At 40.1% G+C, this 72089-nt stretch overlaps 2 protein-coding genes across 6 annotated transcripts; both read left to right on the top strand.

Moving 5' to 3' along the window:
* The first annotated feature begins 16940 nt into the window (after positions 1-16940).
* On the top strand, positions 16941-47704 carry LOC134491184 (anionic trypsin-like). Of its 3 annotated transcripts, none has more exons than XM_063294757.1 (5): positions 16941-16999; positions 18786-18948; positions 20485-20738; positions 21883-22019; positions 23749-23928. In XM_063294757.1, exons 1-5 carry the CDS (start codon positions 16960-16962, stop codon positions 23896-23898), a joined length of 744 nt encoding a protein of 247 aa, XP_063150827.1. In that variant the 5' UTR covers positions 16941-16959; the 3' UTR covers positions 23899-23928. The 3 variants fall into 3 exon arrangements, with proteins under 3 accessions (XP_063150827.1, XP_063150825.1, XP_063150824.1); XM_063294755.1 differs by lacking the exons at positions 18786-18948; positions 20485-20738; positions 21883-22019; positions 23749-23928 and adding exons at positions 41825-41990; positions 44154-44407; positions 45344-45480; positions 47469-47704 and having other exon boundaries at positions 16945-16999; XM_063294754.1 differs by lacking the exons at positions 16941-16999; positions 18786-18948; positions 20485-20738; positions 21883-22019; positions 23749-23928 and adding exons at positions 38518-38563; positions 41825-41990; positions 44154-44407; positions 45344-45480; positions 47469-47704.
* Positions 47705-57099: 9395 nt separating this feature from the next.
* Positions 57100-69141, top strand: LOC134491185 (T cell receptor beta chain MC.7.G5-like). 3 transcript variants are annotated; one of them, XM_063294759.1, is made up of 5 exons: positions 57100-57267; positions 65334-65684; positions 66418-66444; positions 67420-67527; positions 69068-69141. In XM_063294759.1, exons 1-5 carry the CDS (start codon positions 57210-57212, stop codon positions 69073-69075), a joined length of 552 nt encoding a protein of 183 aa, XP_063150829.1. In that variant the 5' UTR covers positions 57100-57209; the 3' UTR covers positions 69076-69141. The 3 variants fall into 3 exon arrangements, with proteins under 3 accessions (XP_063150829.1, XP_063150830.1, XP_063150828.1); XM_063294760.1 differs by lacking the exon at positions 57100-57267 and adding an exon at positions 62141-62276; XM_063294758.1 differs by lacking the exon at positions 57100-57267 and adding an exon at positions 63032-63363.
* Positions 69142-72089: the final 2948 nt, after the last annotated feature.

Below are 72089 nucleotides of genomic sequence, written 5' to 3'. Positions count from 1 at the left end.
GGTTTAGCAAATGAAAAGCAACAACAAAGAGACGGAATGTCCTGAAAAGCCGGGTTCTAAGGGCTACTTGGGATCCCTGTCTCTGTGCAGGTGCCGAGAATTCAGGGTGAATGCTCTGTTGGCCCAGTATTTTGGTTTTGAATGACACAAGCAACCAGCTACAAGTTGCGGTAAATTACTCATAAGTAGTTGGTAATTTGGGTAGGGGGTGCTGATCCTGACCTGGAAATGACCAGATTTCTGGAATTACACAATATGGCGGATTTTTACAGGACTCTGCACGTGTGTCATGCCAACCTGGGTGTTTTTGCTTGTTGGCGGGGGTTTTTTTTTTTTTTTTTGAGCCCACGGTCTACCCATTGACTAATAGCAGCAGTGGTGGAGGAGATGGGTTATCCCCTGAGCTGTCAACTAAACAACACAAACACCATTCAGTCTAGCAGCAGAGGTGTCAAGGAGAAGCTACAATAATGTGATGTCATCATGCAAATGAAGAGAATCACATCATTTACATTATGATGTCACAACATTTGTAATATCCCTTGCCCCCTCCTAATGTCCATACCAAACTGTAAATGGAGGCAAGAGTGTGGCTGCTCACACTCTAACGGTGAGCAAAGATCTGTCAGTTAAGAATCTGTCCTCAGCTTCCAGGCTTTTCGGTCACTGCCCATATCACATTACTGTAAAGTAAACTGAGATAGCATCTGTAACATCCCGAACGCAACAGAGGAGGGAAGACATAGCAGCAGGCAGAGTACCAGTCTTCTGCCTACAGGAAAATAGCACTGGGAGAAGTATGTCTTCTTTCACTGCTCTGGAATGACTTTGGAATCCTTTAATCTATCCTCCTTATTGCACTATGAACAACGGTATTCCCAACTGGCTGATCACCATAAATGGACTGGTGTGTGGGAGCAATTATTTCCTGATTTCCTGTCTTTCTGCTTCACTGCCTGCCTGCATCAAAACTTATTTGGAGCATGCAAACTCAGCATACACGCACAACCAATTTTTAGAGACCAAAATGGGATACAAAGATAGTAGTGTGGCTGCAACACTGGTGCGCACTAACCATGCAAACAAATAGACTATGTGGTCCTCAGTGTGAATAATATGCAGGGGAGTTGATGGCCTGAGAACTTTAGGAGGCTGTATGGCCCTCTGGAAAAATTGCCTCATATCTGACTTTTTTACAGTCAAACTCTACATATACATATACATATACATATACATATACATATACATATACACATACACATACACATACACATACACATACACATACACACAGCTTTGTTACATTTGGCCAGGGCACAGCCTTACTCCATCCAGAGCTACTCCTTCCCTTTCCTGCTACCCTACAAATTCTCTATCTGTGCTACACTTAAATTATTTTGTGCAAGTGTCTCATATGGATGCTATGTTGCATTGGCTTTAGAAAGACATTTAGAAGCAAATTGGAAGGGTGAAAATCTCACGTTAACATTATGGGTCAAGTTGATAGAACGTGACTAAGATTCCAGATTAGGTTGCAAAAATCCCAAACAACCACTAGATGGCAGTAGAAATTAGATTTTTATCCTTTTCTTCACTGCCATCTGCTGATCATCTAGATTTTTGCAGCCCAGTTCTGCTTGCCCGAGTCATGGTGGTAGGGGTTAGGCTCTGATTTACCACCATTCCTGTTTTTTTTTAAATTTTGAAAAGGAGTAGAGTACCTGATGTCAGGCCTAGCCCAAGAATAATGGAATCAATCCAGCCAAGTTCAGTTCTTTATTTGCCTACGTCGTATAGACAGAATCTTGCCAGACTAAACCTGTACTACTCTAACCTAATGGATTTACCTTGGGAGTCTCTAGGGCGTGGCTAATCTGAATATTTTCTTCTTCCCACAGTCCAACTCTGGGCCGTGCTGTCTCTTCTCTCTCCCCCCTCCTTGGAATGTGCTCCCTCCTTCCTGAGGGCCAGCTGCTTTGCTGTAGTTCATCACATCACCTCCCCCTTTGTAGACACGTTCCATCACACCTGAGGAGGAAAAGCAAAAAGCTGGGCTCATACAATAAACTAAGCTATAAAGTACTTTGTTTCATTTTGGCTTAATGGTTTGTATGAATCCAGCCTCAGTGGTTTGTAAACCATGGTTTAATGCTCAGCACATTATGTGACCTCAGCCAATTGGGATTCATTCAGTAAAGCAAAGTTTGGTGTACCATGGCTTAGTCTATTGTGTGAAGATAAACAAAGACCAAAAGAGAGCCTAATTACTTTTGGTGAGGGGAAATTAAAGACAATGGTCAGCTTGTATCTTCCTGATGTGTCTCTTAAGTCTAGTCTAGTGAAACAAATTAGGGCAGGACATCATCCTATACCCATCCCCTCCCACTGCTGCTTCTATTCATTTGTTTGCAAAAGGCTAGCAGAGAAATGGTGATCGATCACAGCAATGTTATTATGTCATCTGTTCCTTTGCCTAAAGAGAGATGGCCTCAGGGGGGAGATCTAATCAAGCTTTTGGATTACTGTACTTAGAAAAGGAAATTCTGTTCTTGCTTTCTCAGTAAGATTTTCTTTAACATCATCAGAATTACCAAGATGAATGCTCAGCTAGCAAGATGGGCAGCTGTTTTTCTTTGGATTGCAGGTAGTTTTTTGTTACATTTCTCTTGTATGGATTACAAGGTAGAGAGATTGGGGCTAAGGACCAAACGAAAGGTGAAAGTTCCCTTGTGCAAGCACCGAGTCATGTCTGACCCTGCCGCTTTTGCGACATTGTCTTGGCAGACTATAGCGGGGTGGTTTGCCATTGCCTTCCCCAGTCGTCACCTTCCCCAGCAAGCTGGGTCCTCATTTTACCGACCTCGGAAGAATGGAAGGCTGAGTCGACCTGAGCCGGCTACCTGAGAGAGAATCCAGCTTCCGCTGGGATCGAACTCGGGTCGTGGGGAGAGTTTCGGTTGCAATACTGCCGCCTGCCCCTCTGTGCCACACGAGGCTCTTAAGGACTAAATAGCAGAGTGGGAAAATGAAGTTCCTAGGGTAGATACCTCTTGCATAGGACACTACAGCTTTAGTTTTTCAGATTCAGCAGGAAACAAAATGTCTATCAGTTATCTCCCTGAGGTTTTGGTTTGACATTTCCACCTGATGGAATAACCAGAATATTACATTCATTTTTTCCCCCCTTAGGTTGGGGCATAGGGATTTTCACCACACTAACATTAAGCAGAAAATACATTCATTTAATTTAAAAAGATAGGGGCCCCAATCCATTCTTAGTTTCACATTATTTATTTATTTATTTATTTATTTATTTTTCAAATTTTCTTACCGCCCATCTCCCCCAAAAGAGGGTCTCTGGGTGGCTTACAATAAAATTAATGCTATAACAATAAACGTTAAAATCCCATAAAAATAAAAACAAGTTACAGATATAAAATACATTATAAATAAATATAAAATCCAAGAAGCTATAAAAATTCCAATCTGGTGGGAGGGGCTTTAAGGCACGAGCCACCCCCAAGAATGGCTATCCACCTTCCCGCCCCAAGCGAGATGGCAGAACCAAGTCTTCAGGGTCTTCCGGAAAGTCAGGAGCGAAGGGGCCTGCCTCACCTCTGGAGGCAAGATGTTCCAAAGGACAGGAGCCACTGCAGAGAAGGCCCACTTCCTGGACCCTGCCAGGTGAAATTCTCTTACAGGCAGGGTCCGTAACATGCCCTCTCTTCATGATCAGGTGGGATGGGTCGATGTTATGTGGATGAGACGGTCCCTCAGGTAACTTGGCCCCATGCCATGTAGGGCTTTAAAGGTGATAACCAACACCTTGAATTGGACCCAGAAGCAAACTGGCACCCAGTGCAGCTCACGCAGCAAAGGTGTTATATGTGCCGATCTAGGGGCACCAAAAATGGCCTGTGCGGCTGCATTCTGGACCAGCTGAAGCTTCTGGATACTCTTCAAGGGTAGCCCCATGTACAGTACATTGCAATAGTCCATATGGGAGATGACCAGGGCATGAGTGACTGTTCGGAGAATGATAATGATAATGATAATGATGATAATGAATAGAAGGGACACCCATAAAAGAAGCAGTCATAGGCATGCTTACATGGGAGAAAGCCATGCTCAGTTCACTGGGATGTATTAAATTCGGGTGCAAGTAGGCTTAAGCATGCATCCCTAATTTATACCCAATCCCATCAAAGAAAATGGAACAAATTATATTCCTGAATCAGCTTTTAGTAAATTAATCCAAGAGTTAAAGGTAGCTGCCCTATTTTCCCCTCTATATGGAAATAGATGCCAAAGATCTACATAACTGAAATTTAAAAATGTGGATCAGCTGTTGTATAGCCTGACTCCATTATAGATTACTTTACAGATTCTCATCTGAAAAATGATGTTTTTCTTTCTTAGAAACTACACCTTATTTTTAATTACATGGTATATTCTCTTCCAGGATGCTCAGATGCAGACATTATCCAACCATGGAGCATGGTGTTGGAAGAAGGTCACAATGCTAGACTGGAATGCACACAAAACTATGGACATCTCCATATGTTTTGGTTTCGGCAGTGTAAACAGCAGCAGGATCTCCAGCTCCTCTACCATTTCTATAATGGTAACATCCGACAGAATAACCCATCTTTGCACCATCTAAATGATGATTAGCCCATGCAGAACCACTCTCATTTGAGTATATCAGATGTGACGCCAGAGGATTCAGCAGTGTACTTCTGTGCAAGCAGTGAAGCCACAGCACATCAAAGTACTGTCTTCTTCCTTCAAAAATCTTCTCCATTTTTCTTTGTCTGTGAACCTCTTGTGGTTACAAAGAAACCTTGGGATTCTCAACCGGTCTCAGCTATGTAATGATATCAACTAAACTGATAAATTGAACTCAAGCAATTTGAAGGCTGGATTGTCACATGCATGATACTAAAGGACTGGAGATCCTATAAGGTGGAGTCCTTGGTGCTCTCTGAGCCTTGTTATTTTCTTGCAGACATTTCATTGCCAGACTAGGCAACATCTTCAGTGCAAAGAGGGAGTGGGCCTTGCTCTCAGTTTATATACCGTGGCTTGCCCTGCTTGTGTTGGTAGGGGTGTTACACAAGCAGGGCAAGCCACGGTATATAAACTGAGAGCAAGGCCCACTCCCTCTTTGCACTGAAGATGTTGCCTAGTCTGGTACTGAAACGTCTGCAAGAAAACATCAAGGCTCAGAGAGCACCAAGGACTCCACAGTTCAACCCTGAGCTACAAATATTCTCTTTGATTGATCCTATAAGGTTCAGGAGGTCATTGCTTAGGTAGCCAAGCTGAATTGTGTTACGATGTCACTGAGGAAAAGCAAAGTGAGTTTGGAGGTGTATCAAAAGGGCAATTGGGAATAAATCCTCAAAAGGGTGCTCCCAAGATTGCTTAGAAATTTCCTTCCTCCCTGAGATAGTTAAGGGCAATAAAGGACAAGGTAGCTGCAAGTTAAATAGGGTACCACACCTTGTAGGCAGAAATCCAGACAATCATTAGATGGCAGCAAAGAGAAAGAGAAGCTAACTCTTTGCTGCCATCTTGTGGTCTTATTGTAAATAAGTTCTATACCTCTATGCAGAAATCATTTATGTTATATGTTCACTCAGTATTATAGTTAAATAAAGTTGCCATTGTTTCTGAACAACTAGTCCTCTGAGTGAACTGAAGCAGACTATAATAACTCCTCCCATCACAAGATATCGCACTAAAAGAATGTACAAGAAAGGAAATAAAACCAGGATAAGAACGATTAAGGGACTCATTTTGGGGGTGAAGCCATGTATTACCAGCTTACAAAAAATTATGCCACTTCTGACCAAATAAATCCAGTTTTGCCATTCTGCCTTCCCATAACCTTTGGAAAATCTCAATCTCAATAGTGTCTAGTTTGTCTGAGATTTGACTGAAAAAAATTGGGGCAGGTTAGCATGTGGAGCTGAAAGGCTAGGCCTGAAGTTAAAAGCATGTAGATTGTCCTTACAGCTGGGTAAAGCAAACAAAACACAGGATGATCTGCAAAAGCTGTAAGAGAATAAGGCCCTTCTTTTCCTCTGGATTCTGTCCCTTCTTCCTTTTAGCATCTCAAAAGAGGAGGCTATGGAAGAAATAAACCCAATTATATTGCAGTCTTGTGCATGTGAAATGATGTGCTGATGTCCCTTTATGTACCTGAACATGGCCATCATGTCTCCCTTAAGTCTTCTTTTTTTCAGAAAACATTTCAAATTCCATCAGCCTGTCCTTGTAGGGCAAGTCTATTAAGTCTCTGTATCACCTTTATTATTTTCTTCTGAACTCTCTCCAACCCATCTATATCCTTCTAGAAATGGGATTCCTAGAATTATATACAGTATTTGAGGTGTGGTCTCACTAATACCAAATAGAGAAGAATAATGTCTTCCTCATCTTTGATACAATGCATTAGTCCTTCAGAGAGCCAGTGTGGTCTAGTGGTTAAGGTGTCAGGCTAGAAACTGGGAGACTGGGAGTTCTAGTCCCGCCTTAGGCACAAAGCCAGCTGGGTGACCTTGGGCCAGTCACTTTCTCTCAGCCCTAGGAAGGAGGCAATGGCAAACCACTTCTGAAAAACCTTGCCAAGAAAACTGCAGGGACTTGTCCAGGCAGTCTCCCAGAACTGGACATGATTGAATGGATTAAAAAAAGAATTAGTCCTTCTAGCAACTGCCTCACACTCCTGCTTCATATTCCACTTGTTGTCACAGACCACACCCAAGCCTTTTTCAGATGTCCCCTTGTATATGTGTCTTACATTTTTTATTCCAAAATGTATTGCATTTGTTCCTGTTGAAGGACATCTTGTTTCTCTCAGCCCAGTCTTCCAATCTGTCCAGATTAGACTGCAATTTCATTCTGTCATCCTGGTGTTGGCCAATTTCGTGACATCTACAAATCAGATAAGCAACCCATCAGCCCCATCATCCAGATCATTAATACAAATGTTGAATAATAATGGCCTCCAGACTGATCCTCATTAGTTACTGCTCTCCAACATAATGTAGAGCCATTACTGTAGTGCTGATTATCTGAGTGCGATTAAGCCAGCCTGTTATGAATCCACCTTATTATAGTGCCATCCAAACCACACTTTAACAGCTTATTTATTTTTTTTATTTTTTATTTTCTACCCCGCCTTTATTATTTTTATAAATAACTCAAGGCGACGAACATACCTAATAGGCCTTCTTCCTCCTATTTCCCCACAACAACAGCCCTGTGAAGTGGGTTGGGCTGAGAGAGAGGGACTGGCCCAAGGTCACCCAGCCGGCTTCGTGCCTAAGGTGGGACTAGAACTCACCGACTCCTGGTTTCTGGCCTGGTGCCTTAACCACTAGACTAGGCTGGCTCTTATCAATGAGAATGTCATGTGGAACATTATGGTAGTGGAAAGTTCACTGTAAAATCAGAGACCCAATGTGACATTGTAAAGTACAGTCTAGCCTCATGTAAGTTCAGGTCAAGGGTGGCAAGATTCTCTGGGGTCCAAAGCCCATTTGGTCACAGATCTAGGTTTGAGATGGTACTCAGTTTATTTTGTTTCAGCTGAAAAGGAGGCAAGGAGGGAAAGTGGTAGCTGAGAATGAAGCAGATACCTAACTCCACCTTGACTCAACTATTTTGCCCTCCACTCCATGCTTCTTGGGAGTGATTCAGGCATCTCAGCCTGTCAGCTGCTAAACCTCCAGTTAAGCTCTGTCTGAGGGAGGGAGGACCTTTTGGTCACGGAGGGAGGAATTTGAGTTTGGTCTCCAGTAATGTTTATTTCATACTGTCATACACAATAGGCATTCACTTAAGTGCATGGGGAAAAAGAAACAATATAACTCTCAAGGATCGAAGAAAATATTTATCTAGTTTGTGGCTGCCTACCTCTTGGAAGTCGGTAAGTCTTTATATTTTTATAGTTGCAATCCTAGGAGAAATATTATTAAATTAAGTGGGGTTCACATCTGAGTAGACACATGTACATTGCACTTCTAAATGGTCTAAACTGAAATATATTTTACAGGCTGTTTCCAGTGAACATTTGTGCCCCTCCCAGGCTTCTCGAATACTGAAATCAGCAAATCACGGAGTCTGGTGGTAGAGCAAGGGCAAGTTGCCAGGCTGGAGTGCAAGCAAACAAATGGGCATAATGTCATGGCCTGGTACCAGCAGCGTTAAAGGCAGGGTCTGCTGCTCCTCTATTACTTTCCTTATGAAAAACTAAGCCTAGAAAAGATGCCTCCTTGATTCAAAGCTGAGAAGCCACAGAATGAAATCTGCACCTTGATTATTTCCACCCCACTCCAGAGTAAGAGGATACAGTGGCATATTTTGTTCAAGCAGTGAAAGTGTAGCCCCTCAGCGTAACGTCAAACACACTCCATGACATTTGCCTGGGTAGCAAATGAGAATTGTAAGCATTTCTAAATCCTGTGATTCTATTATGAACCTATGGAGAGGCAAGTCAATATTGTAAAAATGCTATTATATCTCCAGAAAGCACAACAAAAGAACTCTAAACCACAGAGTCCCTGGAACCTTCAGCACTCAGAAGGGACTATCAGGAGCCCAAGAACTAGATGGTATCTGGGTGCAGAAGTTGCACTCATTTCCATGACTCTGTTACTCAGTATAGTCCAGTACCATGCTGGGTACAGCTGGCTCTATTATGGAAGCAGTAGAGAAGACAGGCCATTTCAAGCCACCCTGTAGGAAGTGATCCTTTGTGTTGTTTCTGGCCAAGACATCTCCCATACGGTACACATGGAAACAGTGTGATTTGGAACCCTCTGCAGAGATGTGGAGAAAATTTAGAAGAATTACAAAATAATTTCCAGGACAGAGATTGATGTTGTTGTTGTTGTTATTTTAAATTTATAGTCTGCCCAACTCTAGTTTGCTGGCCACAATTGCAAATGTGCATTTTCTGTTCTTGAAAATAGCAATGGCTTATTATTACTTTTAAATTTATGCCAAGACCCTGGGAAGAAAAAGGCTGAGACAACCACGGGGTTTGGCAAGATAAAGCCTGCAGCCAGGTATTTAGAACAGAAGCCTCATCTGCCAATTCCTCTCATAGGCCACACAGTGACCACTGGCAGAAATACCATGAAGTTTCTCATGATCCTCTCTTGTCTGGGTGCAGCTCATGGGTCTTCTAATGTCGCTTACTCTTGTTCTCTTTCTCTGTTCTTCATGCTCTATTCCAGGCATTTATTAGGGAGAACAAACATCATCCGACCAGATGTTTTGGTGGTCACCACATGATTTCAAGGAACTGGTGACGTTTCCTCAGATTATTCTTCACTGGGCCAGTAGCTCTCTCGCATCATGACCAGAAATGTTTCTGAGATCTAAGGTTCTTTAATAAGAGACATTTAGAGCTTGAACTAAGGATGTTAGTGTTGCAAAGTATCTACTTTAACCTGAACTGCCATCTCAGGGATTTGTCTTTAGATTCCTATCTACTTGAAAAGCAGAAATTCCAGCTGTTGAACAAGGAAAACAATTTTTCATGTTATTTTCCTTTTGATAGAATACAGAAATAATTCAGAGCCCACCTACCACTTCCTCCATTCTGGTGGCCTCTTTTAGCCATGCTGGCTGAGAATTCTGGCTGTTGCTTAACATTTTTGAAGGGCACTAGCTTAGTAAGGGTAGTTCTAATACAACCACTGATTGCTTTTTTGCTCTTTGAACATTTTCACTCTGAGTCTCTGATTGCTTTTCAGAGTTCCCATCAATTTATGTTGAGTATCCTTATTGCTATGTTTTAATGGAAGAAATGCTTTAAGTTTTCTGTAAAAACCCTTCACTCTAACAAGAGGTTGAAACTAAATAGGGAAGACATGAACTCAGACTGAGCTCAGTCCCAGACTGATTGCATAGTTGGGAAAGAGACTACCTTAGCCCAACCTCCTTTTAATAGGATTTTGGTTTGAGGTCAACCACAATTGGAATTTACACAATGAACTGCGCAAGAGATAATCTGCTTTTCCAATTGGAATCAACATATCCAATATACTCTTCCCAGGAAAAACTACTGGGGTTTCCCCACTTTCATCAGATGAGGGTTGCTGAGACCCAGAGATTCTGATTTTCAGTGATGGCACTCGTGATTTGGAACAGACTTTTCCTAGATTAGCTCCTTTTTGGTAGCCTTCTACAAACTAGTTAAATTGGAGTTCTAGAGAACATTTTGGCATTAACTGGATGAGGATAACTGTATTTATTGTTTAGTTGTTTAGGTTGTTTTTTGCTTAGTTTAACGTTTTTATTCATTAGCAGAACATTTTAATTATCATCGTGTATGATTTTTGTCATTGTTACTCACTGTTGGGAGACCTTGGATATTATGGTGGTGTCAAAACCAAACCAGACCAGACCAGACCAGACCAGACCAGACCAACCAACAAAAAACACTTTATTAAACCCACAGCACTTTTTTCTTTTTTTGAGAAGCAGTTGATACTTTTTCTTGTTTTGAATTTTGGGTTATGGCAAGCTAGTAACACTTGCATTTAGATTTTAACTCCAGTAGATAAGACTCATTTTTCAAGAGTGCCATGGTACCTATGAAAATTCTGACATTAGAATGGTCCTGCTTAGTCAACCCAAATGTACTTAATTCACAACATATATAGTGCAATGAAACAGGGACAAAATGAATTAGAATGTATTTCTGGAATATGGCACAATTATCAGTTTAGTTCAGCTTTTGAATCAACAGATCATATAATACATTTACTAGTATGAAATACATTATTTTATTTCTGAAAATGTGTGCTGTTACCACTGAACTTTTAAAATTTATCAAAAGGCTAACTGTCCTACCCAAGCATTTGAAAGGTTTTCTATCACTTACCTAATTTTCTTGGGATATCTGCCTTCTTTCAAATCAGTAATGTAGGATTATTGAGTGGAAGGACAAACAAATAGCTTTACAGGGAACATCAGCAATAAAAAAATTCTTACCACAAAATACATTATGAATACTATACATCTGGTAGGAATGTGTTTGCACTTCAGAATGAGCTAAAGATGGAATCATATATGCCCCACTTGTTCATTTGTGTTCAAATTAAAACACTGACAATAAATAGTTATTTAATTTGTCATTTTCTTACATTGTCAAGTGGCAGCTTATTCACTGCTGGCAATAGCAATGCATCAGTCTACAATTGTTTTCACAATTACCAACCACAGGCTTAGAAAAGTGCTGAATTGGTGTGTGCAGACACTAAGCCTCCCAAATTGATTCTGGTTAACTTCCCCAAGCTAGCGCTCTTCAGATGTGTTAGACTACAACTTCCATCATCCTCAGTTCACATGATCCTTGGAGATGTAATCCACTGCCAGTGATTCATATGGATTAAACATGATCTGAAAGACCATTAGTGCTTTGTGGACCTGCCTGGGGTGTCAAGTTGTTACAAGTCTATCAGGCACTGTAACAGAACATCCTCCATAATGGTATGAGGAGATGTTCCGTTACGTGACTAAAAAGATGGCTTACAGGATGTAGGTAACGGCACGATGACCCATACAGGTTGTATTATCAATATTCTAGAATTTTACAAGAGTTCTATCATGCATATGTTCATACATATACCGTACATGTACCAAAGAAAAAAGTTACAATCCCAGATACAGGTTCCCTAGCATGTGTTACAGGACCTTGAGAGGTTATGTAGGCCAAAGTTGCTTGCTACACCAAGAATCTCTGGGAAAGAAACATCTGGAACTGACAGAGGCAAGAGATAACATCTTTTAGGTTATATACAGGCTAATGTGAAAATTCACCACCCGTATCTGGAAATGTTCTGTCACATCAAGGCCAGAGCAAGATAGGTGACTCTTAATTACAGCAATGGCAACAAAAGGCCTTGGAGCTGCTTCAGGCAAAAGGGGTAAAAACAGGACATTATTTTCCACCCTTAATGGAATATCTTCAGGCCATTGTGAAGTTACTAAAGTTGCTTACATCCACTCAGAGTCAAACTCCAACTGGCTGAGTTTGTGTGAGTTGATTGAGCATTATCCTGTTATGTGGGAGGGGCGTGATACTGAGGAAGTGGACAGAATCGTTGGGATGGTTAATCTGGCCACCTATCAAATGGACCTTAGAGATCAGGATCTTTCCACAAGTGCTGGGTTGGGACTACGTGCCTTATGGGAATTTTATTAAGGTGATGGTTATTTTTGTCCTGACTAAGCAAAGACAACCTTGAGATGAGGAGAAAGTCTCTAGTGTTTTATTTACTGCTATTGTAGACAGAAAATCCTACCAAACTGAAGAAGCATGGGAAAACCCAGACAGATAAACCCCAAAATTCAAGGCGGGTCTGTTCTGGGTTTCTTTGAATGACAGCTCAAAGTCTCTAAACTACGCATGCGTTTTCTCCCCTGGATAAGGGCCCCCTCCTGCTCACCATCCGTACTCACGACAATTTTAGTCCCCAGGTATTGTCTCCTGTTTTTTATCTTCTATTGGATTTGTTTGGAATTGGATGCTGCCCAGAGCTGTTTTGAGTTAGTTGTGACAAACAAACAAATCAATAAGAAATACAGTATTACAAACTAATACAAAATTAGTTTACTTTTGGTTCTGTTCATGGGGTAAGTGGACAGGTTCTCATATGGAGTGATAGTTATGCAAACAAGAATGAACAGAGATTGCGCTAAATCTGTTTTGGCACCGGTGGCTTTACCTTGTTCATAAATGAGCTAGAAACAGGGCTGAGCAGTCAGGCAGCTCCTTTAACGAAGTAGTGTACCTTCAAAAGGAAATCCTGAAGATTTCAAAAAAAATCTTTCCAAACTGGATGAAAGGACTTTAAAATATCTGGGTCAGTGCAGTGTAAGCAAATGCAAAGTGATGCATACTGGAACAGCAACAACAAAATCCAAAGTTCATATTCACACTAATGATAATTATCTCCATAAAAATGTTAACCTGGAATGTGGCAGGGGTAAAAAAGGTGAATTCTTTGCTGGGAATCATTACAAAAGGAATTGAAAATAAAACTGTCAACATTGTAATTTCTATATACACTGTAAATCTATGTTGTCACATAAATAATATATTCTGTATATCTCCCACACTGCACCTCAAAAAGAATATTTTATGGTTGGAAAAGACAAAGAAAAATGGGTAGAGAGTAGCTCCTTTATGAAGAAACACTGCATCCTTATGAGTTTTTTTTTAAAGCTTGGATATAAGGCGGGTCATGAGTGGCATGAATATTGAAAAAATAAGGCATGGCATGAATACTGAAAATATAAACAGATTCTTTTCGCACAAAATTAGAATGCAGGGTCATCACCTGAAGCTACATCCAAGGAAATGCAGGTGCAAAATAAATAAAAAGAAGTAATTTTTCACATAACACATTAAGCTATTGGATTGGATGGCACCCAGTGAAATTATGGACCTCCGACTTTATTGGGTTTCAAAAGAGTATGTAGGCTAGCAGCTGTAGTAGCTGTAGTAGCTGTCCCCACCCCTTCTGGCCACAACCGTACAATATTTTACTGCCATTCAAGCCAGTGTAAAAAAGAAGCTCTCTTTAAATCTCCTGGATCAACATTAAGAGATTTGATACTGATGGGAGGTACACCCAGGGTGGCCTGGGAGGAGACCGGCATGATAGCAGATTCCTGTACTTCAGCCTTCAGCAATTTTAGGAGAATGCATGGATTTAATTTCACTCCATTTTACATTTTTCTGTAAATCTGTGCAAAGCTCTGATCGGGTGTTTTACTTTGATGAAGGCTCATCATACAAAACGCCCTTCAGTGCTACTTTGGGAAGTAGTGGCCGCACACACTGTACTCTGAAAAGCTATGTCGCTTGGCTTTGCATCACTCTGAAGTCCCATTCAGCAGTTGCAGGGATCTCAACCAACTCTTCCATCAGTTACTGGAAACATTAGAGGAAGTTTACAATGCTTGGGTAATTTGTATGTAGAAACCAACCTTGGCCCTAAAGTTGTACACCCAGACAAGAACACCAGGGTAGAAGTAGATTACTTCTAAGTCCAGGCCAAGAAATACATCTGCCTAGGTGAGACAGCGTTCTGTGGCATCAGGCATCTGTGAGTACAGCATGGCTGTCTGTAGTGAGGAATGCTCAGATGTAAGGTTTTAGATAAGAGGACTTTTCTGATAGTGCAGGGTTTAAGCTCTTATGGAAGTTCCTGTGTGTGCAGCTGAAGACAATCCTGGTTGCAGACTGAATTGTATAGATGGACCAAGAGCTCAGCATGGTTTGGGGAGATGTTAAACTCTTGACTTTCCACATTGGTCCCATGCTTGACAATACCTATAAGCTTTTTTACCACATGAATTCTAGCAAGGCCTACTGAGAAGACACAAACACTGATTTCGTACAAATCATCTGTTCTTCCTTTATCAGATGACGTTATAAACAGCTGCCCTTTATAGAGTATGAGGAACTGACTGTAGTTTCCCTGTGGTTCTTCCTGGATTCCTATTTACACATGTACACTTTCCCTATTTGCATGCAAGCACATTATAATCATGCCCTGTCAATCTCTTTTTTTCTGCCACATCCCCATGATGTTGTCTTCATTAACCAGCTCTTGAGTTGGCTGGGAGAGCTACATGGTAAAGCAAGAGAGTCAGGTTTCCTGCTTGACTGTGCAGTGTCCCCAGCCAGTTCAACAAGTGTTCAGTGGGCTTGTTTTGAGCACAGTCTTAGGACTCTTTCAGAGCTTGTTCTGCGTCTCACCTAGTGTTATTGAACGTGAGGGTGATCTTGGAAGATGGGGGGAAGAGATGCCACTTAGGGAATGATCAGATAAAAGAGAAAGGGGCTCACAACACAGTAATGGCCACAGAAAGATACTTAGGAAGGGCCCACCCCAATTTTTCAGGTGGTAAATAGGGAGGACAGGAGGTTTGTACTTTCAGACTTGCAAGGTTCTGTCAATGTAGCCTTACAATAAAGTAGAATGAGCTCATCTCATTGCGTTTTCTGTCTGGTTTACCTGGGAGGGCTGACACCTAGCCTGACCAATCCCAGGGAAGGGAGGCTGATGGGTTTGGAAAGAACCTACTTTCTTCCTGATTTGCCATCCAATTCCCCCAGTTTCAGCAGGTGCTCCCTTCTGCATTGACATACCCAGCAAAGCAGGTCAGCCACCTATCAGAACTTGCCACCTCCCCCAAATGCATTTGTAGATCATTGTCCTGATGGTGGATAGTTTCCGAATGGTTGGTGATATTCCAAAGGCAGTAGAGCAACAAAGCAGCAAAACCAGATGGTTTAACCAAGCACAGTGCTGGTTCAACTTCCAGAACATGTGCCCATTCAGAAGATACATATTCATGACTGTTAGCCTGATGCATGCAAAACAAGACTGTATTGTTTGAATGGAGCTATAACCTAACACAAGAACCATGCATCTTTACAGTTACAAAGGATTTCTTTTCTCAGTCTGTCTTACGTGTTACAGTCAGTGTGTGAAAAAATAATACCATATTCTGCAGCCGTTTCTCTTTCTGTTGCCAGCTTCATGAAATCGAATCCCTAGAAAAAGAAGACCAGCAGCAAGGTGGATGGACTCAGTAACAGCAGCAATGGGTACACCGCTAAAATATATGAAGGACCAGGTTGGAAGATCTGAAGGATCAGAATCAACCAGAGGTCTGCTCCATTGTTCCCCCTTTTGTTCTTTCCTTGCTATTCCCATCCAGAAGTGTGCCTATTACTAATTTTAATTAAATGTATAATTGTGACTCAAACACTGTTTTTGTGGCAATGTTGTCTATCCTAACATTTACCACAAGTAATAAATACTTCAAAGCATGTAACCATAGAAATAACATCCTTGAGTAAAGGGGCTTCTTGTAGGACTCAAGTTCTTTGCTGGAGTAACCAGTGGGAGTTTAGATACCAAAAGGTGACAATCATTGTGGTAAAAAAGAAATGTCCTTGCCTTCACAACTGTGCCACCAATCACTCAAACCTCAGACTACACCAGGTCTTCCGGCATCCATGCTCTGTAAGGTGTGCTGCTGGCCATGCCCACCCTCTCTCCCAATGACTCCATCACAAGTGAGGGGGAGACCAGGAAGCTTTGGGGGCAGACAAGGTCCTTACTAGGCCTATAGAAAGCCAGAAGTTTCCTATGGCATAGGTGGATGATATGTCTTTTTTAGGTGGCTGTCATGGTGCTGGTACTGATGGAGAAGTCACTGCTGAGTCACTAACTGGAGAGTACTTTCACATCATGCAGTCAAATCCAGGATTTTTCTGGGCCGTGTCTCTCAGTGGGATGACATTCCCCAACCCAAGATGGACTGGGCAAACTGGGATAACTGCTAGTATGCTACCTAGATCAGGACCACAACTGGAGCAAACTGTTAAAGGTCTCTACCATGTTGTATTTAGAGTAAACAAAAAAAGCTATGGTTCTTACCTATGTCTGCAGAGTAACATGTAATCTGACATACGTTTGGGAAAATTTCCTGTGATCTGTTGAGTCTGGCCCAAGCTGGGAAGAGATCTGAGCTTTGGCAGCCATGTCTCTGCCATGTAGGACTTCAATATGGCCAAGGGCTAACTGTGGCCCAATGTTTGCATTAGAACATTCACAACCATTCAGTTTGGTAGATAGAGGGCTCAAAGCAAGACTCAGCTCACAGGCTAAATGTTGCATAAGTATTTGTCTAACACTTTCCTTTACATTTAAGACATCTGGAATAATGCTATCACCTTTAGCACATGATGAAAACCTCTTATATGATTGTGTAATTACTCTTATGCAAGACCCGGGAAGTAGGGAGATGGTGGGGCCTTGGACTGAGGAGATAAGATCCCAGGAAGGGTATAAATGGGTAGGGATTCCTTCAAGACATCCCATTGAAATTTACACAACACCAACAGACAGAATGAAAGTCCTGTGGATCTTTGCCTTCCTCGGAGCAGCAGGTGAGTTTTAAAACAGATATTTGATTCTGCTACAGCCTCTGATGTTGGAGTGTTGGCCCAGCCATCTTTTTCTCTCCACCTTCCTCAGCAGGGGCACAAAATCAGTGGCTGCTTTTGGGCTGAGAAATCAATTGACTCCTTAATGGATATCTGGCTTTAAAGTATCCTCCCTTTCCCATTAGATCTTTAAAATCAAAGGCTTACTGTATTTGCAGGCAGGTTCTGTTTCTCTTTTTAAAGAGACATTCCACATGCAGCCTGATGTGTCTCCGCAGGATTCAGCCACCTTAATCAGCTGAATGCCTAAGCCAGACCACCTTTTGCTCCATGGATAGCGCCTTTATTTATAATACTTCTACTATTCCCTCCCAACCTTTTAGAGCTCTGCAATTTTCTTAGCTGTACTGAGCCCCAATGAGTGCATGTTATGCTGTGAGAAGAAAGGTAAAGAAACCTCCCTCAGAACACAAAGCAGCCTTTGTGAAACTCTTTTGGATTCAGTTGAAATGAAATTCCTTGTATGTCTGACTTGAGAGGGAACCCTGGATTTCCTTTGTATCTGACTTAAGGCTAAATCTATTAATGCTAGGAACAGACAGATGCCCAGAACATTTCTTCTTTCCCCTGAGGATTCACCTGAGAACAAATCAGGTTTTACCATTTGATTTTGGTATTACTTTTTGGTAACAATTCTCATCGTTCCTTCTTTGCTGTTTTTCTCAAAAAACATAGAATACCAGCATATGAAGGAGATGGCTTGATGCCTAGAACCATTCTTTCTGATTTCTAGCTTTCGGTATGAACTTATATATGTATATGTGAGTGTTCATTGTTCATGTGTGTGTAATTTTATTTATTTATGAAGCCTATAGACTGCCCCAATCTCTCACAACTTGAAGGGAACTTCAGACATGTTACATTTACTTACAGAAACCTACACGCATGCATACATTATCTGCACTCTGAGAAAGCATAAACTACAACTAATTACCACCTTGTTGGGAACTTGGAAACATACATGAGGGATGTTGGAGGAATTCGGTCATTGGAAAGTCCCATTTGAAGAAATCTCAGTTGAGGTTAACATGCCTCAAATTAAGGGGGGTTAGTGGTTCTCCTCTATAAATAGCACCCATTGTGGATCTTTATTACAGTCTTTGACCAGACTTTACAACAGAAGAAAAATAGTTTAGTCCCACACTTCATTATCAGGAAAACAATAAAACAGTAAAACAACATATCTAATTAAAAGTTTGCACAATTGTATAACTGGAGAAAAATATTTGGCCACCTGGTATGTGAGTGCCAGTCAGTATCCCTTAAAAAGAGACTAGTCAGTATCCCTTAAAAAGAAATAAACATAAAATCTGTCAGTATGACACTCACATTTAGAGAAGACTGGGGAGATCATAGCACATCTTGGGGCATCATAAAAAGGATGCCATATGAGGACACGGGCAAGAGTTTCTACCTCCCTGGATCCACAGGGGCAAAGTCTCTGTGAATAAGGAGTCCCATGAAATCTTCCCACCAGCAGGGCTGAAGGGAGGACATCAAAGCGGGCTCTGGAAAAGGCCCATCAGTATTTGCTTAAGGTTAGATTGTACAGATACCCCGAAGTAGAGGGTCTGTGGCTATCTAACATTTGGCAATAGAATTCTATCACCTGATGTTAGAATAACACCCATTTCTTCATGGCCAGATCATGGTATCAAGAAGAACACATACTCCAGTTGGCTTGCTAGATGATAGTACTTACTCATTTTGATGCTTCTATTCTTGTCAGTTGCTGCCCCTTTTGAGGATGATGATGACAAGATTGTTGGAGGATATACATGCCAGAGAGACTCTGTCCCTTATCAAGTTTCACTGAATTCTGGTTACCATTTCTGTGGCGGTTCCCTCATCCATCCCCAATGGGTTGTTTCAGCTGCCCATTGCTACAAATCGTGAGTGAAGAGTATTTTTATGCTGATCTTAAAGCAATTTTGTTAAAAGCAGATCTCTAGACATGGAAATTAAAAATGCACCAACAATAAGTCAATGTCATTTTCATGCAGGAAAATCTTGCATACTTATGATTCCTCTTTTATTTATTTCTAGTCTGGTATTTTATTGTTAAAAAGCAATCCTAAAGCAGAAAAATGTCTATGATATCAAGATAATCTTAAAGGACTATAACTGTCCACTCCACAGTATATATTATGATAGTGGTATGGAAATGTCTTAAATAAAAAAATTAAACTTCATTAGAAAAAGCTTACATAGAGTGCAACTCTAATGATAATGACAGGGTTCCTTACATCAAATATGTTCACTTGCTAAGCTAACTCACTACCTGAAAGTCACTCACAACTTTCTTCAGAAAGAGACTCTCAGGGTACTGATTCAAAGGGCACATTTCTTTTGCACCTGGGTCCAGATCGTGAGAGTAGAGTCCTATTCAGGATCTCCAAGGTCAGGGTGCTGGTCCAGGGATGAAATACAGCAAGCAGAAAATATTCTTTTGATTAGAAGAAGGCAAAAGGTCTGTCTCTAACAAGGTCTGGATAATTCAGAAATTTCACACTATCTGCTAAAAATCAGGAATTGTCTTAGTGTGTGTGTGTGTGTATTGCTTTAAGAGGGCTCTGAAACTTCAGTATGCATTGTTTATTCTTAGGGCATAAAACTTGAACCTAACCCTAAAAATGGAAGGTTCCTATCTTGAGTCTCTTGCGTTTTTCTTTTGAGAAGACATTATTGTATGTTTGAGGGCAAAGTTTAATCCCCACCCCCATCCTCTCACTAAGGATGTGGGAATTAATAAAACTATTATTTTATTGTTGTGAGCCGCCCAAAGTAGTTGGGAATTGGGTAGCATACAAGTTTAATTAGTAATAGTAATAGTAATAATTTACTGCCTGCTTTCCACCTTCCTTATCTTTGCAAGGGTTACAGGCTTTGTATGCATATTCCACTAATTTATGCAACAGTGATATGAAATGTATAAGCAGCTTTAAAAAAGATCATCCTGCTTTTCCTTGACATGTGCATTTTCTTGCAGTGGGCTCTTTAAAATGTGAATTTCCTCATGTACATTCTTTTAAAATGCAACTATCATCGTTTGTGTGCAAATTTCAAGAGCATTTTTTTCAGATGCATTGTGGGGAGGGCATAGAATTTGATTCAGGGAACCAAACATCAGACTTTCTTGGTCGATACCAGCATTTGTATTGCTGTGCAGATGGATGAAAGCAGGGTCTCTAAATTCATGTTCAGCACTATTCAGGGTAGAATTGCCATACGGCTCTGCCTCTGTGAGATTTATGATATTAATCTTGAACACATGCAGAGTTCACATTTTAGATTGGAGTCTCTACTAAAACTGTGTTGGTTGATCTGACTGCTTGTTCTTCTGCACAAGTATTCAAAGCTTTTTTTAAAAACTTGAGATGAGAGATTGCCTTGTACAACCAATATAATATAGCAACATTAACTTTCAGCCGCATCGAAGTGAGACTTGGGGAGTACAATATTGAGCAAGTTGATGGGACTGAGCAGATTGTCAACTCTGGAAAAATCATTGTCCATCCAAACTATAGCTCTTGGCTCTTGGATAATGATATTATGCTCATCAAGCTGGCATCACCTGTTACTATTACTCCAAGTGTCTCACCCATCCCTTTGAGTAATGGATGTCCAAAAGTTGGTACTACTTGCCTGATCTCAGGATGGGGCAATACACTCAGCGATGGTGGTGAGTATTAACAAGAATTGGCTAACTCACTCTGAGTCCCAGGTACATGACTGAAGAACTGTAATTGCTGCTACCTGTCTGTCAGCCCTACAAGGTAGACCAGACTAAGAAACCAATGCCATGTAGATCAGGACTGCTTTCTTGAGTGGCCCCCACCCTACTGGTATTTTGAAAGGCCCTGAAGATGTGGCTCTTTGCCCAGGCCTTTGGTGAGGATGATTGATGCCCCTTTTCTTCCTTTTCCTTGTTCCCATCCAGGTTTGTTTTCTCTGACAACTTTGTTTCTTTGTTTTGTGTTTCTTTGTATTGTTGCTTGTTTTTAAATGTTTTTAATAATTTATAAACTACCCAGAGTTGCTGGGAGTTGGGCAGCATATACATTTCAATAACAACAACAACAACAACAACAACAATATATTGTAACATCTATAGTAACAGAATCTTGCAAGTCTGAATGTGCTTCCCCTTCCCTCACTTTATTTTAGTGTGAACTAGGAAGGGGCTTATCTGAAATGTTTTCACAAGTTACTTTCTTGGCCTGGGCTCAAGCCCCTCTTATCTGACCATTGTCTTGGTAGCAGCTCTTCCTCTTGTCCTTCAAGACCATTCGCTATTCCCTCTATATCACCAACTACAAACAACACTTTCTACATCTAGAAATGAGTTTCCCAATCACTGTTGAATCGCCATATGCTTTAAATATTCACAGGGATAGATATGTTCAGGGGCAATTCATATCTATTCTGAAATTCCAGGTTTAAGCTCTAACGTTAAGAAGAAAAAGCTTCTTGGACTCAGCCTTGAACCAACTTAAGCATATAAATGCTGGTTTGGATGGTTTCAGAGCACTCAAGATGAATGTGCATCAAACTCCACCTTCCCCTTTATTGTGGAAGTTTTCAGACACTTTTGAAATCTTGAGTTGATCACTTCAGCTCAGATATCATACAGTATTCAACAAAATTATGTAACTAGCTAGTTGATTTTACTTGTCTTGAATTAAAGGGTTGCTGCTGATCTTTTAATCAGAAAGAGTCTGGTAGCATCTTTCAAGACTAACAAATGTTATTATAAGGCATATACTTTCATAAGCTGCTGCTTACTTCCTAACTACCATATTATTTTTCTTTCTGTTTCCATCTAGTAAACTATCCTGATCTTCTGCAGTGCCTGAATGCTCCAATCCTAAGTGATGAGGAATGTCACGCTGCTTACCCAGGAGACATTACTGAAAACATGGTCTGTGTTGGCTACCTAGAGGGCGGCAAAGACTCTTGCCAGGTGAGGAGACTTGCCTTCTGACCATCAGAAACAATAAGCATCCAGAATTAACTTGTAGATTAGCTAAATTAATTTAGCTAATCAGGGGAGATGGACGGTAATATAAATATAATAAAAATTAATTAATTAATTAATTAATTAAATTATTCTTTTACCCTATGAACAAACAATAGGCAAACATTGACCAAAAGCAAGGAAATATTATGAAAGCAGAAATTAGAAACTAGACAGGAGAAATGGAGGTTAAAATAAATGAATAGGAATGAAAAATGCTCTGCTTTTTTTAGACAGTAAGTTAAACCTTGACTACACAGAGTAATACTGATCAGATTTTCCACTATTTTGATGAAAAGTCATTTCATATGTAGAAAGTGAAGACCTCTTGAATCCAGTTTCCAGATCAGAGGGTAGCAAGGCCTTTGCTGTGGAGTAAGATAGTATTTTTAGTTGCAGACCATACACAGTAATTCCTGAGTTCTTCAAATGTCAGCAGATGTCCAGTTAAGGGTATATAAATTTAAAAACACATCTACATCTTTAACTCTCATTTCTCCTCTAACCAACAACATTATGGATATGAATCCAAATGATGCAACTGTAGAATAAACCCCAAACATGAATCAAAGCCCCTGCCTAGTAAACCCCCAGATGAATCTCTGGTTGAATTTAGAGCATCTTAAGAACATAGAATACAAAGTTAACTTTCTTTAAACTGTAGCCCATCCCACCTCTTTGTTCTACACTTCTTGCCAGTTTCTCATTTCTATCTTAGTATTATTTTTCAATCATACATGAAAAATTAACTATAGATTATGGAACCTCCAAAACTTTTTGCAGTAATATTAACAGTTTGGGAATTTGAAATATGTTGGGCCCAGTCTGTACATTCAAAGATATTTTAATTGAATATATTGTGACTCAGCAGTTTTAGTCAGTCCAAATTCATTTTGCAACCCGTTAAATGCTTTAAAAGATTAATTAACAACAATCTGATCCAAAATATTAGTACCATTATTTACCCAGGAACTCTGAAAGAAAGTCTCACTGGGAATTTTCAGGCTGGAATTATCCCCTGATGTTAAGTTTCCATCTCAGTATCATCCTTACACTGATCTATGAGTAAAACAGGAACCCATTCCCTAACAGGTTTTCAAGCTGCTCAGATAATAACTTTATTTTGCCATATTGTCCGAGAGACCCCATTCATTTTGCTGTCTGGTGAGAAAGAGGAGGAAATTCTGGTTGAGAAAACAATTTTAACTTAGAAAATTGATACATTTATATCATACCTTATGTGCATATACTGTATTTTGAGCCATATGATACAGGGATACATGTGAAGACACCAAGTAACATTATACTTATTTTAACATTTTTGTTTGTTTAGAGGGCTACTTGTTGTGGGATATTGTAGACAGAAGTGGTAGGAAGGGGAATCTGGCTGTCTTTTTTATATTTTGATTTAACTGGAGAAAAATACGGAGGGTTACAAAGGTCTCTCTTGCTTTGAAGAAAGCCTCTATGAACTCCCAAATTTTTATGAAGCTGTCTTGGAAGAATCTTGCTGGGACCTCAAAAATGTTTTGGGCAACCATTCAACATGCTCTCCTTACAATCTGAGCCTACTTTTTAATGTAGGCTTAAAGTATATGGTTATATATTTTTATTTTTATTTATAACCAACTGGAATATTAAACCCTTCTTCTTTCCAACTCTTCCGGCCTTGTAGGGAGATTCTGGTGGCCCAGTGATTTGTAATGGAGTGCTCCAGGGCATTGTCTCCTGGGGTATAGGTTGTGCTCTGCCTGGCTATCCTGGAGTCTACACCAAAGTCTGCAGATACATCGACTGGATCCGTGAAACCATTGCTGCTAACTGAAACAGCTGCTTTCCTCTTGTTCCAACCTTTTCATGTGATTCATCTTAATAGAGAATGAACAGAAAATAAATAGACTGATTACCAACACCCTGGTTGACCACTGTTTTTATTTTAATCATAGTCATATAGAATGAGCAGCATATTAAGCAGCAGACAGAGACAGAGAAAGAGTTATGACTGCCTTTCTGCCAATTTAGGAGTAACCAATTGGAAAGACACAGTGGAAAGACACAGTGATCTTTGATCTGGACATAAGATTTGAATGGTATCATTTGGATGGTAGGCCTGGGATGGGGATGATTATGTCCTGAGTGAGAGAATAGTGAAGATGCTTTCATCTCATGAGTGTAGGGACCCCACATCTGGAATGAGAATATGGAAGTGGGAGAGTCCTTGAAAGACTGAGCTGTAGTGGAAAGATGGCTCAGGAAGGAGAAAGTACACTGAATCCAGGTTGGAGGGATTGAGTAAGAGTCCATGTGGGTCCAGTTAGAGTGTCTGCTAACCAAATCATCAGGTCATTGGATGGAAGATGCAATGGATGGTGACAGGAAGGCTGGTTATGGATGGAAGTGGCCAGGGGGTCTAAGATAGGGTTAGGAGTAGGATTTCCACAGAGATGAGGAGAAACAGCAGGAGTTGTTTACAATGGCTTTTCCAAGGAAAGAGAGATAGATGATGTGGTGCTAGTCTTAATTTCTGGTCCTAAGGCCTTAGTCTTGGGTCTGATACTGAACTGATGGTATCCTCCTGATCTGATTTGTGACTTTCTCATACTTCTAACATGTACGCACAAAAGGCACACAGACACATGGAAGACACAAACAAAGCAAGCTGTTAATGCCAATGAAGGAACTTTTCCTTGATTTTAATTATCCTGGAAAAGAAGATGGAAGTGGACTAATATTTTAGAAGAAAGAATAAACAATCCTCATCCCATGTACTGAAATCCCTCAGAAATTATCAAGTGCCCATGGCAGTTAAGCTTAAGAGAGAAAAACGTCTAATGGTAACAACAGAAGACCTAAATTTTGCTGCCGTATCTGGGGTAAGAGCTTTCAGGAGGGTAGAACTGGAGAGAGAATGGCTAATCCCCTGAATACTTGGTTCCCTCTATTTACAATTAACTTCTATTTTTCTCCCAATGGTCTTTTCCCACCCTAAACTTAATTATGATGTGGGAAATGGGATGCTTTAGGGTTGCTGATTGGAAATAAAAGTTTATTCTTTCTCCTCCTCTCTCTCTCTGTATCCCCTCTTGTCCAGCCATGTACAGTATATATCTCTGTTTGTGCAGTCACCCCCTTTTTATACATTTCCTAGCATTTATTCCTAAGCCACCAAAAATATTTCACTGTTCTCCCATGTAACCAAACGATTATGAAAAAAAATTAATAAACTGGAATGAAAACTAGGATTGAGATGATCTACAGAACAAACTTTCCAATAGTTGAAAGCCCTTGCAATATTGCATTGCAATATCCTGATTCAGCTCAAAGTTTTTATATCAAAACTGTTAGAATAAGGAAGCTTGGGGTACAGTGCTGTTATACAAAAAGGTAAATAGGGAAACTGACACCTACAATTTAAGAACAATTATTTTACTAATAATGATTGAATCAAAAAAGGGTACAGCAACTGTGAAAAAAGTGTCTAGCTGCATTATGGGCAAGATAAATATTTTTTTAAAAATGCCTTAGCTGGCTTTTTAACCCAATACAGATAGAGAACAGAGATTCTCCTAAAAAATTAGTCAACTCATTTAGGCAATGCTTTAAACTGTTCTTCAGAAGTGTCACTGGCTGTTATCTGAAATGAAAGCAGCATTTAGAGGAGAATGTATAACTGAGTTAACTTTCTTACAAAAAGAAAGCGTCAGCCGTTTGAAATCTTCTCTAAAGGGAGATAGTTGAATGGCATCACAATTTAGGCTCTAAAGACATTAATGAACAATTGATTTAGAAGAAGAGAGAGAGATAGACATCTTGAAAAGTAATAAAATTGTCTCCATGCTGATATTTACTCAACAGAAATGTTACAAGCACAGCAAAAGACACCTAAATTATTAGCAAATCAATTAAAAAAGAAACTTGCTCTGATGAAAATTAACTCATGTCTAGTGAATTAAAGGGAAACATTCTGAAGCTAAAGTGATAAATAAATTGTTGGTAGAGTTTTATGCTATTCTTCAGAACACATGGACCTAAATAAAATAGATTATTTTCTAGACTCTTAAAATCACTCCTATATCAGAGATTCATTGAATGAGTTTCAATCAATCATTCTCCAAGGAGAAAACAGAAGAAGTAATTTAGAGATTTGAAATTAAATAAGTGCCCTGGAGTTGATGGCAGTTATTTATTTCTTTAAAAAAAACCCATAACAATTGTCTGTTATGTATATTCTCTCTGATTCACAGCATTACATCTGATTAGTTATGATATCAAAGCTTAACAAAGACAGTTAGTTGACTCCTGCTACCAATTATACTTTTGAACCAAGATCAAAAGATTTTTACAGCTTGCTTGGACAAAAGGCTAAGTAAATTTATTGCAGATTCGATTACTTTGGATCAAAATGGATTGATTTAAGATAAATAAATCCTATTATGAGAAATTTAAATTGGATTTTTGATGGAAATGATCTAAAACCTCACTAATTCCTAGATATTTGTAAAGCTTCAGTCCAACTTCAATCCTCATTATCTAAAATGGTAGAGAAGTACAAGTTAAATACAAAGTGTTACAAGATGTAAAGGAAAGAGGAGGATTGGGTTTACTGGATTTGAAACTATATTCTGCAGCTTGTTGTTTGGTTTGGATAAAAGAATTGGTGTTGCTGAGAAACAAAAGACTTTTAGAGTTTGGAGGGCATGGATATTTATGGTATGATAAAAAAATTAATGTGACTTTTTTAAAAAAAACATTTTATTAGGCATGCCATACTAAGAATATGGAATAGATATAAACCCAGACTGTGCCTGAAAACACCTCTATGGATCTCAGCACAAGATGCATTTTACAGAAGAGAAACAACAGGCAATGGTTAACATATCAGGAATTATTGGAGAATCACCAAGGGGAATATAAAATTAAATCAAGAGAGCAACTAATGGCAGAAGGATATGGTTGTTAATGGTTTTCCCATTTACTTAATTTTAATTTATTTATTTATTATTTTTATTTTTATTACAGCCCTAAGGCCAGACACAATAAAACTATACATAATAACAATCTTACATTAATACATATATATACATATAAAAGGCAATCAATATATTATGATCCAAAATTTGTTTAAAATAAAAATACTAAATGAATTAAAATAAAATACTGTGTTAAAAATTACAAATCTAAGTGATGGTACGATGTATTGTGCAGATGGTAGCACAAAACTGGGCAACCTGGGAGGATACTTTTGGGTTCTTATCTGAAAGAAGTAGCATTAGGTAGAAGTCACTCTCCCTACCTGGAAATTTCTTCAGTAATGGATATATAAGGCTCTGTCTAGAGTCCTTATATAGGGAACAATATAATAGCATATGGCTTAGGGTTTCTATTGAACTGTTCCACATGGACATAGCTGAAGGTGCATAGGAGTACCCTTAAAATGTCCGAAAAAGGACTGCTGAGGGCAACGCGTCCAGCCTGGCTAAAGTAAAAGCTTTACAAAACTTCAAAATTATGATAGATGATAGATAAGAAGCTGGAACGAACCCTTCCGGAAGCAATTGGCGGATATTGGGGTGTAGCACCTTACTTAAATTTGTTTGTTGTTTCAGGGCAGTTCTAGTGTTATCGTATCCTAATGAGCACAGACTTTCCGTAGAAAAGCCCAACAATTTAATTTTGTTTAAGGCTTTTTTTTAGCCAAGATGACTTAAAATGATCTCTAAATATTAATGGGGCTAAACCTATAGGCAACATAATTAGCCCTAACCAGAAGATCAAAAGAAGGAACCATGCTCTGGCATCCAGTGAGGCTATACCTATTTATACCCTAAGGATAGCATTTTTGATACTTTTTGCTGCCATCAATATGGCTCTAATAAACCTATTCTGGATGGTTTCAATAGAATTGAGCTTAGCAAGGGAGCAGATCTGAGAGCCATACAGAAGCTGAGGGACTACCTTAGCCTGAAAGACCTTGCAAGCTGCAGGAATATAATGGGCTCCTTTGGAATGATAGAATCTTGTAATAGCTGATTCAGTACGCTGTGCAACACTTGCCCAGTATAGAAAATGAGCGGTCCAGGATAAGGAAGCATGGAACTGCACTCCAAGGTATTTATAAGTGTGCACCTGTTCAATTGGGGTCCCATTTAGTTGCCATTTGTGAACCTTACATTGATGTCGGGCAAAAACTAAAACTTTAGTTTTCTCATAATTTATTGAAAGTTTTTGATCTGTGCAAAATAAAGCCAGTGCCCTAAGAGTTTCCCATTTACAGTTATCAGAAAGATTTAAAATGGATAAAAAGACTTATGGTATGCAAAGTAAGAAAGAATTTGAAGTGCAGTTGTGTACAGATGATGAACATGTAATTGCTAAAATGTATAAACTTGTGTTGAAATTTGAAATGAAAGAACAGGTTAAAGAATGTATGATAAAGTGAGCTAAGAATTTTGGTTATAATACAGAGATGGATCAATTGGAAAATAATGTGCAAAAGGGTTGAAATTTACATTATGTTATGATCTTATTTTTATAAAATGATGTATTGGCGGTACATAACACCAGAGAAATTTTCTAGACTGTATATAGGCATTCCAAATGTATGTTGGAAATGTGAACAACATGAAGGGACAGAGAATCATGCTCAGTGGACATGTAAAAAAGTTAAAAATATTTGGATTCAAATATACCTACCCACTGATGCAGAGGATTTTAAAGATTAATACTCAGTTGAAGCCAGGACTTTTCTTCTTAGCACTGATGGATACATAGTTAGAAAGAGTCATGGAAGATTATATCAATATATGTGGCGAGATCATTATATGCACAAAGATGGAAAACTTCAGCATTACCTACCATGGAGGGATGGTTGGTGAAATTGACAGAAGTTGCTGAGATGGCCAAACTGACTTCGATTAGAGAATGGTCATTATTGACATTCATCAATGACTAGAAACCTCTTATGGACTTTTTATGTAAAAAAGGTGATGTTTTGACTTATGGTTTTGATGATTAGAAAGAGTAGGTTATAGAAAGAAGGGAATTATGATGTAATTTTACAGAGAGAGGTTTGATTAGGATTGTATGTATGACTGCCAATAGGAAGATCAGAAGCCACTTCTTTACATTTTTTCCCCATGTTTTCTGTTCTTTTATTTTTTTTTCTCCTTTTTTCGTTGACCCTTCTTTTCTTTTTCACATTTACTGTTTTTTCTTTGAATATATTTCTTACTATATATGTAAAATCTTTCAATAAAAAGTATTTAAAAAAAAAAAGAAAATCAGAAGCTGGGGCAAATGTCAGTTTTCATAGCTGGAATGGCAGATCTGCTGCCATCAAGATATTTCTGTCATCTGAGCTGTTCTGTCTATTCAGATTCTTCCAACTTCGATCTATTCTAGTTGAAAGAATCTGAATAGATAGAACAGCTGACACTTATGACACAATGCAATCCAATATGAATGTAGGAAATGAGACATCTCAGAAGATCAGGCCAACAGACTCTCCCTTTACTACATTTCTGAATGCTTAGGGGCAGTTTTGTTTGTTTGCAAACTGGGGGATTCCAGAACAGTTTCCTCACAATGCCATTTTTAGGGGCTTTTCTTCTAATTGATAGTTTTATGGCAATGTCCTTTGCTGGCTCCTGCATAGTCCATTTCCAGTTATAGCTGACTCCAAGAATGCCCTTTTGTACTAAATGTTTTCAAAACCTACTGGTCAATTTATTAATTATATAAATTCAAAGAGATGACCATCTCACAATTGTGATTCTGGGAGGTGCATGTGGAATAAAACAAACAAAATGAAATACAATGAAAAAAGGTAAGAACAAAATAATGGTGGCTGGGAATGAACCCAACTGTCATGAGCACCGTTGCGCTGATTGTGTCAGCACAACGGCACATACAACAATACAAGGAAACAGGGGCAAAGGATTAAAAAGGTATGAAAGCAAAGTCAAAGGCAAGCAACAGACACCGGCAACAAGGTAACGACTCCAGCCGGAAAAGCCATTCAAAAAGATACATTGTAAAACTGACAACGCCTGAGCACGAGGCACGCCTGGAGCTGTCAAAGAAGCACGAAAGATCATCGCCCGGCTCAAAGTCATCACCGGCCGGAGGAAGAGGATTAAGCAGACGCCCGGGGCAACAGCAGGGGCCCCGCGACCCCTCACCCACCGGCCACGGAACATTCGGGGCTTGGGGCTTACACAACCCAAAGCGGGGGGAGCGCTGACCGGCGCGGGCTATTTAAATCCCGCGCTCCCTCCACTCTCAGCTTTTCACTAGGCATGCACTATACTTAAATAAAACCAGAACCTGATTTCTCCTAAATTAGTGTCTGTATTTTATTGGGTAGCAGGCAGAGCCTGACACCAACTGTAATCATAAGAAGGACAAAAAGTGATGGGCTCACTTGTCCTGAAGACCCAATGCCCGAGGGGACTTCCCAGTCTTCAAGGACTTCCACAATGCTAGCAGGGTTGGGGTTCCATGAATCTCAAAGGCAGGTGTTGCAACAGAGAGGGCACACTTCTGCAGTCCCACAACATGGCAATGTTTAATAGATAGGATCCAAAGCATGCCCACCCTGTTGGATCAAGTGGGATGGGCAGAAATAAATGGGGAGAGGTGCTTCTGAAAATAACCTGAATCCATGCCAAAATTATGCACGAGGTATATCTGGAAGGCAGCAAAGATTCTTGTTTCTCATTTTTCCGTCTTTCCAGAAAGTACTTGGCAGTGCTAGTGGCCTTTACCAGCATGAACACAAAGACACCAAATCACACAAAATGACATTTTGAAAATCAAAGAATATCTGTAGCAAGATGCACAGATATGGAGCATGCAGTGTGGCATAATGGGAGCATTGAACCATGGGTGAGAGATTGACAAAGAAACTAGCTCAGTTTTTCTCCAAAGAGAAACTATAATATCTCAAAATAGTGATTCGAGTGCCTGATACCTGGTCATAGCAGAAAGACAGACTTCAAATAGTTGTCTCCAGAAGACAACTTGGATAAAAATGCATGACTCCCAAGGATTAAATTAGTATGCACTGCTGGTAGAAAGAACAAACAAACCTTTTGTGACAGCAGTGAACCTAAAGCTATAACCTGGGACAATTAAATTAATCAATGCAATACATATAGTAGATGGGACGTGGTGGCGCTGCGGGTTAAACCGCTGAGCTGTCGATCGGAAGGTCGGCGGTTCGAAACCGTGCGGCGGGGTGAGCTCCCGTTGCTAGTCCCAGCTCCTGCACACCAAGCAGTTCGAAAACATGCCAATGTGAGTAGATCAATAGGTACTGCTTCGGCGGGAAGGTAACGGCGTTCCGAGTCGTCATGCTGGCCACATGACCCGGAAGTGTCTATGACAACGCCGGCTCCAAGGCTTAGAAACGGAGATGAGCACCGCCCCCTAGAGTCGGATTCGACTGGACTTTACGTCAAGGGAAACCTTTACCTTTACCTTTACCTAATACATATAGTGAAGGAATGCATTCTGCTGAAGAGATCAAACATTCCTCTGAGTTAAATTTAACCCGCAGAATGTCAAGAAAATCTGCTCTCCATGGTGGAAAGGCATCAAGATGGACTCAAGAGTTTATCAATATCCATACATTTATTTGTTGCAATAGAGCTTCTCATTTATCTCCAGTGTTAATGTGACAAGACAGTATCATAAAAAATGTAAGAGCAGGAAGTTTCAGTGTACACTACAACAGTGATCTATCTCCTACTGGAACTAGATCACTGAAATTCAAGATGGAATCTATAACATATTTTGGAATATATGAAAACTGTAGATTCACAATCTTAATCCACTGGGGATGGGAATATTGGCTAGCTTTAAAAATGAACTGTGCAGGGACAAACATAATACCTAGTTTGGCCCAGAGATATGATTTTCATATTATTTTTTGTCTCTTCAATTAAACAGAACTGAACAGAGGAGAACATCTGGGAAATGGAACCAGTGTTATTACATCATTTGCTATCAACAGTTTCTTCAGTCTCATAGCCTCATAATAGAATATTTAACATTTTCATATTTATTCTAGCTCAGTTTTTAGTAAATATCATGGATTTAAGGCTAGCAAAATAGACTTAATTGTCTATCCAAAGGGAGATTCTGGGAGACTAGGAGTATGTATCCTAAATATTTGGGTGTGAACTGAATGGTATCCCTACTTAATATGCTATGGTTGAATGGATCAATATAGGAACAATTTCAGTCAACTGGATTTTCTATCACCTATCCAATTTTCTTGAGACATTTGCCTTCCTTCTTGTGTAATTCAGCACTATTGAATTTAATGACAAATATATAGTTTGCTGCTGTTCAGAGCGGCAATAAAAAGTCTTATCACACCATATATTCTGGCTATTATACATTCATTAGGCATGTGAATGCATTTCAGAATGAGCTAAAAATGGAATCAAATGAGCCCCTTTCAGATCAGCACTCAATTGTTTCAAAATAAAGAGATTGAATATGAATAATTTTTCATCTGCATCAGAAATTGCATTCTGCCCATCATTTACTTACATGAGCAAGTGGCAGCTTATCGTATCACTGACAGTAGCAACACATTAATATATGATTATTTATTTCATGATTGACAACCACATGTTTGGAATATGGCACAATTGGTATATCAAATCACAACTGCTTAACTTGACTCAGTCTTCCCCAAGCTGGTTCTCTTTAGATGTGTTGGGCTATTCTAGAATTTTACAAGAGTTCTACCACACATTACATTGTCAAGTGGCAGCTTATCCACTGCTGGCAATAGCAATGCATCAGTCTACAATTGTTTTCACAATTACCAACCACAGGCTTAGAAAAGTGCTGAATTGGTGTGTGCAGACACTAAGCCTCCCAGATTGATTCTGGTTAACTTCCCCAAGCTAGCGCTCTTCAGATGTGTTAGACTACAACTTCCATCATCCTCAGTTCACATGATCCTTGGAGATGTAATCCACTGCCAGTGATTCATATGGATTAAACATGATCTGAAAGACCATTAGTGCTTTGTGGACCTGCCTGGGGTGTCAAGTTGTTACAAGTCTATCAGGCACTGTAACAGAACATCCTCCATAATGGTATGAGGAGATGTTCCGTTACGTGACTAAAAAGATGGCTTACAGGATGTAGGTAACGGCACGATGACCCATACAGGTTGTATTATCAATATTCTAGAATTTTACAAGAGTTCTATCATGCATATGTTCATACATATACCGTGCATGTACCAAAGAAAAAAGTCACAATCCCAGATACAGGTTCCCTAGCACGTGTTACAGGACCTTGAGAGGTTATGCAGGCCAAAGTTGCTTGCTACACCAAGAATCTCTGGGAAAGAAACATCTGGAACTGACAGAGGCAAGAGATAACATCTTTTAGGTTATATACAGGCTAATGTGAAAATTCACCACCCGTATCTGGAAATGTTCTGTCACATCAAGGCCAGAGCAAGATAGGTGACTCTTAATTACAGCAATGGCAACAAAAGGCCTTGGAGCTGCTTCAGGCAAAAGGGGTAAAAACAGGACATTATTTTCCACCCTTAATGGAGGAATGCTCTATGGCATTACATTGGCATATGAAATTCCCCAGTATTTCTAAGATTTCTGTTTTTCCAAGTTCATTTAAAATCCACTACTTCAACATGACAATTCAACATGACAAATCATCAATCTTTAATACGGTCACAGACCAGAATTACAAATTAAAAAAAAACAAAACATTGAAATACGTTAAAATACATTAAAAATACATTAAATGAAATGAACAAAACATGATAATATATTTACAGATTAATAGAGTCATCAATGGGCAGTCGAGGTCTGCCTAATTTGCAGATAGTATAGCAAAATTTAGCTACATTCAGGGAAACTAAGTCATTCTAATCAGATAACAACAACTGAACATAAAAGAGATCAGAATTCCCTGGATATTTTATCAAATGAGGGGTTATTAAATGCGTTCATGAATCCTTATAAAGAATACAATATCGCAGGACATGCTCTATAGCTTCAATAGCCCCTTGTCCACAGGGGCACAGTCTCAACTCGTATGGGTTGAGTGGCCCTCCAAAACTGCTGTGGGAAGCACATTACAATGTGTCAAAGTAAGCGCCCTCTGAAATTTGGAGACAGTTATATGATTTTGGTATCTCGCTGGCTTATAAGAAAAGGCTTGATCGCCCAAAAAAACACTCTTAGGCAAAGCTGACCGGTCCTGCTGGATTTCCAGGTCTTTGATACGCTGCTTGAATTCACTAAGTGCATGCTCATAGCCCATCATTAGGAGTGACTCACTAGAAAAGCCAAGATGTTGTAGTTTTTGTGAGATGGTCCTGAACCATCCTGATTTATAATTATCCTTAGAAAGGAAAGAACCCAAACCTGTTATGACAGATCACGATGACCAACAATTTCTAAGAAGATTTTTAACTACGTTTGAAGTAAGAAGCACTGAGTCTGTTGAATGGTTGAGCAACACGGATGTCAGTGATGTGCTGAAGGATAATAAAGACATTGCAAATAAGTTCCATCAGTCCTTTCACTCTGCTTTTCTTATGGAAATTGTAGGACAGATTTTTATGCTTGGATGATTTCTTTTTCATAGTAACTCAAATAACTGAGTAATCAGAAGAGGCAAGAGATGAAGTTATTGCATCTAGCATTTGGCCCATTTTCCTTCCCAGCTTTTTAAGATGGGGATCTGCTCATTCTCGTAACCATGGCCTTTGAGTGAACTGACAAAGAAGCTGTTTAACTGATAAGAGAAGAATATCCAGGTGTTCAGAATGAAAATTATTCTCATTGCATTCTATAGATGGCTGATTAACAAATTAAATCACCAAGTAGATACTGTAGCGACTTCAATTTCCTTAAGGAGTTCAAATGTAAAATTGCTATCCCTCTCACAAAAACATACAACTTCTCTCTAAAATCATCATTTGAAATCAAGGGCTCCATAATATCAGAATTAACTCCAGCGCATAAATATAGGATCAAGAGAGGATACAGAAAGTCAGCTTACTTTGTCCTCTTGATAGATTAATGGAAGTTTACTTAAAAATAAAAAATATAGAAAGAAGAGCCCATCTTGCTAAAGAGGAAGGGACATGATTTCTGGAAGATAAAGTCTAATCTTACTGGCCTTTTAGACTTTTTAGACAATATCAGTCAATAATTCAATGGATGTACTTGGATTTTCTGAAAGCAATTGACACACTCAAAATTCCTGAGCAAATGTAGTAACCTTGGGATCAGAGCACAGCTTCTCTTATAGACTGCTTGTTAAAAAAGCAAGAAATTCAAAATGCCGGTTCTGGAGAATGGAGCCTTTCCATTGGATAAGGTGACTTTTCAAATGGAAAAATGTGTGAAATAAATCCCCCAAGGAACCATTTTGGGGTTCGTGTCTTTAATTTGCTTACAAATGAACTGGAAATATGAATGAGCAGTAAGAGAGCTAAATTCTTTATAGATTGCACATTCCAAAGGAAATTCTGAAATTTTCAAAAGGATTTTTCCAAACTGGATGAATGGATTTAAACCGAGAGGTACAGTTCATGGAAAGCAAGTGAAAACGAATGCATATCTGAAGTAAATGAATCCAAAACTGGATATACACCCTAACGATAATGTTGCCTTTGTCTCACCTCAGCTCATGAGTGAGACAGGCTTAAACAGGCCTTACGTGCTCCATTTTGAAGTAAAACTACCTGGGTCACCGTTCCCCCACCCAGTTGAACAGTTGTTCAGTGGGCTGGTATTGAGTGTTGTGTAGTGACAACCAGTTGTCACGCTCTTCTGGGCAGCTCCCCCAGCCTACCCAACAGCAGGAATCAAGGAAGGGAGGTTGCTGAGTTTTGAAAGAACCTGCTGCTTGATTTACTGTAGAAATTTCCCTGTTTAAACAGGTGCTTTCTTTTGGGATGATACCCAGAGTCCTGCAGGAGAGGCACATCAGCCACCTGTCTAAACTTGCCACTTCCCCAAGGCTCATCCCTACATTACTGGCCCTGACTGGTGGATGGATTCCTGCTGGCTGGGGAAAGCAGGAGAGCAGCAAAACCAGGTGGTTTAACCAATCACTTTGCTGAATGCTCCCACCCATGTGAAATCAGGACACTACCATTTGGCCAGCTGCCAGATCTGTGGCAGGTAAGGTAGGAGAGGGATTGCCAATGGGGACAGTAAATTTTATGCTGGCTGGGATAGTTGCTTGCCAATTCCTAGCTTGTAGACAGCACTTGGTGAAAGGCTCGTAGTCTGACAATAAGATTCAAAGATAATATCCTCTTTTGGATAATAAAAGAGTGTAATTTCAGGTCTGCAGCAGATTTTAAATAGTTACAAATTGTATGCTTAAACAAGCCCACTGACTTGAGCAAACATTTTTTTCAATTAAAATAGCATCTAGCATTAAAACCCAACCAACCCAACCTCTGATGATGTTTTGACTATTAAATATTTTGTGCCGTACCAAGGTTTTTCTGCCTGTGTACCTGCACCGCTGGTGATGCCTTGCTGTCTCTACCTGGAATAGAAAGAGGACAGCAGAAAAAGAGGGGGAAGGAACTGAGCAGACAACAAGTAATTTCTGGGAATCCACAAGGGATCCCAGCAAATATAGGGTGGGATGAGCCACATATGCTTTCCATGGTAGCACACCGATCTTCGTTATAAGGCAGCCAGGTGCTTCCTTCTCCGGCCATCCCTTTCCTAATCCTGATAAAACTCTTGATCTAAGGTAGTATCTTATGTCACAGAACCCCTGGTTTGTTCCCTATGCCCTAATACCAGAACTGGGAGCTAGTGCCTTCCCCCTCTGTCAATTCCATCCTTTCTAAACCGTGTACTAGTATAATTTCCACTGAACTGGCCTATGCAGGAGTTATCTGTTCACAATTGCCAGCATGGTGCATACTAAACCCAAGTCTGCTGTGTGAATAGAGCAAATAATCTAACACAACAGTTGTGCAATCTTTATTCTTACAAAGGATATTCTTTTGTTTAGTCTACCTGGAGTGCTCCAGCCACTGTGTGAAAAAAAGAACACCATGTGTGTAAACTTTTCTCTTCCTGTGGCCAGCCTGATAAAATTACATCCCTAGCATAAGTCAAAGTTCTGCTCCACTGCCCATCCCGTTTCCCCCCAACCCTACCTTTTCTGACTTTACCCTTTATCCTCATCCAGAAGTACCCCAATTATTAATGTTAATTAAATGTATAATTGTGAATCAAATACTGTTTTTGTGGCAATGTCATCTATCCTAACACTTACCACAAGTGACAAATACACCAAGGCATGTATCCATAGAAATAACATCCTTGAAGAAAGGGGCTTCTTGTAGGACTCAAGTTCTTTGCTGGAGTAACCAGTGGGAGTTTAGATACCAAAAGGTGACAATCATTGTGGTAAAAAATAAATGTCCTTGCCTTCACAACTGTGCCACCAATCACTCAAACCTCAGACTAGACCAGGTCTTCTGGCATCCATGATCTGTAAGGTGTGCTGCTGGCCATGCCCACCCTCTCTCCCAATGACTCCATCACAAGTGAGGGGGAGACCAGGAAGCTTTGGGGGCAGACAAGGTCCTTACTAGGCCTATAGAAAGCCAGAAGGTTCCTATGGCATAGGTGGATGATATGTCTTTTTTAGGTGGCTGTCATGGTGCTGGTACTGATGGAGAAGTCACTGCTGAGTCACTAACTGGAGAGTACTTTCACATCATGCAGTCAAATCCAGGATTTTTCTGGGCTGTGTCTCTCAGTGGAATGATGTTCCCCAACCTGAGATGGACTGGGCAAACTGGGATAACTGCCAGTATGGCACCTAGATCAGGACCACAACTGGAGCAAACTGTTAAAGGTCTCTACTATGCTATATTTAGTGTAGAGTAAACAAAAAAAGCTATGGTTTTTACCTATGTCTGCAGAGTAACATGTAATCTGACATATGTTGGGGAAAATTTCCTGTGATCTGTTGAGTCTGGCCCAAGCTGGGAAGAGATCTGAGCTTTGGCAGCCATGTCTTTGCCATGTGTCTCTGAAAGGTCTTCTGTGAAGACAAGGGATAACTGTGGCCCAGATCTTGCAAAACAAAGATCTTTGAAAGGTTTCATAACCATTCAAGAAGGCAGAAAGAGATATCAAGGCAAGACCTAGCATGCAGGCTGAATGGCAGTGAAGCATCTGCTCGTCATTTCCATTGCTACAAGTGCTTTCCTTTAGACTTAAGCCACATGGAAAATGTTATCACCTTAAGCACATATTGTGCTGTGTAATTGTGCAAGACCCTGGCAAGTGGGGAGCTGGTGGGGCTTTGGACTGAGGAGATAAGATCCCGGGAAGGATATAAAGAGGGAGAGATTCCTTCAGAAAGTTCCATTCAAATTTAGACAATACCAACAGACAGAATGAAAGTCCTGTGGATCTTTGCCTTCCTCGGAGCAGCAGGTGAGTTTTAAAACATGTATTTGATTTTGGTACCATCTTTTATGTTGTAGTGTGCCTATGCAGCAAAACAGTAAAATGAAAGATGTACAGTTTCAAACCCAAGGTATGGGAATTTTTCCCAATACTTTGTTATTTTCGCACACTTTTCTTACATGTATTTAGTCCACTGTGATGAATGTAGACATGTTTTACTGTAACAAGAAGGGCAAAGAAACCTCCCTCAGAACACAAAACAGCCTTTTTGAAATTCCTTTGGATTCACTTAAAATTAAATTCCTTGGATAACTGACTTAAGAGAGAGCCCTAGATTTGCTTTGTATTGTACTTTGGGTAAAACCTACTGAAAATCTACGTAGGTACACTGATAAATATACACAGTCTGTCTTCTCTCTTAGAATTCCTCTTAGGATTCACCTGAGAATAAACCTAAATAAGTTCTACCTTTCGATTTTGGTATTATTTGGGGGGGGGGGAGTGTATGTATGTGTGTTGTCTCTCCTGTTTTCCTCATTGCTCCAAATTTCTATCTCTGTCCCTCTTTCCTTTAGCAAATATAGTGGGTATCATCATTTATCTGAAGTGGGAATGATTGTGGGAATGGGGTTAGGATCAGAGGCATCTACAGGATCCATTTTGGGGGGGGGGGCTGCCTTCAAGTCAGTGTTGACTCCTGGAAACTGCCTGGGCTAGCCCCTGCAGTTTTCTTGGCAAGGTTTTTGCAGAAGTGGTTTGGGAGAGGGACTGGCCCAAGGTCCCCCAGCTGGCTTTGTGTCTGAGGTGGGACTAGAGCTCACAGTCTCCCAGTTTCTAGACTGATTTTATTTATTTTTATTTATTATTAAATTTCTCTACCGCCCATCTCACATATAACGACTCTATGATGCCATAACCACTCCCCCAAACTGGCTGTCACAGAACCTGATGTTTTAATCCAAATGATGAAACAGGTGCCAAGCCATCATGATGCAAGCTCCACGCCTTTTGTACCCATTTGAGACTTCTCAGCACACATACAAAAGGGGTGAAGCTTGTGTTGTGACAGTGAGACATTCATTTTGTCATTTGCATCCCCATACGTACCTTCCCTCCTCTCACAGATACTTCTGGTTGGGTTGGTATATTGTAGAGTCTCAACCCAATCCAAAGAGCTACTCATTATTCTGTGAGCTAGACAGTGAAAAGAATTGTACATTTTAAACTGTAAGTGGGGCTTGCATATTAAATATCATTCCTCCTTATAGAATAAAACAAAATACATAGAAAACTAGACTATTTGGGAGTTAGCTTAATGCCTAGAATTATTCTCTCTGAAATTCCATGTTTTATATGTGTATATGTTAGTGTTTAGCTGTGTATGATTTCTTTTGACATGGAGGAACTTTCAGGCACATATCATAGACATACACATGCAGACAAGGGAGGGACAATAAAGTCAAGATGGAGGGCTTTCAGATGAGCTTCATGGTGGACTCAGATGTCTCTGAAGAAGTGAAGATGGCGTTGCAGCGGTGACCAGTGGTCACAGAACAAATTCTGGCTGGTGGAGCCTCTCTGGACAAGGAGAGACCAAGAGATCACCCACCTGTACTCCCAACAGCTGCTCCTCATGAGGTGACCTCAGGAATTGAATGCTCTTGTGGCTGACTCGTGAGTTGAGCAGCCAGGATTTGAGGGAAAGCTAGCACACTCACACCCATAGCACAGCCCTTAAAGGACGCTGAGTTGGCTCAAAGCCTCATTTTCTTAATCACTTTTGGAAGCAATCAATTTACAGTTGGCAGGAAGGAAAAAAAAAGCCACCCAGTGAGTCAGCCTTCATTTGAGATCAAAGAAAAAAAAATGAAAATAATAATTTTAAGAATTTAAAACTAAAAGCAAAAAAGCTTAAGATTTTGACCTAAGAAAGTTATAAACAGACAAGTTTGAATTGAAAGAGTTGATAGTTTGACAAAAGTCCTTTTGATATTACTTAGAACCAATTAAATGAACAGACCATACCTTTGGGGGAATGTTGATGGTTTAACATCAAAGGAAAAGACAGTTGGTAGACTGTGTGACTGTGTGAAAAAAGGAAAGACTCTGAAATACCCACAATGGAGGAATGGCTGGTGAGGATGACAGAATTAGCAGAGATGGCAAAATTGACTTGTTTGATTAGAGAAAGGACAATAACTACATTTATTAGTGATTGGAAATCCGTTATGGACTTTTTGCTGAAAAAGAAGAAAATGAACTTGTGATTTATGGGTTTGATGGTTAGAAAGTGTAGACTATGGAAAGAAGGAAATTATGTTGTAACCTTAGAGAGAGAGGGTAAAATATAAATGTACTTGTAACTACTGTTAAGAAGATTAGAAGCCACTTCTTTGTAACCTTTCCTTTCCTCCTTTCCTCTCCTCTCTTTCTTTCTTTGCATGTTTTTCACTTACTTATTACTTTCCTTTACTTTCCTTACTTTTTCCTTTCAAAATTTGTATGGTTTTTATTCTTTTAAAAATTTCTTTAATAAAAATTGTATATACATACATACATAGTCAAGATGGCAGCCACAACTGTGTGATCTGCCCTTTTTTTTTACTTTTTTGACGTGCTCCCTTGGGACACCCCTGAATATGTGGCTGGAGAAGTATCTATGTGCTGAGGTAGTACAAACCACAGTTTATCACCAGTATACTGGGAATTAGGCCTCATAAATTAGTAATGCTTGAGGAAGGTATTAGGGGCTGTCTTATCCCACATGCTTTGAGGATTTCTAGGAAGAATCTACTTGAAGTTCAGCCTTTGTAAGAAGTAAAAGCTATATGGATTAGAGGACAGGCCTTCTCTATAGTGGCCTCATATTAGGGAGTAAGATACCTCCAGAGATGTACTTGGCCCTTTAAATTCCTTTAAGCAGGCATTTGATATGGTGTTGATTATTGGCAATTATTTTTAATTATTTTTAGTTATCCTTTAATGTTGCTTTTATATGTGAGTAGAGTTACTTTATAAGGTGCCTCTTTTCTGCTGCTGTTTTCTTGCATGCCACCCAAGATCTTTGGAGTGGCTAGTCTAAAAATCATGGCTAATGAATGAATAAATGAGTCAAATAAGAATTCAGCAGCTGCAATACAAACTGATTTGATATATACAAAAACAGGAGAGTTGTGCTTACCCTCTATAAATGGCACCTGTGCCTTCAGGGCCAGATCCTGGCATCAGGAAAACGTGAACTCCATTTGGTTTGCTAGTTCTACATGTTGATGTCCCTTCTCTTGTTAGTTGCTGCCACCTTGGATGAGAATGACGACGACAAGATTGTTGGAGGATATACCTGTCGGAGAAACTCTGTCCCTTATCAGGTGTCACTGAATGCCGGTTACCATTTCTGTGGCGGTTCCCTCATCCATGACCAATGGGTCCTTTCGGCTGCTCACTGCTTCAAATCGTGAGTGAAGGGTATTTTTATATGGATATTAAAGCAACTTTTGGTAAAAAAAGGAGACATCTTTAGCCATGGAAGCTGAAAATGTGCTAGCAATACATCACTGGCATCTTTACATAAGAAAATCTTGCATACTTGTGAGCCTACTTTCATTTATTTCTAGTCTGTTTTTTCATTGTTAAAAACAACCCTAAAGCAGAGAAATTTCCCTACCTCTGATATCAAGATAACTGCCTATCCTATGATCCATCCTATGATATATACTAGGATAGTAATAAGTAAATCACCTGAATGAATCAATTACAGTTAAGCGGAGAAGTAATAAAGATGGCACAAAAAAGCACTTCTGGAGACAGGCTTCCTTCCATTACATACATTAATTTGCTAATCTTATTCATTATATGAAAGTCACATCTCAGAGCTATCGATTTAAGAAGCACATTTTTAACCAGATGGTTGCATCTGGGTCTAGATTGTGATACCACAGTCCGGTTCAGATTCTCCAAAGGCAGTGAACTGACTCAGGATTAAAATGTAGCAAGCAGAAAGTACCCATTTGTTAAGAAGAAGCGGCGATGTCAGATCCTAGAATTATAACAAGCTAGTCCTGTTCAGAAACTTCCCACCATCTACCAAACATCAGGAATTACTTTATTCTGTTTCTTTGTAACTTAAGAGGGCTTTATGGCCTAAGTACAGTAATTCCTGATGTTTTGTAGGAACATGACCTATTACCTTGTTCCTAAGTGGGAATCTTAGGTTTTTAAAGTTAGACCTATGCTTAGGCCTTAGAACGTAAGACTAGGTCTAACTTCAAAAACCTAAGATTCCTACTTTTAGTTCTTGTATTTCATTAATAATAACTTAGTATTAGGGCAGAACATTATTTAAACCTTGTACTGTAGTTGTTTACAAGTTTTAAAAATCCACTTCTGTGATTAAGGATGTGGAAAACAACAAAAATTGTATCCACTTTATTGTTGACACTAGGAGGGCAATATTCCAGTCTGACTGAAATTTCACCAACTTTCTTTTTTGTTTTAAAGTTTCTTAACCATTTATATTTGCAATATCTGGAGATTTAGTATGTGTTTGACTTCTCTTGACTAACTAGAACGTGAAAAAATGAATTTCCAAGGATATGAACGCTCAGATGTTGGTTTATTTTTAAAAAAAGCTTAAAAAGAAAAGGATACCAGTGACTGCTGGGAATCAAATACAAGATTTATTGATATTGATTTATATTCTAATTCTTGCATCTCTTTCTCCCACCCATATGATGCAATGGGCTAGAAGCCAGTCTCTTCTGGGTGGGAGTCTCTCCCTTCCCTTGTTTTGGTAACAGACTGATCTGCTATCAGGTTGTTACTTGGGCTTCTGAGAACTGCCCCTCACAATATGCATCTTCCACTAAGTTAAGTAACTGTTATATAAAGTGTCTCAGCCCATTTTTGAAGGCAGTTTGCCTTGCATTAAATGTGGCTTTAACATAGGCAATGGCTCAGTGGTTAAGATGCCAGGCTTGTTGATTGGAAAGTTGCAAGTTCAGTGGTTCGAGACCTGAGCGCCGCGTGGCGGAGTGAGCTCCTGCACTCACCCCAGCTCCTGCCAACCTAGCAATTTGAAAGCATGCAAATGCGAGTAAATAAATAGGGACCACTTTGGTGGGATGGTAACAGTGTTCCGTGCCTGTCATGCCGGCCACATGACTGCAGAAGTGTCTTCGGGCAGCGCTGGCTCTTCAGCTAAAAAACAGAGATGAGCACCGCCCCCTAGAATTGGACACAACTGTGCTGGGGAAACCTTTACCTTTACCTTTTTCTTTATGTGGGATTTTTAAAACACGATTTGTTTAGAATTTGATTAGGATAAGCAAACATCAGACCTTCTTAGTCTGATGCCAACATTTCTGCTCCTGTGGAGAGAAATGAAAGTAGAGTATTCAGATGCATTCCAAATTCCGACAGGATAAACATCAATTATATTTATGGAGACTGATATTAATTTTGAACACCAGGAAGGTTTCCATTTCAGAGCTGAACTCCTGCTAAAACTTTCATTGAGTTGTGAACTTCTTCTTTGGTATGAGGAATACTATCCTTGTTAAGCCTGAGACTAGACTCTGCACAGTGCAACCAATATAGAATTGTGTTATTGATTTTACAGCCGCCTTGCTGTGAAACTGGGAGCCTACAATATTAGGAACCCAGAAGGGGATGAGCAGATTATCATCGCTGAAAAAATAATTGTCCATCCAAACTACAACTCTTGGCTCTTGGATAATGATATTATGCTCATCAAACTGGCGTCACCGGCTGAACTTTCCAGAAGTGTCTCACCCATCACCTTGGGCTATGGATGTCCGGCTGTTGGTACCCACTGCCTTGTCTCAGGATGGGGTAACACTCTCAGTGAAGGTGGTGAGTATCCACAAGAATTGGCTAACTCGCTCTGAGTCACAGGTTCTTGACTAATTGCTATTGTCTGCCATCGGCAAGCAACACATGCTAAAGCTAGAAATGTGTTTCCCACTCACTGTCAAATCAAATTAAATCAAGTTTTATGCGGTCATAGACCAGCAAATAAAACAGAAGATTCACATCTAATCAGAATAAAAGGAAAAACACTTAAAATTCTAAAAACTCTAAGAAAAATTAGAAGAGATATTGCAGTGCGCTGTACAATTTATAGAGCAATACATAGCCATGGTCAATGAAGTAAAATTAGATTGGTCTGATAGTAACAACTTAAGATAAAATGAATCCAAACAACCTGGATGTTTAGTAAAAAAAGGGAGATAATAGTTCCTGGCAAGCATCTGCACAGAGAGGACAATACAAAATGACCTGTTCCATCGTTTCAATTACTCCTCTGCCACATGGGCCCCAATCACCGTTGAATCGCCATATGCTTTAAATATTCACAGGGATAGATATGTTCAGGGGCAATTCATATCTATTCTGAAATTCCAGGTTTAAGCTCTAACGTTAAGAAGAAAAAGCTTCTTGGACTCAGCCTTGAACCAACTTAAGCAAATAAATACTGGTTTGGATGGTTTCAGAGCACTCAAGATGAATGTGCATCAAACTCCACCTTCCCCTTTATTGTGGAAGTTTTCAGACACTTTTGAAATCTTGAGTTGATCACTTCAGCTCAGATACCATATTCCATAAAATTATGTAGCTAGCTAGTTGCTTTTACTTGTCTAGAATTACACAGTTGCTGCTGATCTTTTAATCAGAAAAAGTCTGGTAGCATCTTTCAAGACTAACAAATGTTATTATAAGGCATATACTTTCATAAGCTGCTGCTTACTTCCTAACTACCATATTATTTTTCTTTCTGTTTCCATCTAGTAAACTACCCTGATTATCTACAGTGCCTGAATGCTCCAATCCTAAGTGATGAGGAATGTCAAGCTGCTTACCCAGGACAAATTACTGAAAACATGGTCTGTGTTGGCTACCTAGAGGGCGGCAAAGACTCTTGCCAGGTGAGGAGACTTGCCTTCTGACCATCTAAAAAAACAAAACAGAACAAAACAGAATACCCATCCTCCTTGCTTTTGTCTGAAAACAGCTACCCAGCTATAAGGAATTATAAGAAGGGCAAATTGTTTGATCTTTGCAGTTTACCCTGTGCACAGTTGGCATTTTCACTCATTTTCTTTTTTCTTCAGAGAAAAATAAGTGCTAAGAATCAGGCTACAAGCTCTGTTTGAAGGTGAAATTTGCATCTCAGAGCTAGAACCCTTTCCAGTTTGCTCAGGAGCCGGGTTTTCCTGGTGAACCGCATGTCGCAAGCCAATCGGTCCAATTTGCCATGTTATATTAGACCCTCCTATTCATTCATTTCTCCTGTGAGAAATGGAGGGGAGTCGTATTGCTAGAAAATGTTTTGATTTATAAAATGCCACATTTATGCCACATCAGATGTGTATACATTTTGAACAGTAAGGTACAGAGAAATGTGAGAAGAGATCATAGGACATCACCACTTTAGTGTGTTCTGCAACTGTTCGTAGTTGTTGTGATAGTCCTTCAAGTCAATACTGACTCCCGATGACCACAGGGACAGGGCCTTATAGTTTTTCAACATTTTCAGAAGTGGTTAGCTAGTACTTTCTTCCAGGATGCTTTTTTTAAAACCTCCCAATCCAGGACTGAAAGAGAGTGACTGATTCAAAGTCATACTAAGGGAGAAATAAAACTCAGGTTTTCTCACTCTTAGTCCTGGGCCTTCAAGAGCTTTGCCAAATTGGCTTTCCTGCTATTGTAAGTACCTGCTTACATGCACCCACTTTTATCGCTCCTCACATGAAGGAGACTGATTGGTGGTTTCATTTCTGCTGGCAGTGAGAGAAGAAATGAAGCTGGCAGAATCCCCCAACCCCCTTTTTAACTTAGCTCACAACAGTACAAAAGGATCACACCCTTTGCCTGCCCCGTTACTGTTGCAGACTAAGAATTGGCAATGGGGGCAGTGCAATTTATGACAGTGTACTTTTCTGTTGACTCAGAGATTGGTGGAGAGCACTTTAGCCATGCCATCTGGAAAAGCCCTGGGAAATTGGCAAAAGGCAGAATGCTTGGTTGCATCGGCAAGGCTACACATGCACAATTTATAAGTACATATGGTTTATTCCCATAATTGTCTGAACATACATACAACAGGCATGGAGCCCAACTCTAGAATTCAACCTTTCCTTTGAAACAGGAATATGGTTGGGTGCACCTGTACATAGATATTTTTTGCACTTGCCATGGAAAAGGGGGATTTTAAAGGAAACCTTTGAAGAAAGAAGAAACTGTGCCAGACATTAGTTTGAGTAGGATGCTTTATCATAACAAGAGAGAATTTGCTTAGTAACAGATGAGGGTTATTGAATTAGAGAAATAATTATATGAATAAAAAAAGGAGATGAAAGCAGGAGACCAAGGTGGGCACCATTTATTAATTAAAATTTAAACCAAAGAATTTGAGCTGAATAAAAGAGGCAGAAGCCAGGCTCCAGATCTGAGATGAGGCACCACAGGGCTTTGAGAAATGAAGCAGCTAAAGGGATCAAGAGAAGCTGGGGGAATGCTACTGTCATGAGCACTGATGGCGAGCAGGAGGGGGCCCCTATCCAAGGGGGAAAATGCATGCGTAGTAGTGAGAATTTGAGCTGTCATTCAGAGAGACACAGAACAGACCCGCCTTGACTTTTGGGGGTTATCTGTATGGGTTTTCTCACACTTCTTCAGTTTGTTAGGATTTTCTATCGAATGTAGCAGTAATAAAACACTAGAGACTTATTCCTCATCTCAGCGTGGTTCCTGCTTGTTAGGACAGCTACTCTTTATTACAAGGAGAACTGCCATAAGTTGGTTAGAGTGTAATGCAGAGTGAAGAGAGAAAGAAATGACAAACATGGCAAAGGAGAAACTATCTCAGAACTTTCCTAAGCCCTTCTTCTTTCCAACTCTTCTGGTCTTGCAGGGGGATTCTGGTGGCCCAGTGGCTTGTGATGGAGTGCTCCAGGGCATTGTCTCCTGGGGAGTAGGTTGTGCTCTGCCTGGCTATCCTGGAGTTTACACCAAAGTCTGCAGATACATCAACTGGATCCATGAAACCATTGCTGCTAACTGAAGCAACCGCTTTCCTCTTGTTCCAACCTTTCCATGTGATTCATCTTAATAGAATATGAAATAAATAGACACTGATTACCAAAACAACCTGGTGGACCATTGTTTTTATTTGAATAGTGGGACAACTGTGTAGATGGAAGGATCTAGCTATAATCCAGAGTCCTTGAATTCTGGTGCCTTTCAACATTCCAGTTATTTCAAGCTCCCTTATAAAAGGCATTGCCTACACTTGGTGGCCATATTCAAGTAAGAAAAATATGAATTCCCCATCACTTTTGCAGAACACTATTTCTACACTCAAAAGTAAATCCAAATTCCAGAAGGCATACCTTTTCCTCAACAATGGGGGAAGCCTGGAACAAGACTCCCTGGTACGAAGTCTAGTTCAGTTTCAGTGGGATTTTATTTGGGGAATGAAGAAAGTGTGCATGTTTTTCTTAGTTATGGAGTGCAAAAACAGACAGTTCATTCTGAATATAAACCCACCTCCTTTTGTATGTGGAGCTGGGTGATGTTTGAGACTCAGGAGTCCCTGGAGATTAAAACATTATACAAATGTGATGGACTGACTGATGGATAAATAGCTAAATCAACCAATATGAATAAACAGCCTGCAAATATTCTGTTCCCTGTTATTACAGTTGGAGGTTTCCCTCTACTGGAAAGTTGGGGAATATTCTTTAAAAAAAAAAGTAAGAGAAAATTTTCCATTGGACACATAGTACCATGTGCCAAAAGGTACTTACAAATCAGGCTTCTCTTCCATGTCTGTGAGAAAACTCACAGAATAGTACACCAAATCAGGGAGAACACCATGAAATCTGAGGGGACACCAGGGTAGCTAATGAGCAAGATCTGAGATCCTATTAAAGGCAAGAAAGATGTCTCCCAAAAATGGAAGTCTTGCCCAAATGAAGAGAATAAAAAGGAACATAAATTATGGAAAAAGTTGTGCAAGTAGATAAAAGATGTTAAAAAAAAGACTTCGAGGAACATATGGCAAAAAACATTAAGACAAATAACAAAATTCTTCAAATGCATTTGGAATAGGAAACTGACCAGGGAGGCCCTTGGACTATTCAGTGATAGTGCATTAGAGTGTGCTGATGGAAGACAGAGAAATAGCAGAGAACCTAAATTAATTGCCTCTGTCTTCACGGCTAAGGATGTAGGACAGATGCATATGTTCAAGCTGGATTTTCAGGAGGAAAATTGGATAAACTGAGAGAGATAGAGATAACAGTAGATGACAAAGTCAAAGTGAAGTCAAAGTGAAGAACTAAAAATAAATAAATCACTACGTCCAGATGGTATCCACCCAAGAGTTTTTAAATAATTATTATATTGCTGATCTTTTCACTAAAATATCCAACTTCTCTTTCATAAGCACTGGTTAATAGCTAACATGCCTCCAATTTCTAAAAATGATTAGGGGCAATAAAGGAATTTATCACCCAATTGGCTTAGCATCTTTTCTGGGAAAAGACTTGAAGGAATTTTGATGAATGAGCTTGAGGGACTCCATGGATTGCAGGCCACTCTTGGGCCATGTGCCCATAACATGGAGAGACAAGCCAAAAACTGCAGAACAGAAAATGGGACAGAATCATCAACCTACTCCCTGAACTTTTATTTCCCCTTTCCTGTTTCATCTCCTTTGTCTCCTCATCCAGTCCTTATTTCTGGCCTTCCTCTTTCCCTGTTCCTCCCTTCCAAGCTGAATCCACGTGATTTAGATGAATCAGAGATACTCAAGAAGCATCACTGTTTCTAATCAGATTTTGATAGGCAAGAAGGTCATCCTAGCCATACTATTTCCTGACACCCATTTGTACTTCCTAGGAGACTTCCCTGGACTTTTTTGAATGGTGCTTAATTTGTATAGGGATTTGCCTAACTGGTCAGCCCATTACCATAACTGCTTTCACCTTTAGTTTCTTCTAGTGCTTAGTCACGGATCCCACCAACTATGTCAGTGATGTTACCCTGCAGGCTAGAGAATACCTTCAGTGCTAATTGTTCTTTTTTATCCATGGACTCCAAACACAAAAAAACAAATGCAGGTTTGCAATACTTACTGTTAACTTTCTGTACTAAAAACTACATTCATTCACACATTTGCACTCCTTTGTACATGAACCCAACTCAGTGTCAAGCTGCATAGACTTGGTTTGAATTTTACAAGAATCAAGCTGGGTTGCCAACACTGCAAGGTATCTCATTGTATGTGATGGCTCGAAAGGACTATATTTCCCCTATCTTTCTCCTCCCATTTCATGACTCAGGAGAATTTGCAATCAATCAATCAATCAATCAACATAAAAATCACATGAAGAACCCAGGTCCTCTGTCTATGCCCCAGACTCATCAGAATAGGATATGTTTTGCATCTTTGCGAAATCAAGAAAGCTGGGGTGGGGGCCCTTACCTCAAGGGATATGATATTCCATAATGTGGGGGCTGCCATCAAGTTTCTAAGTCCCAATCTTTTTAACCTCATGAGCAGAAGGACCTAGAGCACCTCCTCTCTAGAAAAATACACAGGTGAAGCTAATTCTGGTTGGGAAAGATGATCCTGCAAATGCATGGGTGCCAAGCCTTTAAAGGTTAAAATCAGTGCCTTGAATTGGATCCAGAAGCCTAATGCTAATTAATTTAGTGAACTCAACATGGGCATTATTCTTCTGAACCTACCTGTTCCTGGCAGCACTTGGGCTGCTGTGCTTTAAACCACATGTAGGATAGCCTAATTGCAAAGTGATCAGAGCACGAATCAGTATTGCAAGGGTGTCCTCATCCTCCAAAGCCCTCAATGGGTGCACCAACCAGGGTTGACAAGTTGGGTGCTTTTCTACAGGAGGGGTATTGCCTCATCCAATTCAATTCACATGGGAGCCATAAGTTGTACTGGGGAGTCATCTGTTGCTATGAGAACCATATCATCTTGTGTCTTCTTTCAAATATTCAAGTCTTTCAAGTTTTTTGGTGTCTTTCCAAATGATACATGTGTTGAAACCCTCCTGAACAAACTTTTCTGCCTCCATGCCTGCCCTAGATGGGTTTCATGGCCTCCTCTCTTCCAAGCATTCATATTTCATTGACACCAATACATGCCATAATTATATGGAATGGCATCATATACTGGCATCATATGCTAGTATTCATGTAAAGGTTTTAATTAATTCACTAATGTGTTTATATACGGTGAATGTATTCTAAGATTATCAGCTTGCTTTTGAATGAGTGCTCTGTTGAATTCTCAGCATTCTGTTTTGGTGTAAAAGGGGCCATTTCTAGGTGTGGGTGCCATCCTAACCCACCTCTGCTTTTCCTAGCTGGATTAGGTCCCTTCTTGCTCTTCATGGAGGCCATCACCACAATGATGAAGAGCAGCAGTGGTAGGCATCTGAGCCCCTGCTATCTCTGCTCCCCTTGCTCTTCCCAGTGGGTTCGGGTCTCTTCCAGTTAGACCACTGGGTTTGGCAGTTTCAATTGCCCTGGGACTGGGTGAGCAGTATTTTCTTCTCAAGTTGATGTCATCCCCACCAGCTAGACCAGATCAAGAATCAAATCCACAGGAAGGCTAATTCTACTTTTATGAAGATGGGCTATAATAATAGAGTCTTGCAAGTCTGATTGTGCTGTGCCTGGTGAATTAGGGAGTTGTTTGTCCGAGCCACTTATGCATACTTCCTGCTTGTCTTGGAGTTAAAGCATGTTTTTTTCCTTGTTGCTTTGGCTACAGATCTGGCCTAGCTCTGTGAAGGTCATCTTCCTTACTCTCTCCAGCTGATGACAGCCCTATCATCTCAGCCCCCTCATCATTACCACCTTGAATGGCATTTTGTGGAAGGCTGGGCCACTAGGCTACCTTTCAAAGGCTGTGATGCCTCTTTTGAAACTACAAACAGCTCATTTCCATCTTTGGTGGTCCCATGCTGAGAATGAGGGTCTCTGTTGGTGTGTTTTCCTTTCTGTCCCCATCACTTTTTCCTTCTGTGTTGCATCTTTGTAGAGTGTGAACATGACAGCAGAGACTTCCTTGTTTTTGTTCAAGAGTAAACCATCCCAGGCTCCTTTGGCTGGGCCCTTTGGGGGTGTAGAAACACTGCAAAACAAACATGAAGTCAATAATCAGATACTTTCTATAAGTGTAATAATATAAAACAGCTAAGTAGAAAATGGGTAATCTCATATTTTGTTAAAAGATTTGTTAGACCTAAATCATGTCCCTCAGACCAGAACTATTAAGACTCACTATAGCCAGCAGATGGCAACGTATACAGTAGCAAAACCATTCAACCACTAAAAAACAAACCTTTGGTTGTGGTGGTTGTTTTTTATACAAAGCCAAATCTTCCTTAAGTTATGCTTATTTATTTATTGCTCACATTTATACGGCTGCCCATCTCACACAGGACAACTCTGGACGGCGTACAACAATGAGATAAAAATAGGACCTTGGTGACTTCATGATTACATCCCTGTAGTTTTCTTGGCTGCAATATGGCAGCGGTCTGCCATGGCTTGGGATGCTTCCTTACTTCCCAATCTAACCTACAGCCCTTGGATACCCTGGTGGTCTCAGTCCACATCGGAATCCCATCCTACCCTGCTTAGCTTTGTGAGATCAACCACAGTCAGATAGGTGTCGCAGACTAGCTGAGCACCTCTAGTGTGGAGGATTGCTGAAATATTGGTGCAGTAGTATATGACTTTAGTGGGGAGGACAACACCTGTCTAGCTCCAAAGACTGCCACTGCGTGAAAAAATATGACATCTACTGACTGAAAATTACAGGGGTATTTCAGGGGGGCAAGTGACCTCGTGAGGTGCGTGACATTACTGTGGTTTATACTGGACATATGTGCTTAAAAATTCTAGAGGCTGCTGACCTGCTCTTGCGCTGCTCCTAAATGATAGATCTCTTTCCAAAGTTCCTGGGCATGTAACTTGCTGGAGCATAAACAAAAGTTCATAATGGACAGTGGATTTACCAGAAGAGGCAGAGCAATGGGCCTGATGCTGTTAGGAGATACAAGGCCAGAGTGCGGAATCTGAACAATCCCCCAGGAAGCAGTTATGACAAATACGGTTTTGATCCAGGCATAATTTGGCTCCTTGAATCTATTTGCATCAGAACTACAAGATCAAAGGAAGACTTTGTGTGTTTCTTTTGTGAATTTCTCCTTCCTACCAACCCTCCACTTGGTAATCTTGAAATTAAGTTAATTTCAAGATGTAAATGAGGGTTTAAATGTGTTTGTTCTTAACAAGAATCCCTGTAACAGAAACGGGAAACATGACAGCAGAGGGGTGAGGACCAGAACTAGCCTATCCTTTGCTGAGATTTGCCTGTCTGCCTAACTCTGTGGATTTATTTTACTTTAAAAAAAAAACGTTTTCTACTTCAGCCTTACCTTCCCCTTTCATTATAATTGTTGGAGCCATGAGCTCTCCAGAAGCATGATAAGCATCTATCATTGTTACAGGGGTGCCCTTTTCCAGGAGATCCCATGCTACCCTGTTTTCTTTATGATTTCTAATCATGCCTTTTCCAATATGTCAGCTAGCAGACTTAATATCTTCAGTCATTCTTCAGTTAACTCAGACAGTAAATACTTCTATTGCACAAGCTAAGTGTCCTTTGGGTCATTACAAGAGAAGACGGTGAAATTCAACTTGCTTAAGGTGATTCTGCCCTCTATCGCACCAACCTCAGAGGGCAGATACTGCGCTGCTATGGGATCCAACCCAGTCCAGCTCAGCTTAGTCCAGCCACAGGTTTACAGAGTTTTTACACAATGCACTGGAATATCTTTGTATCCTTCTGAAAAATTCACCCACATTTTGGAGTTCTAACGTTCTCTTACTTAAGCCAGAATTCAGGAGCAGTGCTATGTGTGGAAATAAGAGAATGGAATGCTGGGAAGTGTCTTCATTTTCAGATGACCTGCAGACCAATGTTTTAGATATTGTAGCTGGAGGTGTGAATCCAGTGGCATAGACTCTACAGCACCTTATGACTTATTAACGATAAGGGGGCAGTGGGGTGTAGATGGAGAATTAAGGATTTCCTCTGGATCCCCTCTTTGCCTAAGAGATTGCTGAGGTGGCTTCCTTCTGCTGTAGTTCCCAGGCACACTTGCACAAAGCACATGCTGTTCAATTCTCCCCTTGGCAGGATGTAACTAGCTAGGTGCTGGGCTTCGCCTATTCCTACAATGTATTTCCTTAAATAAATATCCTTCCTGTTATAGTTATAAAACCTGCTTCACTAATCATTGCTTAGGTCAGATTTCCACTCTCAGGAAGGCTCACATACTCACACAGGCCACTTCAAATTCCAACCCAGGCTGCATGTGATGGATTATTCCCCAGAAGCGACTGTATTTCTGAGCAACAGAGAGATTCTATAGAAAACTTTCCATCCCTAGAATTACTCTTTAATGCAGTCTTTTCCCACTATGATTTAATTCAGAAGCCAGCAGTCCAGCACAAAATCTGGCAGCATCAGTTCATTCAATGAGCATTGACCTTTCACTGCCTCTTCATACATTCAAATTCAACTTGGGTGATGCCTGCGTGTAAGCCTTAGAAACTACCAGTGCAAACCATGAACTTTTATCTCAGCTTCCACATTGCAGGCTGTATTTTATAGCAGGTAAATAAAGCCAAGTTCAACAGTTTATTTATAAACACTTGTATGAGCTATATAAAGATGAGACTTGGACTATCATCAGCACTTTGAGAAGGGCGGGTTTAGGAAGTATGAACCACCTGACAGAATAGCTGTATGATCTCTTGGTTTCTTTCATCCCTTGAACTGGATATTTTCTCTACAGATCAAATGATGTTTCGTTGGCACCTGTTCCTTATGGCTTTTCATTTTTCTGTGTAAGAGAAAGGGAAATACTGTACTGGAGAAAGTGAGAGAGCAAGGGAGGGAGTAAGTTTGGAGACAGTAATCTGAAAGTGGCTGCAGAGAGACTTTATTTCCATCATGGCACATATATACTTTTGCGTTTCAGTTCTGATAAAATGGGTTTGGCAGATTTTACAGGGGAGAAACTGAAGCAGGGACACCAAGTCATAGATAGGAACATTCAAGAAAAAATTGTTGCATTTTCTTGCATTTTGAGTAGCCATTGCTACTGCTATGATGTTATTGAGTATAACTTACCAGCCCCTTAAGCCTTTCTTCTTTTGTTCTTTCTCTCTTTCTCCTTCTTATTACTCTGCATCAGAGCAGAGCATGTACTGCTCACACAGAAACCAACCTGGATATCAAGGCAGCCTGGAGACAATATTCAAATTTATTGCTACCAGAACAACACAGATCACAATTGGATGTACTGGTATCGGCAAACGGCAGCAAAGCAGCAGCTGGAACTCATTGGTATCATAATTAAGGGGATACCAAAAGCCACTATTGAAGATGGATTTAGAGATAAAGGATTTGAGATTCAACGGGTACATGATAAACACTGCTCACTGCAAATACCTGCACTGAGCCCTGAGGACACTGCTGTTTATTTCTGTGCTTCTACACTCACAGTGGTAGAATCCTTCAGGAGCCCCCTACAGAAACTGGAGTAGGGCCTATGACATGAAGGACAGGTGGACAGAAGACAAAGGTGACACTGAAAGAGTCATCACAATAGAATCTTCACTTCTGTTGGAAGCTTGGATTCACAATTTACATCCCTCTTTTTTCTCTCCTATTCCTCTCCAGGAGGTAGGTAAAAACAGTCAAGATGGTGGCCACAACTGCATCACATAAAAAAGGAATGGGGCTTTGGTGGTGCTGCTGCTGCAAACACCCCTGCTCTCTCCCATACACATACCAGAAAGATGAGCACTGGGTCTGCCATCAATCTAGCCATGCTACTTACCATTTTGAAAAAGAAATTGTTATTTTTTTTAAAGTGACATCTGTGTTTTTATATTTTTTGCCTTTACCTTATGAAATTAAAGCATTTTAAGAGCAATGGCAAACTTCTTTGTGAATGGATGCTATAGTTGGACCACGTGATAGACATTAGTCCCTTCTGGTTTCAGATTTGGCCACTGCGCATGTTTGCAAATCTATTTAGTCATGTGAGACTTGCAACAAATTCGGAGAGAACTTCAAGCTCCTCCCACATGAGCAGGAGAATCAGACTGGTTTGGATATCCTCCAGGTTTTAATGAGTGTTTATAGATAATTTATTTATAATTTATAGGTAAGAATACCTAAGAAATTCATATGCTTTTAAATGTTCAGTGTTTCCTCAATAATGTTTAGTTTACTGTCAGATAAAGTAGTTTTATTGCTTCCATCTTGAAAAGGGCTAAAATTTGAGCAGGGATTCTCCAGTTCATCACCACTGCACTAGACAGTCTAGTATCCCTCTTGTTTAACTGTATCCCTCTTGTTTAGCTAAAATTTTAGTCTCTATGCTGTTGCTCTTATTGGTAACTTCTCTGTAGAGGTTCCTTTTTCTGACCAGGAAGGTGGGTAGTCAGTCAGTCAAAGTTTATTTTGGTCAAAGACCAGTACAGAAAAGTGGGTAGTTATCTCCGTTGGCCATCTCTGGGCAGATTGTTCACCATCACCACCCCCTCCACAACAGAGTCATGAAGGACATTCTGGAGAACGTCTACCAGTTTGATACAGTAGTAAGGAAGAAGAAAGGAAACATTGGCTGTTGTGGCTTCCTGAACAGAGAACCCTTTCAGAAACTCTGCACCTGCCTGCAGGACTTTGAAGGTTCTCACCAGTTCCGCAGCTGTCACTCTTGCTGGAAACCATCATTCCGCTGCCGGGAGTGGTGATGGAGCAGAAAAGCGAAGTCTTTCTGTATGAGACTCAATCATTGTGGGGACAGGGACACAATGATTCATTTCACTGGAAGCCCTTTACAAAAACTCTCCCTTGTTTGACAAATGGGATCTAGCCCCAATTGCCACAGTAGATTGTACAATGCAGAACTGGATGGCTTTTTCAGCCTAAGATCTCCGCCCCCTACGAATGTCAGGATAGGACCCACTTTCAGTCTTAGACCACACACTTTATTCATCTTCCCCCCTAAACTATATGGTCTGTCACCCAGACACAAGATTTTGAAAGGGGCAAAAGCAATGTTAGGTACCCTTCTCCCTCCACCTCCTTTCTTCTTCTTTTCCTCTCCTTCCATCCTTGGAATGTATATGATATTTGGTCACAACTGGCATGGAGTCCAGAGAAGCTCTCATGTAAAAGCTATGTCCTGGCTAAATCGAGAGATTCTTTGTTTATTCGAATTGTGATAGTAGGATGTGGCCGGTTAAAATTATATTCGGTTCATGGAACAATGGAAAGGATCCCACAACCACTAATCCTGTCAAATTGTTTTCTGAGGATTGAGTTAGCTAGCCCTGCCTTTGTGAGTTATCAGCCCTGTAGGGCTTCTACACAGTGTAATTAGTCAGTTGCATTTATTCTTTGTAATCACGTTGCCTATCTTAAGGTGACGCTTAGACTTCATTCTCTGGAGGACCACCATTAAAGAAACTCTTCCATCAAATCATTCTATGAGGCCACTGGAGGATAATAATGTAAGCTGTGGTAATGCTGTGTTCCTCTTCTGCTGCGCATTTTGGAAAAGGGACTCGGCTCACTGTCTTAGGTAAGTAATTCTCATAAATTACTTGAAATTATGTAGTAGTTATTCCTTCTCAGCAAGGATCTCTGGAAGCTATAATTTTGCCAGGACTGGGACATCTTTTGCAGGACCCCACCAAAATATCATAGCCTTTGTTTAGGGGAGGAAGCCATGGCAATTAAAACTAGTAGAAGACCAAAATAAACTTGTGGCTGTCATTTATATATATTTTGCCAGACCAAACAAATTCTCTGTTTCTGCATCCACATTGTTCTCCAATGCATTAAAATCCTCTTATTCCCAGGTATACATAGAGAAATAAAATTTATTAGCCATTAACCATCCTCATAAAGTAAAACGATTGTCTAAATGAGTATATAAACATACAATATAGAGCATAAAGAACAAAAAAGTATAAAAATAGAAAAAATAGGATCATGTGTGGGTCTTGGGGAACCTAACTAGTCTCCAAGCATCAGTAGCAAGGCACTGAACCTGATCCTCTATCCAAAGTTTTCTTAATGCTTGTTGGCCAGAAGGAATAGCACCTTCTCCTTTTCTGACCCGCCAGAACAATTTCATAGAAGAAGGCTTTCAGATCTGCACACACCAGCCTCTATAGAGAAGACAGTGCAATAGCAGAAGTGTGACCATCTCAGTATCACCAGCATATTTGGTCCTGATCTGGGATGTTGTTGTATCCTCTTTCCAAAACACTGAAGACCAGGTATTAAAATTTGCTGGGGAGAAGGCTTTCAGATGTGGCAAGCACAAGATGTTCAAGAGGTGGCCAGAGTGAGTCTTTGGTCTTGCCCTGGCCATAGTTCTGAATTGGCACTCTGTGTGTGTGTGTGTGTATTTGTGTGGAGACAGACAGACATATAATGACTGTTGAAATCTTCTATGGTTTCATAAAAGACCAATGAAACATTTTTCTTGAAACTTGATTCAAGGGATAGTATTGGATAAGAAGGGATACAGAGATATGATGCAAGGTCTGTTTAAAATATAACGGAAAAAATAGGTATGTAAACCAATAATAGTCCCTATGGCTTTCACAGGGCAGGCTCTACTTCATCAGGTACAGACATATCATCCAAATAGTGCTTCAGGAGGAGATTTTTAGTAGACAACCTCCCTGTCTCATTCACAACATTTCCAGGAAATCCAGACACAATTGTTTTCCATCCGGATCTCTCTTGTATTTTTATATCACTTCTTTTGTGTATTTTAGCAGACAAAGTTTATTTGGGAAGAAAAGATGGAATAGCTGCACAAAATCTTTTGAGGGCCTGGAATTATGCCAAGTTAGCACGATAGATGTACTTAATGATATATAGAGAGACAAAAGCAAACTTTATAAACAGAGGGGCCAGAAGATCAGGAAATGAAAAAAGTAGCAATAGTACTATCTGAAATGTGTCACCCTTTGCTGCAGTCACCCTTGTATTTAATTTCATTTGGGGCCCATTTTGTGCCTGCATGTATGATTTTATATGTGATTTGGAGTTAATCATGTACGTAAGTATCTTATGCAATAGGCTCTGCTCCAAGATGAAGCCATTTGTCTCTAAATGCCTCAGGATTCTTTGTTATTTTGGAACAACAGACAAACAGAGCTGCCCCTCTGGAATGTGGCTCTTAGGTTTGAAAGATATATTCTTCTCATTTATCTTAGGAAAAAGGAGAACAGATCTCACTGAAATTTCACAAGATCAAGAGAATAAATAATGAGGTTCTGGAGACAGGAGTAGAGAGGAATCACCCAGAGGGAGAACCTGAACTCACAGGGACCTCTGATTCAATTCATTTTTTTCCCCCATTAAAAGATAAGAAGTCCCATCATTTCCCAAAAAGTTTGTTCATTTATGCTCTTATTTTGTGTGTTAAAGAGAGATGCTTCACACACTAGTGAATTTGTCTCAAGCAGATAAGCAGCCTGGGATATTCTTGTAGTTCCCTCTAATGCTGTGTTAAACACACCACTGTACTTTGGCCAGGGAACCAGGCTGACAGTGCTAGGTAAGTTCACTAAAGATTATTTTGTGAAATTTTCTTGCCGGAGCCCTGTTAAATAAATGAGATTTGTGGCAGCGTGTGGTTCACCTTGCTCAGAAAAGCCTTAAAATCTATAATTGTACACTCAGGAGAGAGAAGCTAAAAATGATAACCCTTTCCTAAATAGAAAAAAAAATCTATTGATCACCAATATCCACCCTGATCATAAGATTATACATAATTTATAATATAAATATTGAAAATCCCAGATGTATGTAAATAAAAAGGTTGCAAGTTTTTTAGGGGGATACCTTGAGATGGAGCAAAGCTCAGCCAAGCCAAGCCTTGTTTGCTGGTTGTTGTTTCCTTCCTATTTCTCCTCCTTTGCACTTCAGTTGACAACTGAATGCCATTTGGGACATGAGTCTGCATTCAAACTATAGAGAGCCAGTTTGGTCTAGTGATTAAGGTGCTGGGCTGGAAACCAGGAGATTGAGAGCTCTAGTCCTGGCTCAGGCATGAAAGCCAGTTGGGTGACCTTGGGCTAGTCACTTTCTCCCAGCCCAACTCACCTCACAGGCTTGTTGCTGTGGGGAAAAGAGGAGGAGGAAGGAGTATGAAGTATATTTGCTGCCTTGAGTTATTTATAAAAATAATAAAGGCAGGATAAAAATAAAAATAAAATAAAATAATATAGCTGGAGAGAGAGAGAGATAGAAAGGAATGAGAAAGAGAGAGAAAGACGGACAGACTCAGGAGACAGAGCAGCCCCAACCAGAATTGCCATTCATTTTATGTGGTGACTTCATCACTGTGCTTTTATGCTGAGCTGCACTTTGGAAAAGGAACTCAACTCACAGTACTGGGTAAGAGAAATCCATAGCTTATTATTGCAAGCAAGACTGAATTTCTTAAAATGTTAATGAATGTCTGATCAACCCCTGGTCTAGAATGTAGAAATCCATATAACCATTGCTCAAAACACACATGGCTAACGTGGAAATTGCTTCCAGCATTCATCCCTCTAGACAAAATGTGTTAATCTCATCAACATCGCTTTTGGCTTTCCTTGACCATCATAGGATCTATTGCCTGAGAAGAATCAAGCATGTTAGGATATGTGGGATTCTCTCTCTCTCTCTTTCTTCAACCCCACGAAAATCTGTTAGGGTTTCTCAAAATGTCTATGTATGCTTTGTTTGAGGAGGAAACATTGTTAGCAAATTTCACATAAATCACTTCCTGGCTGAGGCTGACTAATAAAAATATGCAGGAACATTAATGATCTATGTTCTCTGCTGGAACTGATTGCCAAGATCTGTCCTGTTCATATATATCAACAGGTTCCTTGGCAATTGGTTACTGAATATGAGACATAATTAGGGGAGAATCCAACACAAATTATGCCCACCTTCCATAAACGTGGAGATACTGGAGAGACTGAAAGCTTAGGAGAGACTACAATTGGGGTTGAATCCTTTCTTATTTGTGTTCTACTCTTCCCTAAAGAAGTCATTGTTGTTTTTGGAGTCCTGGCCACTAGAGAAAACAATGGATTGAGAAAAATTACTGATGGAGAAACTGAAAGTCTGCCTAGAGGAACAATTTGATTCCTGCTTTTCATGCTGCACTTTAGATCTTCCCCCACTGATCTTTGTTTTGCAGTGATCAGTCAGTTGACTGCTGTCACATCTAGTTTAGATGTGCTAAGAAAATTCTATAAATTGAGTATGGTATCCGTGGGAGGTTTAAAAAGGTCCATTTTCTGGTTCTGGTTCTGTGTTGCTCTCACTCTCTCACACACTCACACACACATACACAGAAGTCACACTGGTTGTTGTAGTCAACAAGTGATGGTCATGCACAACAGTGAATCAAACTTGCCCTCCCCCCCCACAACTTCAGTCTTTACATAGGAGCAAATTCATGCTCAGAGATAGTTTTGACTCCTGCTTTGTTGGCTTTCAGCCTCAAAGAGTGAAAGAGATTCTCAGGAAACAGATGCCCTTAGAGGAGGATGTGCTCCTAGCTAAATATCTGTGACAAATCAAGAGGAAACAAATGTCTCTGCCTTCTAGCAGTAAACCTTATTCCTTTTCATGTTTTATCAGCAGTGGATCAATTATGAACTAGGGACAGAGGGAGGGAACTTTGATGGAACAGCTTTCTAATTGTAATAGACAGAGCAAGATGAAGAAAAACCTATCAGCTTCCTTATGGATAATCCAGAGGGGAATTTATTTCATGACCTTGCCAGCTGTGCAAACACTGAGCAGACCTACTCTGGAGCAGGGACCAAGCTGACTGCTTAGGGTAAGGAAATACATCCAATGGAAACTGGTAGAACCATGCTGAAAACATGGCTCCATGTTGTTATAGTGATAGGACTTGAGATAGTGTAGGTTATGTATGCTAAGGCTGGCAGAGATCAAAAGACATAGAGAGAGAAGTAGCAGTTGTAAATGTGTCAACTCTAATAAACCAATAGGCCAACATGGCCAGTAAAAGATGAATATGACCAGCATGTGGATTTTTTTTTCTCCTGCTTATCTTTATCAGCTAGTCAGTCAAGGATAGCTCCAATCACCTGCAAACTCTATGATAAGGTCTTTTGAAAAGTTGGCCCTGATGACCTCTATGCTCTCCTGGTGTTCATTACATGAAACCGTACTATTTATATGAAGACCACTAGGAGTGGTGGAGTGTTTTGACCTGGACATCCCATTCTCAAGTACAAAGTTCACAGTTTAATTTCTCAGTTCAGCTCTCCCTCCCTATATGTCTGCCAATATCCTGGGCCTTTGAAATAACAGGAGGATATGAATACAATGTGGACATGACTGCATAAAAATGTGTTGTAAGAATTGGATCTGAGAGATGTTTCCCCAACAGCAAGTAACTACAGAAAAAGTTCCTGGTAGTGTACATGGGTGATGTTTTCTTTGAGCTGAAGCATCTCATTTAGTAACAGGACTTCATGGTGTGCAATTCTTCTCCACTGAACTTTGGTCCAGGAACTCGAGTATCTGTGTTAGGTAAGCTGAATGGACTGCCCTGGGCTTTTATATGTATTGAATGATTCTTTGCTGTGGAAGCTAGGTACAGGATGTAGGATCTTAAGAAGCAAGTACTGTGTGAACATTAAGGAGGAGTACAGTATAGTGGGCTATGCAGTGGACTTAAGAAACATGACTTTGACTCATTGATAAATCACCCTTTACTGTATTTCATCTCAGCCTGCCTTACAGAGTTGTATTGAGGATAACATGGAAATATATGTAACCCCTAGAACTCCTTGTATGAAGGATTCTCCTTGTAAAATACAGATCAATAATCTGGGCTGTATTGATGCTGAGAATGTCACCATGAATTAGAACAAGGTTCATGTGAACTGACTAGGTGACCCAGAAAAGTCAAGAAATCTCTTCCATACTATCTTCCCTGGTGTACGAAATATATGCGAATTCAATATCAATAAACATGGGCTCTTTCTGATGGCCACTGCAGTACAGTTTCTAAGATTGTGCAGATCAATGGCTGATTATTTTTCTCTTAGTCATACAAACTGGACAATAGAAAATGTGAACAGCTGAAAGGATGATCTAATACAGAATATTCATACTGTGGGCCACTAATTATTATAATATCAATGGCAATAATGATAATAATAACAATGACTTTGAAAGAAGACACACAATGGACGTTAGTTAGTTAATTAATTAGTTGAGTTTATAACCTGCATGCTATCAGTTAAGACAGCCAGTGACTGCTAACAGTAAATATCAAACGTTCATTGATAAACTCCAATACCCACACAAAACTTAAGAACACAATATAAAATCTGTAAATAACAATAACGCCCCCAGAGCAGAGCAAGCATAACTTCCAACATAAACCTATCAAGATAATAATATCAGAAGACTTATTTCAACACTTCAGCTTTGGATGTTGTGTTTTTAGACTCAAGATAGTGTTCAGAAACAGCTTGGATAGATGATAAACAGGAGACATTCCTTCAACATGATCTCAACAGTTGTTCCTAGAAGTTCATTTGTAGGGCAAACATGCTGTGTGCTACTGACAAGCTCTATTTTGGACAAGGGACTCGACTGACAGTACTAGGTAAGATATATGAGCATAACGGAGATCTGAAGAAATTATTTAGCACATTCATAAAGATAATTTGGTGTAGGACTAAGCAAACTGATCTCCTAGAGATGTTTGGGACCTCAGTTCCCATTAGTTCCAGCCAACGTGCCCAGTGAAGAGGTAAATCCAGTTATCTTAAAATAACCGCAATGCTGCAAATTGGGGCTGTATTGTTTGCCATCCCTATATAATACCCTGGGTGTGCAAGTAGAGAGATGGTCAGTAAGTATGCATCTTGCAAGTTTGATACAAAGCCCAGAAATAGCTCATTTAGATTGTAAAGAGAATAGAACTCCTCCAACACAGCCCCAAAGCTTTTTGAGTAGCATGCATATTATGATACATAGAAAAAACATTGTGTGTCAATGAGAAGCTACACTTTGGTCAAGGAACCTGGCTTACTGTTCTAGGTAAGAATGGAATTACGGGCATAGGAAACTTGTATGGAGTACATTTCAAGGGCCTGTACGTGATTGTAGTTATCTACAGTAGCAGCAATTCATAAGGGAGGACAATATTACTTTTTCACTCCCATATTGCAGCCTTGGATCTGAGGCGTGTAGTCTTTCTCTTAATCATAGTATGCTGGTCTCTGAATCCCTGGGTGATACTATAGGGATTATAATGTGGAAGGACAGCAGAGAAAACAGTTTTTTAAATGATGGATGTCAAATCCTCCTACATTTCTCAATGTTTTTTATCCTCAGTTCAAAAGAGTTTCTACCCCCTGGTCACCCTTATTGCTCTTCTCAGAAATTGTTTTCAGATAGTGTGAAATGCAGTGCCAAGAACTGGATGTAATAATCAAGGTACGGTCTCATCAAAGCAGAATAAACTATAGTTATTACTTCCTGTGGTTTGGAAAGTATAATTTTGTTGATGAGCCTACAATTGCATTTGCTTTTTGATTAACCCAGATTCAGCCAGGCAACTTATCCTGTAAGGGAATATTAGCAACCAGCCTGGAATGATTGATTTAATGTGTCCAACAATGGCTTATCTGGCTGTAGATTCACTAGTACCCACTGTCAGAAATCCATTCCCTTTGTAAGGAGAGAACTGTAACCTCTAGATTACAAACTCTAGACCCTTCCCTACTCAATATAAATTAAGCCACAAAGTCAGATAGGGCAGGCGAACAAGTCCTTGACCACATGGTCTAGATTCTCAGGTCCTAAAAACTGATGTTATTTGATGGGCTGGATACTTCCACAGATTGGACTGTCTTAACCGTAAAAATTAAGCCTACTCCTTTCTCTGTGGGAAAACGCATTTTAGAGGGTGGCATACAAACACAGAAAAAGCCAGCTGGAGTTGTGGTTAAGTCACCAGGCTAGAAACCGGGAGACCGTGAGTTCTAGTCCCACCTTAGGCATGAAGCCAACTGGGTGACCTTGGGCCAGCCACTCCCTCAGCCCTAGGAAGGAGGCAATGGCAAACCACTTCTGAAAAACCTTGCCAAGGAAACTGCAGGGACTTGTCCAGGCAGTCGTCAGGAGTCAACACTGACTCGAAACCAAAAAAATAAACAGCAGACAAACAAACAAACAAACAAACAAACAAACATGCATTTCCACCATTCTCTGAGCATAGGTTTGGATACCAAGGATTGAGCATTGCTTGTGGGGGTGGGGCTGCTGGTGAAGCAGAGACAGTGCTTGAATTCCTCCCCCACCTCACCCTTCAGCTGATTCTCCACAGAACTCATGACATCCCTGCAAGGTTGATTTTTATGTGCACATATGGTATTTAGTCTCTCTTGATTCTCAGCACTTAATGATTGGCATCTGAATGAGCCCATTTCATTGAAATGCCCTGTGCTTAAATAAGATGGAGGCAGCAAATATTACTCGATAATGAAAATGGCAAGCTGACATATGTGGGTTAACCATAGCTTGAGGAGGTCTGCCATCTCTTTCATTATAAGTTGCTTTCTCTTCCAGAAAAGGGACGCGTCTGCACACCCCCAGTTGTGACCATATTTTCTCCATCCAAGAGAGAATTACAAGAAAAGCAGAAGGCTACAATTGTGTGTTTGGTCACTGATTTCTATCCAGATCACATCAATCTTACATGGTCCATAAATGGCAAGTCTATAACAGAGGGAGTAAAGACAGAGGAGCCCAAATGTAAAAATGACCCCAAATGTAAAAATGAGACATATTCGCTGATCAGCCGTTTAAGAATCACCAGGAACCAGTGGCAGAATTCAAAAAACATCTTCAAGTGCCAAGTTGATTTCTACAATTGTTATGAAGACAGTAGCCACCATGAAGATTTCATAACTGGAGAAGGTGAGTGAAAGGAAGCTCAAATCCCACTTTCTGAGACTTTTCTGCACTTCACCAGAACTGTATACATGCTGCCCTTGTGAGCACTTTAAAATATCTTTTGCTGAACAAAATTACAAATATTAACAAACTTTTGCATGCAGGGCCGCAACCAAGGTCTGTGTCACCTGGGGCAAACATGGATTCCACGCCCATTTTGGTGCCCCCCCAGCGCTCATTTTGGCGCCCCCCCAGCGCGGTGCCCGGGGCACACGCCCCGCTTGCCCCCCACTAGTTGCGGCCCTGTTCGTATGTTCAATTCCTAGACAAATCGATTGCTTATGATTCAGTCTCTTATAATTAACTATTTACCTTTTCTCTCCCTCAGTTGTAGCTGTCTGTGCAAAATTTGATAATTTTCTGATCTTTGTCTAAGAGTTTCTAACATTGCCATGACACAGGCAGAATGTCAAAGTTTCTAGCAAAATTCTTTTACTATTTTTCCATTTTTTATTATCCCTGAAAATATTTACATATAACCTCTAATGCCAATCAGAACAATGACTTTCTGGACTGAGTTTTTGAGCCTTGCTTTGGGAACACTGCCTTTAAATCTCAAGTAAAATCGGATGTAGTAAAGGAGCATAGGTTTGCTTCCTTTTCTATCCTTTCCTCTTTCTGCTGGCTTTCTTAGTTGTAGTAAAATGACGATGACGATATAATATAGCTAATGTTTGTTTTCCTCCTTTTTTTTTAGAATGTGATGGCAATAACTTTACAGGTGGTAAGTCAAACTCAGCCTGTTGTTTCCAAATGTATACTGGACTAAATCTTTAGCTTTCTGCAGGAACCCTAAGAATAAATGAACTTTGAATTAAGTCTGGCTGAGTTCAACATGTTACATTCCTGACAGATACATTTAATTTGGCAAATGATTTTAATATATTTGTGAAATTTAACCCAAAAGGTTAAATGTGTGTAGATTTGAATTTGGTATCACTGAGTATTTCCCCTTCTTCAAGAAAAACAAAACCTTACCCTGAAACATAAGCAGCAGGGCTATATTCATTTTTTAAAAGCTATTTTGACTTATTGGAGTTTTGGACAGATGGAATACAAATCACTGCCATTTGGGATGATGATAGGAGAAGCATCAGCAATGGTTTATTTCTTTTAAATAGCTTGTAAAACACAAGCAAAGCCTCTGACATTTTAAAATGGAAGCAAACAGAGTGCCCATTAGACCAGATATGCAACCGCATTTCCTCTGCCTGGCTCCAGATGGGGGTTTGCACAAGAAAAATATAGGGTTGAAGTTTGGAAAGGTGGGGACAAGAGCAAGATGGCAGGTTGCCAATGCAGTAAAAGCCAATCAAAACAATCTCCCCACGTCTCAACCCGGGAGCTAGGAAAGACTTTGTCCTTCCCTGCAGCTTCTGCTCCCAGGATATCTTTCTCAACAGGGGTTTTCCTCTTTGAAAAAGGGTATTGATCCATGGCTAAGTATTTAAGTACATTGCAGAGATGAGGTGCCACAGCTAAGCATATTTCTACATATTCTGCAGTTCGGCTCTCAACTTCTTGCATTCCTGAAACATGCAGGAGAAGGGAGGGAGGGAAAATCAATCCAACAGAAGGAGGATGCCCTGTCTGGGTATAGATAGATATAGATGATATAGATGATATAGATGACATAGATATAGATTAAAGAGTTATACAATTCTTACATTGTTATTTTTTCCCTATCCTTCACATTTAGAATCCTATGTCAGAGAAATCAATGTTGGAAAACTGGTCTATATTCTTCTCATTTTCAAGAGTGCCTTGTATGCGGCATTTATAATGGGCTTGAAGCTAAGAAAAAAAGGTAATGTGCCATGTCCGTTCTTTATATCCAGGATTAACTGATTCCTGCGAAAAATGCCTTGCATGTGTTAATCCTGTCTTTAAAAATATCCCAATCCAGTCTTCGTTGTTTAAAACCGCATAGGGTCTTTCCCTACAACTGAGTTAAAATGTTCCCCACCCATCCTTGAAGCGGCAGAAAATGATTGCCAGTCTCGATCCTGTCTCAGTTCCCAACCATAGCCAGTCCCTTGATTTTCCTCTGAGGTGATGGGGGAAGAATGTTTGAACCTGACTTTGGATGGAGGGTAAGAGGGAGGTTTGCCTTACCCATGTGTGCTGGGGAGGAGATGAAGGCAAGTCACAGGGATGCATCAGAAAGAACAAAGCTGCTGGGTGGGTCTCTGTCATGGTTAGGTGAAGCGGGGAAGGGAAAGGCCTTTAATTAGACAAATCTAGATAAGACAATAAAGATACATGATCCAATTCCATGGCATCCATAAGGAGTCCAAATCATGGATGGACTCAGCACAAAGAGGGAAATATCTTTCTGCACAGTCAGAGTCTGTTTTTGTAGACTTTTTGGCATCTTCAGGTCTTTTTTGTTGTTGTTGTTGTTGTTCCTTCGAGTCAGTGTTGAATCCTGGTGACTGCCTGGACTATTCCCTGCAATTTTCTTGGCAAGGTTTTATGGAAGTGGTTTGCCATTGCCTCCTTCCTAGGGCTGAGAGAGAGGGACTGGCCCAAGGTCACCCAGCTGGCTTCTTGGTTCCTAGCCTGGTTCCTAGCCTGGTGCCTTAACCACTACACCAAACTGGCTCTTCAGGTCTACCCAATTTATTATTGCTACTATATCTATATCTCATTTATCTCTGTCTCTGACTCTGACTCTCTACTCTACTCTACACATTGCTGAAGTGAACTGTCATCTATGATAGTGATAATCAACTGGTTTTCAAAGACTCTGATATGGTTCCCTATAGGCATAAGATATTCCCAACAGATATCTTTATGTTCTACTCATATGTAAGATTGCATAAGTGGCCTTGGAAAGTAAACACAAATATATGCTTCAGATCAGGAATATAAATGCCATGAGGACCAGTATTAGTACTTTTATCTGATGTGTGCTTATATGTAAGTGCAATACAAACGAACAATAACAGTCACCAGTATCAGCAATATAACAATTAATTTAAAACATTACTTGATCCCACTACTACCATTATCTAAATCATGATCCAGAACTGCCACTGAAAAGTAAAGTTCTTCTAGATAAAATAAATTTATGGAGTGAACTGTCCAAGATCTGCTTGAAGTTGGAACTGAATTGGAGCAGAAGGCACCATAGCTCACCTTGCAGGAAAAGTCAGATTGCCCAGTTTCTTCCAACATCTTCCCTTTCACTACGGGAATCCTGTAGTCCGCATCTGGGCTCTTTCATCAAAGAAATGTCATGTGTAAAATGTGCCCCTGGGTCTTTAATGGTTGCTCTGGTGTCTACAGATAAGATTAGGCATTTAACCCAGGCTTAATGAGTTGCCCTTGTTTCCTTTTTTCAGTTGTGTGACAATTGATGCCATAGAAGCCTTTCAGGTTGAATGAATGCTGGAGAGAGGAGGAGGAGGAAGAGGAGGAGGAGGAGAAGAAGAAGGATTCTTGCCTTCAAAAGTCCAGAGTAGCATTCTGGTTCTTTTTTTTAAAATAAAAATAACTGGTTGCCCCCAATTTTATCTTACCGTTCTTATTACTATCTCTATTGGAGTATATTGTTATAAAATCTCAGTGCATTTATGGCATTTTCATGTGTGTGTGTTAAATTTTGACCATGTTTATTTGGAAGGAAATATGCATAGAGTTGCAGCTTTACAATGGGCACGAATCTGTCCCCCCAGAAGATGGAGTGCACTGAGTTCAATAAGACTCATTGCCCCAAGGAGATGGCATAAGATTATAGTTATGCCATTTGTTTTCAAAAGCAAAAAGATGCCACACAATCTGATGCATGCAAATTGTACTGAATGTGATGGGGTGGAACTGAGGTGCAAAAGATGGAAGCATCTTGAACTTTTTAAATTCTTATAACTGAAATCAGTAGCCTTCAAAGTGCTTAATGTTGACATTTGTGCATTTTCTTTATTTCCTTAGTTGTTTTTAGTAAAATCATTCCTAGCAGAACACTTTGGCTGAGTTTTCTGTGTTTCATTCATAAGTCCAGAGATATCAAATTTAAGATGATGAAATGTCGCAAACTAATTCTTCTGGGATAAATATCATTTTCCAAGTGGAGGGGAATGTTGAAGGGTTTTCCTGTTTTTACTGATAAAAGGCAGCCCTAGTTTTTAGTGAAACACGTATCTAATACTTTTCAATGAATGTTGGCATTATAGCACATAAAACCAAAGGCGATTGGGTAGGAATTAACACAAAGGCTTTCTCTGTATTATTATTGTATATAGATGGAATCTGGTTACCCTGAAGTTTTTCTTCCAGTTCAGCTCTTTGAGGTATATGAACTTTGGTGCTGTTGTTGTTGTTGCCAGAGGTGTGTGCAGGAGGGAGCTTATGGCATAAGCAGCAGCATCACTCTATAAGCACTGCCTCTTTTGTACATGTGTTGTGATGTTGCACATACAATAGGTATGAAAGGAGCAGAGCCTGCATGCAACAGTGCAATAACTTTTCAGCGTTTTGACAAAAGCAAACCCCTCTAACATCTGCGGCAGCTCTGTCTCTCTCATTCTCTCTCTCTCTCTCATCTTGCTTAGCTAGTCCCAGTGTTGAGTTATGTCTAGCCCCAAACAATCAAAATAACTATGCAGCTTTCTCAGGAGAAATATCTTGAAGCTCTGGAGTGTTTTTCCCTGGGAAAGAAGTTTCAAGAACTAGCCGTTTTTTGTTCACACTGCTATGAGTGAGAAGGCCCCGAGTAGGACTTCCTCAGATTTTACTGCACGTGAAACAGCATGCAAGAGGAGACATCCCTTTCTCCTTGATTGGTTCATACTGTAGTGTGATATATGGTGAGCTACACACACAATGAAATATTGGTATCACTTCTTGAGAAAGAACCATCCTATCTCTCTCTCTCTCTCTCACACACACACACACACAGGAAATTAGGAAGAATAATTCAATTATCCTCCTCTTTTCCAAAAACGTGGCCTACCTCTGATGGGGGTGACTGACTTACATCTCAAGGGATCGCTTGTGAAAGCAGTGGGGGGAATCTTTTGTTTGATGTTTTCCTCATGACACTCATACATACATACACAAACAAACACATACATACCCTGTACGTGCAGCTGTACAAAAGGAGTAAAAAACGGTAAGCCAAGAAATTAAAGGCCTAGGATACGAAAAGGAAACTTAGCTAAATTTTGCTTCTAGCAACCCCATTCCCTATACTTCTTCATATCTTTCAATCCTTGCAAATCATCCTTGCTTCACACATTTTCTTTTTGGTCTTTAAACTTCTCACCTCTCTTTTTTGAGGATGGTATGATTTCTGTGCAATTCAATCCTAATTCATCCTGTCCTTAAGAAAGACGAAGGCACCTCAACATTCTTCTTTCATCCAGATCACTCACTTTTGTATTCAATCCATATTCATTCAGCATCCATTCATTCTTGACCCCATCACTTCTTTTTTTAATCTCACACAGTTCACACACATACACACACACACACCTCATTCCCACTGCATTCAATTTATTTTTATATTTCTCTTGACATACCCAGCTTTGACTTCCTTTTAACAAAGTGGGAAAAAGCATCCTGAAATCACATGGCTAAAATTAGGTGGCAAAATGGTAGAATTTCAGCATTGCAGTTTTGAGCCATTGGGATGGTGGTTAAGGGTGGCTATGGAAGTAGCTTACCTGCCCAAGACCCCTGGCTTCCCAAAACAGAAAAAAATGAGCCACACCCTTCCTGGCAATGTCAATGTCCTACAATAGCTCTCTGCAGTTGTCCTGGAATTTGGAAGGCTGGTTTGTGTCCTCTGACCCCTCACAACTGGCCCATTGCTGCAGTCATGCAAGCAGCATGTGAAATATCAACATATGAATATTTTTATCAATAAAGAGGCAAGGAAGAAAAATTTTGAACAATATGGGTTTGGAGTTGTTTTGTTTCTAACATAATTTCCCAGGTCCCTTTTTGCCTCCCTCTCTCCCTCCCTCCCCTTCCCCTTCCCCCCTCCTCCTCCCCCCTCCTTCTAACCCATCACTGATATAATCGTATCTATTTATGTTACATTACTTTACCATAATATAATTATATAAAATGTGAAATCCAAGTGTTGTCTGCTGCAATCTGGGAGGCCTCATCAATAGTTTTTGTGAGACACGGACATTTCAGATGTGGTAGTTCAGAAAAGTGTCCAAGGACAACCCTTGGCTTTAGATTACCTGCAGGAAGTTGGTAGGCTAGATGGTGAGGCTAAAATGGATGCCTTCACAATCAGCTCAGCTGACATGAAAATTGCCCCATAATCAGTAAATCACCTTTATTTTCTGTCAGGAGAGGGATGATAGTTTTGTAATTTGCTCTGGGTAAATTATTTTCACATTAAAGCATGAA

This window comes from Candoia aspera, chromosome 2 (genome assembly GCF_035149785.1).
Source record: "Candoia aspera isolate rCanAsp1 chromosome 2, rCanAsp1.hap2, whole genome shotgun sequence".
In the NCBI taxonomy this organism is placed as follows: Eukaryota; Metazoa; Chordata; class Lepidosauria; order Squamata; family Boidae; genus Candoia; species Candoia aspera.
The sequence above is the reverse complement of the archived record's forward strand: the minus strand, read 5'-3'. Positions and strand labels throughout refer to the sequence as shown.

Bases quoted from the DNA above. Each gene is read 5' to 3' on its own strand.
- LOC134491184 (XM_063294755.1), top strand. From the start codon at position 16,960: ATGAAAGTCCTGTGGATCTTTGCCTTCCTCGGAGCAGCAG. The intron at 17,000-41,824 runs GTGAGTTTTAAA...TTCTCTTGTTAG, and splicing joins TGCCTTCCTCGGAGCAGCAG to TTGCTGCCACCTTGGATGAG. The intron at 41,991-44,153 runs GTGAGTGAAGGG...TTGATTTTACAG, and splicing joins GCTGCTCACTGCTTCAAATC to CCGCCTTGCTGTGAAACTGG.
- LOC134491185 (XM_063294759.1), top strand. From the start codon at position 57,210: ATGCTGTGTTCCTCTTCTGCTGCGCATTTTGGAAAAGGGACTCGGCTC. The intron at 57,268-65,333 runs GTAAGTAATTCT...TTTCTCTTCCAG, and splicing joins GACTCGGCTCACTGTCTTAG to AAAAGGGACGCGTCTGCACA. The intron at 65,685-66,417 runs GTGAGTGAAAGG...CTTTTTTTTTAG, and splicing joins AGATTTCATAACTGGAGAAG to AATGTGATGGCAATAACTTT.